Raw genomic sequence first — 72,089 nt, forward strand, 5'->3', positions numbered from 1 at the left:
ACAATGGAAGGTATATACATTCACACAGGCATGTACAAAAAAAAATTCTTCTTCACAAACATCCATACACATATGCATATAAATATACACAACTATATATATATAGAGAGAGAGAGAGAGAGAGAGAGAGAGATTTTCTCCGATATTCTAAAAACAAAAAAGTGTGTGTATATACGTATATACGCAAAAACAGCGAAGTCCCTGCCAGTGTGCCACTTTGTCGATGTTTACATATATCCTGTGGAGAATCCCTCCCCTTACACTGCCGCCAGGATGAAAGTGTAGAAAAGTAGAGACAGTTATATGTATTTTCGATCTGGATGGGTCAAAAATGCTGCTGTTTGAGACATGAAGGACAATAAATTCTTCATTGTCAGAGCAAAGGTGAGTGCTAATTAGCTAACGTTAGTTAGCTACCTAACGTTGACCTAAAGTTAGTTTCAGGGTCTCTGTAGTCAGCGTTCTAGGGCAGCAGTGACAAGGCAGTAATATTTTGGTTAGGTTAACACAATATCTTATGACATAAATCCAATCAAAACTTTTTTTTTTCAATGTCAGGTAAACCATTCCTTCAGTTTAAATCACCCAACTGACAGCCTGGGTTGCTGTGGAGAAGGAGGGATTGGTGTGATTTGGCAACTGCACTTGTATGGCAGAGTTTGGAGAAGTGTGTTCACATGTAGGTGCCATACTCTATGCTTTGCTAGCAGCTTTGAACAAACTGAGTGCCACTGCATGCACTGATGAGGCCTGTATCTGGAACGAGCCTAGTATGGCAGTCATAAGGACAGAAGGGTATGCAGAAGGGAGCCAGATATCTTTCACAAAGGCCAAGAGAAAGATATCTGCTGATGGGTGTTGTGACCTTCCCCCTGCAAAGATTCCACCTCCAACACTAGATGAATGCACAGCATTCTACAATATGCTACATATATAAGAAAGCATATATTGTCTGTTGTCCCTGGCCATGCAAAGAGGTACATACCTTTTCAATTGTAGTGGCATGTGATAGAAAGGGAGACAAGACTACAATCAAAATGTGCCATGTGGTTTGACCAGAAGGCAGGCAGGGTGACAGCGTCAAACATCCAAGCAGCCTGCCACACTGACCCAGACAAACCAGCTGTCGCCCTGCTGAAGAAACTGTGCTATCCTGTGGCCTACAAGGACCCAAACAACACATCACATTCTCTCAGGTATTCACATCCACTTTATACTGGATGAAAGCAGCACACCAAAAAGTGGAAATCAGGATTCTTATATAGGCCAAAAGCAACCACAAAAGTGATGGGGAGAGAAACCATGGCAATGTGCATAACAGTTTTAATACAGCATTAAAATACTCCTTGCACAGCATTCTAGGCTTATACAAAAACACAAAGCCTAAAATCTACATGCAGACCACTTGAACAGCAACATGTTTCGAGTTGCACTCTTTCAGGCAGCAATGTTTGCTATGTAAAAAATAGTTGCCTGAAAAAGAGTGCCACTTGAAACACATTGCTATGCAAGTGGTCTGCATGTAGATTTAAGGCTTTGTGTTTTTGTATAAGCCTGCAATGCTGTGAAAGATAAGTATTTTAAGGATGTATTAAAAACTTTTCTGCACATTGCCATGGTTTCCTTCCCTGTTACTTTTGTGATTTACATCCACTTACCTAATCACCTTGCTGGTAAAATACAAATGATCAAGATAAATAACACATCTGCTAATAAGGATGTCATTTGGAATGATGCCTCACAGCAGTAATGTTACTATGATATGAGCAGTGTACATTGTTGTGGTTAATGTTTATTACTATCATTTGATACTTAGCCCATTTAATCCCACTGGTAACAATTGTGACCACAATGTTTCCTCATATATTTTAGTGTGGTATTAAAAAGCAACTCTTATTATAAAGCACATGTTCATTTATAATGCAAATTTAAGATGTCTACATGAGTTCAGGGCAGGTCTAACATGATTGGGTAGTTTGGTCATGTGACCACACACATTTATGTCCTGGTACTGCCATTTTAACACAATGATGACATCAAAGCTCAGAAATGACAGGTAAGTTTTCTAAATTAATTTTTGAATAGCTCATACATTTTTTGCACACATCATCATGAAAGGGTTATCTATACATACATATTGCATGGTTTATTCTGTTGTCAGACTGCAGATAAATGAAGACGGTCACAATTGTGACCAGTGTTATAGCACAGGGAGTCTTTGTCCTCTATATGTCATTCTGTGTTATTCTTATGAACTCTCTTTCAGACTGACCTTAAGTCAAGTTTTGGATTTACTTGACCTTGGTGATCCAGGGCCTGCAATTTGCAATATAGCAGTGGTGCCAAAGACAGAGAAGGATGCAATTGAAAGCGACTGTGATAGCGATGCATCTGACATGGATTTTACTGGTGACTCAGATCACCTACCATCAAGAATCTTGAATTCTACTGCAGAACTGTTTGGATCTGACAATTTTGAAGAGATTGAACCTGCCTGCGAGGACCAACCAAAAGTCACAATCCAAACAAGAAGTCTCACAAAAAAGCTTGAAGCTGCTTCATCATTTTTATTGTCATCTTCAGATGCTACTACTGCCACCATACCAGTGCCTTTGGCAGAAAGCATCCCTGCTCAGCTGATTAAAAGGAAAAACAAGAGTAGGCGTTTCAGAAAGTCCAAAAAACAAGCAAAAAGCAATTTGCCTGACTACATTGTGTATGATTCAACAGCAGCACAATGTCTAAAAGCAACAAATGCAAATCCATTGGATGTGTTTTTAGCAATGTACCCACCATCTCTGAGAGAGCTTACCATAGAAATGTCAAATCACTACTCTGTTCAGAACAAAGACAAAGCCCTTAATTTAAGCATGGAGGAACTGCTGGTATTCTATGGTGTGCTCCTCACCTCTGGATATTGTACTCTTCCACGACGGCATTTGCTCTGGTCACTAGATGGTGATGTCCACAACAACAGCATTTCCAATGCTATGAGAAGAAACAGATTTGATGAAATCACGGCTTCCATCCATGTTGTGGACAACACAAAGTGCATCAATGACCCCTTCTTTAAGGTGAGGCCAATCTTTCAGGAGCTCAATAGCTCATACAAAATTCTGCCATTCACTGAGTGGCTGTCAGTTGATGAGAGCATGATTCCCTACTATGGGCACCATGGGTACAAGCAGTTCATAAAGGGAAAACCAATCCGCTATGGCTATAAGGTTTGGAGCCTGGCATCCTCAGGGGGTTACCTCTACCACATGGAGCCTTATGCTGGAGTGCATACCCTTCTTCCAGAGACCAGTAAGCTGGTGTTCCAGGAGGATGCAACTTTATGCATGACAACCTCTTCACCACATTATCCCTGACTGATGAGATGACAAAGTGAGGATATGGGTGCACTAGGACCATGTGGCAAATCCAGTTGTTTGATGTGCCATTCAAACCAATGAAAGAATTCCAAAAGTTACTGAGGGGCTCCACTGAAGTTCTGTCTGAAGGAGAAAAGCTACTGGTGAGTTGGAGGGACAACAGAGTGGTCACTGTTGCAAGAAATGTTGAAAATGTCTACAGCGAGGTACCAGTTAAGAGATGGAACAAGGAAAGAAAGGCATATGACTACCTCCAGCAACCTCAAATAATCCACTCTTACAACCAGCAAATGGGAGGAGTAGATCTACATGATCTTCAGGTGTCCTGTTACCATGGCACCATAAGATCAAAAAAGTGGTGGTGGCCAATGAATGCCTGGACTCTCCACAGTGCTGTGGTTAACAGTTGGCTGTTCCACAGAGATGTCATGAATGGTGACTATGATCTCCTTGGATTTCAGAAAGTAGTCGCCCAAAGTCTCCTGAAAAAATTTGGTACTGCACCAAAAGGTCATGGGAGAAATCATTGTGTAAGTATTCCTTTTGTTTGGCAGGAAATAGGTTTGTCAGATGTCGTGTCTGTGAGGGTCGCACAGCATTTGGCTGTGAGAAGTGTGCCAAGCCAATGCATATTGAGTGCTTCAAGAAGTTTCATAACATCTGAGGGAGGTGTCATCTAATCCATGAGTTGCATGAGTTCCACACCAGCACACAGTTGTGATTGTTTTAATAATTCCACTGTTATTGTTTAATGATTGTTAATTGATATGATATTAATGGTAATTGATTGATTGATATGATATTAATGAATTGTTACATGTTTCTTGACACTGTTACATGTTTCCTAACCCTAGGCTCATATTTCATCATATGTTTATTTATTCATTTTTTAATTTATTCCTTTATTTTTATAAGGTTTTTTTTTTTCATTTTGTAATTTTACTTGTTTATTGTGTTATTTATTTATTTTAGTTTATAATGAAGTTTATAATAATTACCTTTTTATTTTAAATTGTTTCCTATAATTTATGTCACTTTGTCATCATTTTATTTGATTATTTGTGCCGTACTGCTGCATAGGAATGCTATTTTGTCCTTTTTGAAACTGAGCCAGACAATGTTTACTTCTTTGTTAATGGAATAAAACACTAATTTCAACTATTTAAACCAGTCTTTAAACTAATTGCTGGAGGTTTGTCAGTTTGTAAATGCATTAACACCATAGACCTAGACTCCCTGCGTTCTACTACCGGTCACATTTGTGTGACCAGACATAAAACCCATTTTTTCATGGACTTTTCAATAATTTTTTTACATAATTGACATTGATTGTTTAATATCCTTACAAATACCATACAATTCATATGTCATCTCTGGGAAAAAATTGGGATTAAATGGGTTTAGGTGTACAACCTTTTTTTTAATTTTTTATTTTTTTTGATGGGGCACTGAACATGTGGGAAAGGTAGTGGAGGAGTACACCAAGATGATGGAGAGCCACCACACCAAGCTCACTGTAAGGAAGGGAGGGCTGGTCATCAACCCTCAAAACCCATGGTCAGGGCATCCCCAGACGGCATATTAACATATGAGACTGCCGTGAGATGGGTATGTTGCAGCAGCCTTCAGAATAGTACTTTGATGGAGTAAAGCAAACAGGATAGCACATTTTGTCTCCAAGAGGTGAAGGGTAAACTTTCTTTGAAGAGGGACCATCAATACTTGCAGACACAAATTCATCTGACACAAGCAAGCTACTTCAACTTTGCTGTCTGGGAACCAGGGAAAGGAGGCAAAGGGGAAATCCACATTGAGAGAATTCTGCCTGATATTGACTTTTTCAAAACCATGTTTGAAAAGGTTCACACATTTGTCCAGAAATGTGTCATTCCAGAGCTAGTTGCAAAAGTGTTTACAGCTCCTATTCTTGCAACATCACATGATACCACCAAACCATCTGAAGGCAAGGGCTGTTACTGTGGGGTGCCCATTCTGCAAAATGAAGACAGACTTGAATGTAAATCAGGAATCTGTAAAAGACAATACATTTATAGAAGTTGTTTAAAGCTTGACACCACTCATTTACAAATTTCTAATTTGAAATGCAGTGACTGTATGTGGGAAATAACTAAACAAAAGAGGGATAACAGAAAACAACTTAAAGTCTAATTTTGAAGTGTTTTATTCAACACAGGCCACATACTGTCTAGTGTGTATACTGTACAGGTGCATCTCAATAAATTAGAATGTCGTGGAAAAGTTCATTTATTTCAGTAATTCAACTCAAATTGTGAAACTCGTGTATTAAATAAATTCAATGCACACAGACTGAAGTAGTTTAAGTCTTTGGTTCTTTTAATTGTGATGATTTTGGCTCACATTTAACAAAAACCCACCAATTCACTATCTCAAAAAATTAGAATATGGTGACATGCCAATCAGCTAATCAACTCAAAACACCTGCAAAGGTTTCCTGAGCCTTCAAAATGGTCTCTCAGTTTGGTTCACTAGGCTACACAATCATGGGGAAGACTGCTGATCTGACAGTTGTCCAGAAGACAATCATTGACTCCCTTCACAAGGAGGGTAAGCCACAAACATTCATTGCCAAAGAAGCTGGCTGTTCACAGAGTGCTGTATCCAAGCATGTTAACAGAAAGTTGAGTGGAAGGAAAAAGTGTGGAAGAAAAAGATGCACAACCAACCGAGAGAACCGCAGCCTTATGAGGATTGTCAAGCAAAATCGATTCAAGAATTTGGGTGAACTTCACAAGGAATGGACTGAGGCTGGTGTCAAGGCATCAACCACACACAGACATGTCAAGGAATTTGGCTACAGTTGTCATATTCCTCTTGTTAAGCCACTCCTGAACCACAGACAATGTCAGAGGCGTCTTACCTGGGCTAAGGAGAAGAAGAACTGGACTGTTGCCCAGTGGTCCAAAGTCCTCTTTTCAGATGAGAGCAAGTTTTGTATTTCATTTGGAAACCAAGGTCCTAGAGTCTGGAGGAAGGGTGGAGAAGCTCATAGCCCAAGTTGCTTGAAGTCCAGTGTTAAGTTTCCACAGTCTGTGATGATTTGGGGTGCAATGTCATCTGCTGGTGTTGGTCCATTGTGTTTTTTGAAAACCAAAGTCACTGCACCCGTTTACCAAGAAATTTTGGAGCACTTCATGCTTCCTTCTGCTGACCAGCTTTTTAAAGATGCTGATTTCATTTTCCAGCAGGATTTGGCACCTGCTCACACTGCCAAAAGCACCAAAAGTTGGTTAAATGACCATGGTGTTGGTGTGCTTGACTGGCCAGCAAACTCACCAGACCTGAACCCCATAGAGAATCTATGGGGTATTGTCAAGAGGAAAATGAGAAACATGAGACCAAAAAATGCAGATGAGCTGAAGGCCACTGTCAAAGAAACCTGGGCTTCCATACCACCTCAGCAGTGCCACAAACTGATCACCTCCATGCCACGCCGAATTGAGGCAGTAATTAAAGCAAAAGGAGCCCCTACCAAGTATTGAGTACATATACAGTAAATGAACATACTTTCCAGAAGGCCAACAATTCACTAAAAATGTTTTTTTTATTGGTCTTATGATGTATTCTAATTTTTTGAGATAGTGAATTGGTGGGTTTTTGTTAAATGTGAGCCAAAATCATCACAATTAACAGAACCAAAGACTTAAACTACTTCAGTCTGTGTGCATTGAATTTATTTAATACACGAGTTTCACAATTTGAGTTGAATTACTGAAATAAATGAACTTTTCCACGACATTCTAATTTATTGAGATGCACCTGTATATATATATATATATATATATATATATATATATATATATATATATATATATATATATATACACACACACACAGTTGTGCTCAAAAGTTTGCATACTCTGGCAGAAATTGTGAAATTTTGATGACTGATCATGCAAAAAATACTTTTATTTAAGGATAGTGAGCATATAAAGCCATTTATTATCACATAGTTGTTTGGCTCCTTTTTAAATCATAATGATAACAGAAATCACCCAAATGGCCCTGATCAAAAGTTTACATACTCTTGAATGTTTGGCCTTGTTACAGACACACATGGTGACACACACAGGTTTAAATGCCAATTAAAGGTTAATTTCCCACACCTGTGGCTTTTTAAATTGCAATTAGTGTCTGTGTATAAATAATCAATGAGTTTGTTAGCTCTCACGTGGATGCACTGAGCAGGCTAGAAACTGAGCCATGGGGAGCAGAAAAGAACTGTCAAAAGACTTGTGTAACAAGGTAATGGAACTTTATAAAGATGGAAAAGGATATAAAAATATATCCAAAGCCTTGAAAATGCCAGTCAGTACTGTTCAATCACTAATTAAGAAGTGGAATGTTCGGGGATCTCTTAATACCAAGCAAAGGTCAGGTAGACCAAGAAAGATTTCAGCCACAACTGCCAGAAGAATTGTTCGGGATACAAAGAACAATCCACAGGTAACCTCAGGAGAAATACAGGCTGCTCTGGAAAAAAATGTTGTGGTTGTTCATCATCAACAGGTGATTGCACATGCTCTGTCTCTCTCTCTCTTTCTCTCTCTCTTTCTCTCTCTGTCTTTCTCAAACACACGTTAGAAACAGCCCAAGCTGTGAAACTAGTAGTTCTGAAGTGATGTTTCTGTGAGGCTCAGATGAATAATTTGGTTTGAACAAGCAACAGCAGATTCTGATCCGTCGCGTAAGAAAGTAGTTCCATGCACAAATGAGTTTTTTTGCGATAGTTCTCAAGTTTACTTGTTCATTGAACTGTTGTATATAAGCAATATCACACTCGCAATTGTGCTATATGGCCCTAAATCAGCACTGCTGTGATTACATACCTGCGGCCGAATCACAGCAGTACTGATGTAGGGCCATATCACACACTTGCTCGTGTGATATATATATATTAATTTTTGATAGATGCATATAGTTATAAAGATGTATGTATGTTGTTATTTATGATTAAAAGTATGAATTCATTGTCATTATTTCATTGATGGAAATAGTGCAGTAACACACTTTTTTCTCATGTTTAAACTAATGAAAAAATTGAGGGAGACAAATTTGGACTATTGGACTATTTTATCTAGAGGTGTAAGACCTATAGGATGCTCAGCTTCACACATTTGAATTCTAGTTGTACTTTGAAGTATGGTATACCGATTCCTTGCCTCACTGATAACTCTCTCTACATGGATCCTAACTGATGCAAGTCCTCATGTGGACTCTAATTCCACTGGACACAGTTGTTTTCTCCCTTTTTCAAAAGCTGTTATCTTAAGCTCAGCATTGTACTGTAGGTTCTACTGGTTGTTTAGATCAGTGTTACTATCAGAAATAATTTATAATTATTTATTTAGTTATTAATTAATATTTAAATTAAATAATAGGATCTAACTCATTAAAACCTCATACGGGGCTCCAGTAAATGTAGTGAGCTACGTTCAGGAGCGGGTTTGGTTATTAGCAATAATTAATAATTATCAAAGATAATCATTAATTATTAACATCGATGAAACATTGATTAAAATTAACACTAGCTTATTGATCCTTCAAATTCAACAATCATCAAAGATAATTATCAATTATCAAAAATCCACAGAATATTAATAAGGATTAATATTGCCGGGGCACCACCCTGGAATCAGGGACTAATAACCAGATAGTATAACAGTCTCAATATTAGATTGTTCTCTTAGGAAAATCAACACCCTAAGAATATCGATTTTCGAAAACAAAAACAATGAAGGCTTGAATCCAAGCACTGACATCCCATCAGCATTTGACACGGGTGTATGCAAAACAAACCAAAACACTTCTCTTTGAAATATAACAAAGTTTATTTATGCAGTAATATCAATTAATAATCAATACAATGCAGTCAATAAACTTCTGACTTACAACTGCAAACTAAACAGTGATATGGTAACCAAAATAATCCTATAACATATGAGAGGAAGGTGTGTGTGTGTGTGAGAGAGAGAGAATGTGTGGGTAAGGAGGGACGTGCACAAAATGGCGGATGTGACTCTCGTGGAGAGTACGTCACGTGAGATTTCTGGCCAGAGAATATGGCCGCGAATGTGGGTGGAGAGAAACCGGTCAATGGTGTCTGCCCATTTACCGTGTGTCTCCGCTTGTACGATACCTTAGGGACAAAGCTGAGCTTTATCACAAAGTTATCTACTAACCAAAAATGTGTGCGAGAATGTTTGTGAGGGGTTGCGTGTGTGTGTGGTTAGTACGAGGGAGAGAGAGAGAGAGAATAAAGTGACGGCACCAAAGCCGGTTTCGCGATCGTGGGAGAGAAAGCAGCTGTTAGTTTATCACTCAGAGACGCAGTGGACGGCTCGTAAACCGTCCCACGGTCTTTGATTCTTTAATGGATAAACTCAGTGTGCCGGTCTCACCCGCGATGGCGGGAATACACAACAGTCCAATGTGGTTGGACTACAACATAGCAGATCTCATTCATGATAACAGTACATTACAGTAATGTATTTTTATTATTAGCAGCAATGAGTGGACTTGGCGGTCTGTAAACTGTACAAGCAATAACCTTGATACAAAAGAATAACACACTATAATATTCTGTCCCTGCCCAGACGTAAACCTCTTACTTGAATCACATGAGGACACAGACAAATGTGTGTTCATCCGTCCTTTAACTCTGACTCATTTCCTCAAGGCTCGGGTGATGACGGGAGGCCGATTTCTCGTTCTGTCGGCGGGCGGTACGGCTGCCGATTCTCGCCGGCTGGTGGAGAAATCAGCGACGTTGACTTGATTGAAGAGGGAAGAGAAATCTTTTCTCTTCACTTCTGCAGGCAAACGGATGAAGATGCGGATTGCTCGGTGATCTCCTTCGGATCCGTTAGAGTGTTCGGGGGAACACAGAGTAATCTCAACTCGTCCAGCGAGATGGAGATTGTATGGCCACAGTTTCAAGTCGGACGTTACTTCCTTGTGCCACGAGGCTACACCTGAGAGCAGCGATGAGCTGTGATGAGCTGCGTCTACGCACGGCAAGCAAAGTTGCTGGAAGCAAATCCCGGAAGCATCTCAAAGATATTTCTACTCCTGATAATGTCATGGTTGAGGGGCATTCTGTTGTGTGCCTCATCCAATAGGAGTTGAGAGTTCGATCCTTTAGTGAGCAAGGCTTCATGAGATTTGTAGTCTGTTTTGGACTTCCTTTGTTTGATTTTGGTAAGGTTTTTATCAATAAGATTTATGACGGAGGCCTCAGTCAGGCTTTTACAACTGTTAGGCCTGCCTTTGTCTGAATACAGGAGGCCCAACAGTACAGACCAACTGAATCTGCCACATCAAATCCTCTATCAGCTAGTATCACATCACCTGGGCTGAGATGATCCAAAAATCCACTTCTTTCAGTCAAGTGTTTGTCTGATGTTCTGCCACCCCATCCTTTTGATATAAAAGAAACTATTCCTTGTGGTGTTATGCCAATTAGATATTTCATGGTGTGGTGATGTTTGTATTTTGAGTGCTCTTGCTCTTAGGTCTCTAGGCTTTTCAATGAAAATCTTGAAACAGTAAATAATACAGGCACATTTACAAAAGACCTGTATAAATATCATAGGCATTGACAGCTGAAGCTCTTCTCGATTTGGCCAAAACACAAGTGCTGGAAAAAGCCTTGCATTCAACACTTCAATGGTGCTTCTAAATGTTCTGCTGGCAGTTGGAATTGAGATCTTAAAGATACAACCAAGCAGTGAAAGGGTAAGATTCATTTTCAGCCTCATAAGAGTTAACAACAGTTGTTGGAAGGAAGAGAGGTTTGTACCAGTCTGCAGAAATGATATCACAAACATTATAACTACTTGTAACTTGGAATATGTGGGGATTCCAGTCATTGCCTTTACCTTTTCATCATGTTTTTCAAAAGCCAGTTCATCAAATGTTCCTGATTTAATTATGTCTTTCAGCCTGTGATTTTCCTCCCTGAGTTCATTGCATTCCTTCTGTAATCTTGCAATCTTTTCTTTGCATGGTTTGTTGTCACACTGTTGTTCATCCTCAGCAGGTGGTGCAGGCTCAGCATCTGGCACTGATGACAATTCTAGGAGGACATCCACTGCATCTAGCTTTTTTTCTCCTCCACCCTCTTGTTCTGCATTCTGCTGTGCTGCTCATACCTTTCCATGTTTTTCTCCCTTTTCTTCTTATTGGTGGCTGGTGTGTGTGAGAAGATGGATGGAACCCAGTCAGGGGACATGGGTCATCAGATTTGGCACCTATAATGATACAAGAGGGTTTATGTCCAACATATGCCAACAAGTTAGAAGTAATGTTGGTAACATTTGTGTTATCATTCCTGCAGACTTTTAAAACCCTCTCTCCCTTCCAACAACTGCTGTTAACTCTTCAGACTGAAAATGAATCTTCCCCTTAACTAGATAACTTATTATTTAGCTGGCATTAGCTAACTGTTAAAGTAACCATTTTCCAACACAGGAAACAGTTCCACTAGCTAGCGTAACTTGTCAATGCTGAAGTTGAGTCGCTCCACGAAAACGAACCATGTCTGAACAATTGTGTAAAGATATAATGGCTAAAAATACAACAAATAAAATATTCAGTGTTTACTTACCGTGCCAGGGACGGAGGCACGTCTAATAGCACAAATCCACAATCTCCTCCTCTCTGGGTTTTCTTTCTCAGATGGGATTCTGTTGAAGTACAACCCAGGCTTGTCTCCTCCTCGGTTAGTGCATCCAATATAACTGGCAGGCAGTAGAAGAAAGCCTTGTTTTGCCCTCCAGGTGGGCATTCCTATAAGGATGTGACATCACGTGAAAACTATGAATAGGCGAGAAGATTGATGGTAAACGGCAAGTAGATTGTACTGTAGCAGTACAGCTTGTCGAATTTGCCAAACAACGGTGTCATGTTCTGGTGCTACAGTACATCAGACATGTCGTTTTATTTACGCCGACATCACCGTGCAAATCGGTGGATTTGTGAGACAGAAACGGCAGCAGTGAGTTTAACAGCCGCCTCTCCCAGCCAACACTGAGCGTGACATGCACAATAAGATGCTCATAAGTTATGAGTAACTATCAAAAAACAGCTTATCAACAACGTAAGAAACCTGGTGATTACATGAGATTTATAATTATCTGCTTTTGACTTCAAAATGTAAACTGAAATGTAAAAAAATGCAAAGCTTTGAAACAACATTTGTGCACGTGTTATAAGCTGGTAATAATGGCGGTAAAGTTTACATGCAAAGTGAAATGGGGGAAGAGGGCAAAAATAATTATGTCAAGTCATTTTTATTTGTATATCGCTTTTCACAACACACATAGTTTCAAAGCAGCTTTACAGGAAATCATGCATTTAAAAAAAATGAAACTGCAATATCTATAATGTCTTAGAGTGATAATTGTGTAGTTTGATTAAATATGATTCTAAAATATGTATAGAAATTAAACAATTAAATAATAATTGTATTTAGAACCCCTGTGAGCAAGCTGAAGGCGACTGTGGCAAGGAACACAAAACTCCATAAGATGTTGGTTAATGGAGAAAAATAAACTTGGGAGAAACCAGGTTTACTGTGGGGGCCAGTTCCTCTCTTGCTAAACAACATGAATATAATGCCAATATTAGTTATTTGTGTGCAGTGTAAGTAATGGTTTCACATTTGTAAATTAAGTAAGTGTTAAGGTCCAGTGTTTTAAAAAATAAAAATGTAATATTTGTTTTATGAACTTTAAGATTAATGACTAATGTCTTTGAAGTCCATCCTGAATTAACTGCAGAAGTTCACATAGATGCATTGTCCTATGTTAGCTGGCTGATGAAGGCTTTTGTTGGCAATTAAATGATAGTCTATGTATTCCATTTCAAGAGTGTAGTCCATCAATAGAAAAAGGTGATGCAGGCAGAGATAAATGATGAGGTGCATTGCAGTTCAACCTGCAGATCATTTCGGTGAGGCTCGGTGGGGTCCATCCTAAGTCCAAGGTTCAGGCAGTGGCATATTAAGTATCCGATGTCTTACAGTTGGAGTTGGTATCAGTTCATCCTCTGAAGTCAAAAAACTGAAGTGATGTCTGGCTAGCACCGGCTGTAGTTTGTTGTCATTTCTCAGCGACACGTAGCAGTGGAGTCACCAAGCAGACACCAAGCAGGAACAGAGCTGGATCTGGCAGGCTCTGGTAACCTCGGAATATGAATCCAAATAGAATAATGAAACAAATAGAATAATATTAGCATAGATGCCATTCAATTTTATGCAGTTATAGATCCTAATGGATGTTTCTGGTTTCGGCAGACCTAACTAAAGCAGCCTAATTGTGAGTTGATGAATAAATTAGGTGTATGCCTGGCTAAATAGATGAGTCTTTAGTCTAGACTTAAACTGAGTGAGTGTGTCTGCATCCCAAACAGTGTTAGGGAGACTATTACATAGTTTAGGAGACAAATATGAAAATGATCTACTTCCTTTTGTGGATTTTGATATTCTTGGAATTATTAACAAGCCAGAAGTTTGTGATCATAATGAACGTGATGGAATATAGCGATTCAGAAGGTCACTTAATCACTGTGGAGCTTGACCATTCAAAGCTTTGTATGTAGTTAACAGAATTTTTAAATTAATATGAAATTTAACAGGTAGCCAATGTAACAATGATAAAATTGGGCTAATATGATCATATTTCTTGGTTCTAGTCAGCAATCTGGCAGTTGCATTTTGAACAAATTACATTTTATTTATTGAACTTGCTGGACATCTTCCCAGTAATGCTTTACAATAATCTAGTCTTGAGGTCATGAGTGCATGAATTAATATTTCAGCATCAGCAACAGAGAGCATGTGTCTTAATTTAGCAATATTTCTAAGGTGGAAGAATGCTGTTCTACAAACATTGGAAATTTGATTTTCAAAGGACAGATTGGTGTCAAATATAACACCTAAGTTCTTTGCAGAAGAAGATGACAAAACACTACATCCATCGAGGGTCAAGTTATATTTTAGCTGATTTTTTTTTTTTTTTTTTTTTTGAGGTTTTTGGTCCAATCATTAGAACCTCTGTTTTGTCGGAATTGAGTAGAAGGAAATTTCTGGCCATCCAATCTTTGATTTCATTGATACACTCTGCTAATTTGGAGAATTGTGAATTTTCGTTGGGTTTAGAAGAAATATAAAGTTGGGTATCATCGTCATAACAGTGGAAACTTATTCCATAATTCCTGATAATATCTCCCAGGGGAAGCATGTATAAGGAGGTCCTAAAACTGATCCCTTTGGCACTCCATTCTTAACTTTTGTTTGATTTTACAATTCCTCATTTACACATACAAAGTGGTAGCAGTCTGATAAATAGAACCTAAACTATGCTAATGCAAGTCCACTAATGCCAACATAATTCTCCAGCATATTCAAGAGAATGTTGTGATCTATCATGTCGAAGGCAGCACTAAGATCTAAAAGCACTAGAAGAGAAATGCAGCCGCGATCAGATGATAAGAGCAAGTAATTTGACACTCAGATAAATGCAGTCTCTGTACTGTGATGGGGCCTAAATCCTGACATAAATTGTTCATTTATACTATTTCTCTGTAGAAATGAACATAGTTGGGAGGACACTACCTTTTCTAATATTTTTGACATAAATGGTAGATTTGAATCGGTCTGTAATTAGCCAATTCTCTAGGATCAAGCTGTGGCTTCTAAATAAGCAGTTTGATAACTGCCATTTTAAAGTTTAGCGAGGAGTTAATAATATTAAGAGAGGTTTTGATATTACTGGGAATACCTCTTTTAAGAGATTAGTTGGTATTGGATCTAACATACGTGTTGTGGCTTTTGATTTTTTGACAAGTTTTGTTAGATCTTCATGACCTATGACAGCGAAGGATTGAAGATGCTCGTGAGCAAAATTATGAGACAATGTTTTCTGAGGTGCTGTGACAGTTGATTGCATAGTTCCAATTTTATTTCCGATTATTTCAATTTTATCAGTAAAGAAATTCATGAAGTCATTACTATTGTGCTGCGGCGGAATATCTGGTTCAGTCGATGCTTTATTCCTAACCAATTTAGCCACAGTACTGAATAAACACTGAGGATTGTTGTGGTTATTTTCTATGAGTTTGCTCAAATATGCTGACCTGGCAGCTTTTAGTGCCTGTCTGTAGCTACAGACATTATCCTCCCATGCACTGAGAAATACCTCTAATTTTGTATTCTTCCACTGCGCTCCATTTTCTGAGCTGCTCTCTTGAGAGCATGAGTGTGATCATTGCACCATGGTGTGAGGCTTTTTTCTTTAATGTTCTTTAATCGAAGGGGGGCGACACTATCAAAAGAGTGCTAGAGAAGACTGTATTTATATGTTCTGTTATTTCATCAAGTTCTTCTAGACTTTTTGGCTTACTGAGTATGTGAGACAATTCTGGAAGATTATTAGTGAAGCTATCTTTAGTGGTTGAAAAAATAGTTCTACCTGAATGATAGTGTGGTGTAGAATTAGTGACATTAGCTGACTGCAACAAATAAGAGATGAGGTAATGATCTGAGATGTCATCACTCTGTGGTTGAATATCTATTGTATCAACTAGGGGTGTAAAGCGGATGTTTCACCACGATACGGTCTTTAATCAATTCTCTTGGCCTTCGATCCGATATTTGCCGATACTTCAAAGTCTGCCGTGTTACGATTCAGTTCAGGGGCCTGCGATCGATATTCTGATATTATGTGCCTATTTTACACAATCAATTAAATCATTTTTTGCCCTCAAATGCAACCAAAATATAATTTGATTATTTTATTCAGCTCTCTGTATACACATTGGGACATTCACAACAAAATAAGGTACTTCAGATGTTGAAAAAAAATATACAGATATATAATATAAAAAATAAAATCACATCACTTGTTTGACAGCTAATTTTTCAGTTTAGTCCAATTCAAAATACTTACATACCCATGACTTGTTTCCAACTATCCATGCTATCCACGGTTCCCTATCTGTCACTCACTCAATGTTGTGTCGATGTAGTGACACTAGGGGTCACTCTTGGGAGCCCGAGACACCTCTGGTCTTTGATAAAAGGCCAATGAAAATTGGCGAGTGGTATTTGCATGCCACTCCCCCGGACATACTGGTATAAAAGGAGCTGATATGCAACCACTCATTCAGATTTTCTCTTCGGAGCCGAACCGTCATGCTCACTGAGCTGAATTCTACTGTTCATTCACCTCTGCTGGATCTGACGGCGCATTTCAGTGGCTTCTCCCTCCTCTGCACTGGTGCACTGCAGAGAACGCCCCTGGGCGCTTCGGCAGAAAACAAAGAGAGTATATTTTCTGAAAGAGCTTTTTCCTCTAAAAGAGTGGCACACATGGAACGTCTTTAAAAAGACGCATCTTTAAAAAGATGCCTTTCCGATTGTGTGTTATTCCTGGTTGCGGTCGTAATCTCTCAACTTCAGATGGTCATGATCACTGTCTTTCATGTCTGAGCAAGACCCACATGGAGGCAGCGTTTGTGGATGGTTCATGTTCTCATTGCGAGAACATGACCATGGCAACGTTGCGGTCGCGGCTTGCTTTCATGAGAAAGCAAGCCACCCCAGCGGCTCCCTGCCTCGGTCCTTCTACCTATGGGTATGAGGCCAGCGCGGCTAGCACTGGGGGCGATTTGGGGACCCCAATGGGATCGCCTCCGCCGGGTATCCCCCCGCGGACCTCCCATTCCCCAGCACGTTCGTCTGCCCCAGTCGGGCTTCCGGATGAGTTCGCCGGCTCGTCTCACGGCGAGTCTGGCTTCTTGTTCAGAGCCCGCAAAGATTATGAGCTCTCGAGTGCAGCATCGGAGAGCGGACTTGTCCAGTCAGACACAGAAGCCTCAGCTGGGCTCCCCCCCTTGGGGACGATTGCCCAGTCACAGGCTGATGCCGAAATGACGGACATACTTTCCAGGGTGGCCGTGAGCGTCGGGTTAGAGTGGAACCCTCTGCTCTCCCCTGAACCCTTGCGGCTTGATGATTGGTTCCTGGGCTCGCGGTGCCGCTCAAAGCAGCCATGCCTCGCTCCAGCAGCCTTTCTTCCTGGAAGTGCACGAGGAGCTGACGAAATCGTGGGAGGTACCTTTTACTGCCCGGCTCCGATTCCGCAGTTCTCCCGCTCTCACTACCCTTGATGGTGGGGTGGCCAAGGGCTATATGGCGATTCCCCCGGTGGATAAGGCGCTCGCGGTGCACCAATGCCCGCAGAGTGCCGCCACCTAGCACGGACACCCTAAGCTCTCGTCCAAGCCCTGTTGGCTCACGTCGTCCCTGACGGCTAAAGCCTACAGCGCTGCTGGACAAGCCGCCTCTGCCCTGCACGCCATGGCTCTCCTGCAGCTCCATCAAGCCAAGGCATTGAAAGAACTGCACAAGGGTAGTTCCGCCCCAGATTTGATGCAGGAACTGCGCTAGGCAACCGACCTCGCTCTCCGAGTGACGAAGGTCACGGCCCAGTCTCTCGGGCGGACGATGGCCTCATTAGTGGTCCAGGAGCGCCACCTTTGGCTCAACCTGGTCGAGATTGGTGAGGCCAACAATACACGGTTTCTTGCTGCCCCCACTTCCCAGGCTGGCCTATTCGGCGACACCATCTAGGACTTTGCCCAGCAGTTCTCGGCGGTGAAGCAGCAGACGGAGACTATCCGGCACATCCTGCCCCGGCGCAGCTCAAGATCCCGCACCCCGTCTGCTCGTCACCAAGGGTGTCCCCCTGTGGTGACTGCACCGGCTCTGCCGCAGCCCGCCCCTTCAGCCCAGCCCCGGCGTGGAGCCCACCGCAGGAAGCAGAAGCCACCCGTCTCACAGGGTGCCTAAGAACCCACGGAGGTCGTCAAAGCGCCCCTGAGACGGGTGACCCAAGGACAAAGGAACCCACTCACCTGGAGCTGGTAAGAAGACCACTCCATCCCCCAGTGGAGGGCCAGGTGGAAAATATTTTGTTGCCTTTTTGTTTGATTTCACCGCATGCCCAAGTGGCTGCGGTACCCAACAGTTCAGCAAAAGAGTGGTTTCCTTCCTCCCTGGGTCATATACCCGGTGTGCACAGTCGTCATCACAACTACCGTCCACGGGTTTTTCCTTGCAGGATTGGCGCTCCAGCGGTGGTCTTTCTGCCCCTGAGCACGCAGCTGTGGCACACAGCCGCCCCCGATGTGGCAGTCTCCACGGGTTACGAGGACAGGCCTCTTCCTCCCCTGTCCCAGGCTGTTCCGGGGGTGGTCACAAGTAGCCAGGTAGGTACTTCGATGTCCCTAGACTCAGCACGGCCACGACGTGGTGTGGCACCTTGAGCTCCGCCCCATAGCAAGGCCCCATCTGCCGGTACGTCTGACAACGTTGTCCCCTTGGTCCCCCTTGCGCAGAACTTGGATGCATGGCTTGCGCTTTCCAATCCATCGCGATGGCTGATCCGGACCGTCCGACTTGGCTACATGATTCAGTTCACCAGGCGCCTGCCCAGGTTCAGCGGTATTCACTTGATCTTGGTCAAGAACAAAAACGCTGCTACCTTGCGCGTGGAGATCGCTACCCTCCTACGGAAGGGCGTGATAGAACCTGTCCCTCCAGCCGAGATGAAGAAGGGGTTTTACAGTCCCTACTTCATCATACCAAAAAAAGGTGGTGGGTTGCGGCCAATCTTGGACCTGCGAGTACTGAACCAGGCCTTACACAGACTCCCGTTCAAGATGCTGACACAAAAACGCATTCTGGCGAGCGTCCGGCATCAAGATTGGTTTGCGGCGGTAGACCTGAAGGACGCGTACTACCACGTCTCCATCCTTCCTCGACACAGACCCTTCCTGCGGTTTGCATTCAAGGGTCAGGCGTATCAGTACAAAGTCCTCCCTTTCGACCTGTCCCTGTCTCCTCGCATCTTCACGAAGGTCGCAGAGGCTGCCCTTGCCCCGTTAAGGGAGGTGGGCATTCGCATTCTCAACTATCTCGACAACTGGCTAATCCTAGCTCACTCTCGAGACATTGTGCACACACAGGAACTTGGTGCTCTCACACCTCAGCCGACTAGGGCTTTGGGTCAACTGGGAAAAAGCAAGCTCCTCCTGGTTCAGAGTATCTCTTTTCTTGGTTTGGAGCTGGTCTCTTTGACAGCGTGCCTTACGGACGAGCACGCCCAGTCGGTGATGGCCTGTTTGAAGGCGTTCAAACAGAAAACAGGGGTTCCACTGAAAATTTTCAGAGGCACCTGGGGCATATGGCATCCTCGGCGGTAGCCACCCCGCTCGGGTTGATGCATAGGAGACCGCTTCAGCACTGGCTTCAGACTCGAGTCCCGAGATGGGCATGGCACCACAGGACGGTCATCACGCCAGTCTGTCACCATCTTTTCAGCCCTTGGACCGACCTATTGTTACTACGGGCATGTGTTCCTCTAGAACTGGTCTCCAGGCATGTCGTGGTCACGACAGATGCCTCCAAAATGGGCTGGGGCACTGTTTGCAACGGGCACGCAGCCGCCGGCCTGTGGACGGGCCCGCAACTGCATTGGCAGATCAACTGCCTCGAGTTGTTGGCAATTCTGCTCGCCCTGCGGAGGTTTCGGCCGTTGATCCAGGGCAAGTACATGTTAGTTCATACAGACAACACAGCGACGGTAGCATATGTCAACCACCAAGGCAGTCTGTGCTCTTGTTGTATGTCACAACTCGCCCGCTGTCTCCTCCTCTGGAGTCAGCAGCACTTCAAGCCGCTGCGAGCCACTTACATCCCGGGCAACCTCAACACTACAGCGGACGCGCTTTCATGGCAGGTTACCCTCAGGGGAGAGTGGAGACTCAACCCTCAGGTGGTCCAGCTGATTTGGAGTCGATCCGGATGGGCACAGGTGGACCTGTTCGCCTCCCATAAATCCTCCCACTGCCCGCTCTGGTACGCCCTCACCGAGGATCCCCTCGGCATAGATGCGCTGGCACACATCTGGCCCCCTGGCCTGCGCAAATATGCATTTTCCCCAGTGAGCCTACTTGCACAAACCCTGTGCAAGGTCAGGGAGGACTAGGAGCAGGTCATCCTGGTAGCACCCTACTGGCCCATCCAGACGTGGTTCTCAGACCTCACGCTCCTCACAACAGCCCCCCCGGCAAATTCCCCTGAGGAAGGACCTTCTTTCTCAGTGACAGGGCACCCTCTGGCACCCACGACCAGACCTCTGGAATCTCCATGTTGTGCCCCTGGACGGGACGCGGAAGACCTAAGCAGTCTGCAGACACGATCACTCAGGCTAGGGCCCCCTCTATGAGGCGCCTGTATGCCTTTTAAGTGCCGTCTGTTCGCTAAGTGGTGTTCTTCCCAACGGGAAGACCCCCAGAGATGCACAGTCAGATCAGTGCTTTCATCCCTGCAGGAGAGTTTGGATGGGAGGCTGTCCCCTTCCACCTTGAAGGTGTACGTTGCTGCCATAGCAGCACACCACGACGCAGTCGACGTTAAGTCCTTAGGGAAGCACGACCTGATCATCAGGTTCCTTAGTGGTGCCAGGAGGCTGAATCCCTCCAGACTGCACCTCGTTCCCTCATGGGACCTCTCTGTAGTTCTTCAGGGTCTTCAGAGAGCCCCCTTTGAGCCTTTGCAGTCAGCCGAGCTTAAGGCACTCTCCTTGAAGTCTGCCCTCCTGACTGTGCTCACTTCCATCAAGAGGGAAGGAGACCTACAAGCGTTCTCTGTCAGCAAAACGTGCCTGGAGTTTGGTCCGGGCTACTCTCACATGATCCTGAGACCCCGACCGGGCTATGTGCCCAAGGTTCCCACGACCCCTTTTAGGGACCAGGTGGTGAACCTGCAAGCGCTGCCCCAGGAGGAGGTAGACCCAGTCCTGTCGTTGCTGTGTCCGGTACACACTTTACGCATCTATTTGGATAGCATGCAGAGCTTTAGGATCTCTGAGCAGCTCTTTGTCTGCTTTGGTGCACAGCGGAAAGGAAGCGCTGTCTCCAAGCAGAGGATCACCCACTGGCTCATTGACGCCATAACTATGGCATATCACGCCCAGGACATGCCGCCCCCGATAGGGCTACGAGCCCATTCTACCAGGGGTGTAGCGGCTTCATGGGCCCTGGCCAGGGGTGCCTCTCTAACAGACATTTGCAGAGCAGCATGCTGGGCAACACCCAACACCTTTGCAAGGTTCTACAACCTCCGGGTGGAACAGGTTTTGTCCCAGGTAGTGGTACGCAATACAAGTGGATAAGCCTGGTTGATTTCCTCCGGGCCCTGTGGCAGTCGAGTTTTTGGAGAGACTCGCTGCCGGCCCAGTACACGTGCTAACTAAGAGTCCTGTTCTGGGGTAGGTGCTCCGCATGTGGCGGTTCCCTGTAAGGCTAACCCCATGCGATATATATATCTTCCGCTAATTTGTTTCCCTGTTGGCAAACTGCATCTTCCAGTCTCCATGTTTGTAGTAACTCCTCCCCCGTTGGGTAGGATCTACCTCGAAGACTCTCCACATGGTTGGAAAGACCACGTGACATATTATTCCACTTAAATATCCCCCCCTCTCTTTGGGCGAAGTGTGGTCTCCGCAGTGTCTTCTTGGTGGCCCAGTCGGATAATCCTCCTTTTTTAGGGAGTGGAAAAAGAGAAGGGGAAAAGAGGCCACGACTGGGTTAAGCCTGTCTCTATCTCTTGGGTAGTTGACTTGTCCCCAAAGGGCCGTTTGACACTCATAACTATGTTGGGGGAGGTTATGTGTCGACCTGGTGTGCTGGCTATGAGGCACACAGTAGTCTGCCCACCACACGCCGCCAGTTCACGTAACACAGTTCAGCCAATTGTGGCGTATAGGGACCCCTAGTGTCACTACATCGACACAACATCGAGTGAGTGACAGGTAGGGAACGTCATGGTTACCTGTGTAACCTCCGTTCCCCGATGGAGGGAACGAGACATTGTATCCCTCCTGCCGCAATGCTGAACTACCCACTGAAATGGCCGGACCTTATATCAGCTCCTCAGCATAAAACCTGAATGAGTGGTTGCATACCAGCTCCTTTTATACCCGTATGTCCGGGGGAGTGGCATGCAAATACCACTCGCCAATTTTCATTGGCCTTTTATCAAAGACCAGAGGTGTCTCGGGCTCCCAAGAGTGAATTGTGAGAAAAACTCTGTTACAGTTAACTGGGATAAATGTTAGTAAGGGTGTTGATGTGTAGATGTGTAGTCTTATAACTGATGCTGGAGCTGAGCAGGTGTTTCTCTTTCCCTCATTAGTGCTGTTCAGAATGTTGGTGTTGTCAAGACGTTTCACATGGTTGAACTTCTCCATGGTACTATAAAATAGCAAATTCTCATGTAAAATTCAAATGGGTTGCATGCATAATGATATCGATGGAAGCCCGAATTAATCACGCATGTGAGCCACTCTGCGTTTGTCACGAGAGCTTGCATTTTATCCGCATGGATAGCAGAGTACAATTAGGCTTCAAAGACCTTGCACACATCCTTGTCCCACATGAAAAGCATATTTAGCACTCATAAAGTGAAATGAATGTAATAGGGTTGCTTCATCACCTGATGGAAATGCATATGGATTTGGGTGACATGAGAGTATTAAAATAAAGGTACATCTTAAAACAATGTCTATATCGATATTTACATGTTGTATCGATAACATTGGATCTTTCGTCATTGGATTGATGCATCGATCCAGATCGATGAATCATTACACCCCTAGGATCAACATCAACTCCATATGACAGAATTAAATCTAGCGTATTATTATGGTGATGAGTTGTTCCTGTCACATTTTGTCTGACTCCAAGAGAGTTGAGAATATCAATAAATGCTAATCCCAATGTGTCATTTTCATTATCTATGTGAATGTTGAAGTCATCAACAATTAAAACTCTATCTACATTAACTACTAGATCAGATAGAAAATGTGCTAATTCAGCAAGGAAATCTGAGTACAGTCTGGGTGATCTATACAATGTAGCAAGGGCAAAAGATGACAGAGATTTTTTATTTATATCTGACAGTGTCATATTAAGCATTATTAGTTCAAAAGACTTAAACTTATATCCTGTCCTCTGAGTAACACCAAACACTTCACTGTAAATTGTAGCAACACCTCCTCCTCGACCTTTCAGACGAGGCTCATGTTTATAACAATAACCTGGGGGGAGTAGATTCATTTAAACGAATATATTCATCTGTTTAAGCCAGGTTTCAGTCAAACAGAGCACATCCAAACTATGATCTGTAATAATTTCATTTACAATTAGTGCTTTGGTAGAAAGAGATCTAATGTTTAGTAGCCCTAGCTTTATATGATGTTTATCTTAAATTTTTATTTTATTTTATTTTTTCAAGTTCGACCATAATACATTTATTTCTAAATGATTTAGTGAGAGTTTTGTGTTTAGTAGTTCGGGGAACAGACACAGACTCTATATGATATCTAGGTGATACAGTCCCTATGTGTTAATGTGACCTGTGTGACGTCTCAAGGCAGCTAGCAGATGTTCGAATAAACCAGTTTGTCTGCTTCCTGACCTGGGCCCCAGTTAGTCAAATTCTAACATTATTAAGACTATGAATCAAATTACTACAGAGGAGAGAGGCACCTTCCCTGGAGGGATGGAGACCGTCTCTCTTTAGCAGGTTAGGTCTACTCTTCCAATTTTCTATAAATCCTATGCTATTCTCCAGATATCACTCAGACATCCAGCCATTCAGTGACACTAATCTACTATAAACCTTGTCACCACAATGAACAGGGACAGGGCCAGAGCATATTACAGTGTCTGACATCATTTTTGCAAGTTCACACAGCTCTGTAACATTATCTCTAGTGATCTCCAACTGGTGAAGCTGGACATTAGTGCCAACATGAATACAACATTTTGAAATCTACATTTAGCATTATCCAGCACTTGTAAATTTGATCTGATGTCAGACGCTCTGGCACCCGAAATGCATTTAACAATAGTGGCTGGAGTTTCTATTTCTATGTTCCTTACAATAGAATCACTTATGCCCAAGGCTCTTTCAACATGATTCTCATTGGGTGCATGACTGAGTGGGGAGAATTGATTTGAAACCCTAACCGGGAGAGTGATGTCGCTTTGCTGAGTGAGAATGCCGCCGAGACGTCACCCAGTCGCCCTGCTGCGGGGGCTCTAGAGCCGGAACCAAAGTGTGTGTGTTGCTCGCTGTACTAACCGCATCCGAAACAGTATCTACCGGCTTCTCTTTCTCACTGACCTCTACTAGCGTTCGGATGTGTGTTTCTAGCTCATTAACCTTCTCCATCAGCCTGACTAATTCTTTACATTTATCACATGTAAATCCCTCACTGTTGATGGAAGAAGCTATAGTAAACATGTGGCATGCAATGCAGGAAGCAATAACATGAGCAGATGCCATGACTTACCAGAATTGTTTGTTGTTGTTGTTGTTGTTATGGTTGTTCTTGAGCGGCGAGGATTTGAGATTGATGTGGTTCCTAATCAGCAGATGTTTGAGAATGATGCAATAATCCATGTAAAACACATTGGAGAAAACAAATGTATGCAGTCGAGATGCGAGATGTAGACAAGTAGAAAAAAAAAAAATAAAACATGAGAAACGGGTGCGCGCAGTATAATACACACAGATGAAACAGTAGAAAAGCGGAAAAACCCGAAGCACGCGGTAAAATGGCAAAGGATAAAACGATGAACATATAAGAATAAGAACAAGTAATGCTAAGCAGGCTAGCAAGCTACAAACACTCGTGCAGTGTGCTGTCAGCAATTTTTGCTTAAGCCGCTAAATGATACTGGATTATATACTGTACATATATCACAAAAACAGAGGTCAGGTTCCTCTCTAGTTTTTTTCTTTTTTTTTAGTTTTTGTTTTTTTTTGTTTTTTTGGCACTAAATAAATTTTCCTTGCTACAGTCACTTCAGCTTGTTCACAGGGGGCTTTCAAACAACAAGGCATGATTTTCTATAAAGCTGCTTTAAACTATGTGCATTGTGAAAAGTGCTATACAAATATAAATGACTAGTGTAGACAAACTTATTTTCTCAAGAAAAACATGAAATTGTGAGTTCATATTAGTTTTTCTCAATAATCAAACAAAATAAATGCAGTGTTGTTGTTTAAGTTACTTAAGGGGTGTGTCCAGGATGTTTTACACGAGGTGGCAAAGAGGGGGCAAGAGCAGAATAAGGGGTGGTAACACACCAATGTCTGTTTCTTTGCCCACCCACTTTGGCGAACTAAAGTACCAATTTCCTTCCGAAACAGCACAATCTGTACATTATTCCAAACTTTTGGCCACCAGTGTGTATGTATATATATATATATATATATATATATATATATATATATATATATATATAGGGTTGGGGAGTAACCGAATACATGTAACGGGATTATGTATTTAAAATACAAAATATTAGTAACTGTATTCCACTACAGTTACAATTTAAATCATTGGTAATTAGAATAAAGTTACATTCAAAAAGTATTTTTATTACTGAAGAGATTACTTTGCATTTTATTGTCATTTGTTTCATTTAATATTTAGTTCTTTTAAATGGAAAACATTTATACGTATAAATGATGTGATCCAAAGCGCATTGAACAGCAGTGTAACACTTTCTTATGATGTGTTACATTCATACAAGCAGACAGAGAAGTAAGTTTGAATTAAGTTTGGAGCAGAAGAAATAGAAATAAACCTTGTGTTTATTGTGTATATTGTCAGCTTTATGCTAAGCTAAAATGCTGTTTCTAGCCATTCTACATGCACATGTTACCAGGCACGATCATATTTTTTGTTAATGAAAAAACTTCACGTTGGATCATAATTTCTTTTTCCTAGTAAGACCTTTGATATTAGGGCAAAAATCTTATTCTTGATAATTTTGTATTGTTATCCTGTAAAAATATCTAAAAATCCTTAAAACAAGATCAATTCGATTTATCTTGTTTTAGAAACTACACTGCCTAAGATATTTATGTTTTTCAGAGAATATATTTTTAACATGTGTATTTTGTCTTACTGTACTGGCAGAGTTTTTATAATCAAAACAAGTGAAAAAAAAAAAATCTACCAGTGCTGAAGAAGTAATCCAAAGTATTTGGAATACATTACTGACCTTGAGTAATCTAATGGAATACGTTACAAATTACATTTTACAGCATGTATTCTGTAATCTGTAGTGGAATACATTTCAAAAGTAACCCTCCCAACCCTGTATATGTATATATACATACATACATACATATACACACACATATATATATATATATATATATATATACACAGTTGAAGTAACAAGTTTACATGCACTTAGGTTGAAGTCATTAAAACGTATTTTTGTAAAGAGGCAGGCAAGGAATGAGGATCTAAACACAGCATTAATGAAACAAAAGATACACTAAGTACTCAGAATATAGAGAAACAAAACACAGGGACCCAAGTACAGAGCATAACAACACATGCACAGACTGACAAAGAAACCAGGGGAAACAAGGCTTAAATACACAAGGGCAAACAAGGGAATGAGGAACACCTGGGGAAAACAATCAGGGGAAAACCAATCATGAAAGGAAACTACAAAGGACTACAAAACTAACAGGAAACAGGAACGGGGAACTAAACAAGAATTTCAAAATAAAAGTCTAAGCACAAAAACAGGGAATATGTGATAATTTGTTTAATCACTCCACAGATTTTATATTAGCAATCTATAGCCGTGGCAAGTCATTAAGGAAATCTACTTTGTGTATGATACGAGTAATGTTTCCAGCAATTGTTTACAGACAGATTGTTTCACTTTTAATTGACAATATCACAATTCCAGTGGGTCAGAAGTTTACGTACACTATGTTAACTATGTCTTTAAGCAGCTGTGCCTTTAAGCAGCAGAAAATTCCAGAAAATGATGTCAAGCCTTTAGACAATTAGGCAAGCTTCTGTTAGGAGGTGTACTGAATTGGAGGTGTACCTGTGGATGTATTTTAAGGCCTCACTTCAAACTCAGTGCCTCTTTGTTTGACATCATGTAAAATCAAAAGAAATCTTCCAAGACCTCAGAAAACAAATTGTGGACTTCCACAAGTCTGGTTCATCCTTGGGAGCAATTTCCAAACACCAGAAGGTACCACGTTCATCTGTACAAACAATAGTACGCAAGTATAAACACATGGGACCATGCAGCCATCATACTGCTCAGGAAGGAGACACATTCTGTCTCCTAGAGATGAACATAGTTTGATGCGAAAAGTGAAAATCAATCCCAGAACAACAACAATGGACCTTGTGAAGATGCTGGAGGAGACAGGTAGACAAGTATTGATATTCACAGTAAATTGAGTCCTATATCAACATAATCTGAAAGGCTGCTTAGCAAGGAAGAAGACACTGCTCCAAAACTGCCATTAAAAAGCCGGACTACAGTTTGCAGGTGCACATGGGGACATGGTAGAAATGTCCTCTGGTTTAATGAAACTTGGATGAAAATTGAACTGTTTTGCCATAATGACCATCATTATGTTTGGAAGAAAAAGGGTGAGGCTTGCAAGCCGAAGAACACCATCCCAACCGTGAAGCATGGGGGTGGAAGCATCATGTTGTGGGGTTGCTTTGCTGCTGGAGGGACTAGTGAACTTCACAAAATAGATGGCATCATGAGGAAGGAAATTTATGTGGATATATTGAAGCAACATCTCAAGACATTAGCCAGGAAGTTAAAGCTCGGTCGCAAATGGGTCTTCCAAATGGACAATAACCCCAAGCATACCTCCAAAGTTGTGGCAAAATGGCTTAAGGACAACAAAGTCAAAGTACTGGAGTGACATCACAAAGCCCTGACCTCAATCTGAAAATTTGTGGGCAGAACTGAAAAAGAGTGTGTGAGCAAGGAGGCCTACAAACCTGACTCATTTACACCAGTTCTGTCTGGAGGAATGGGCCAAAATTCCAGCAACTTACCATGAGAATCTTGTTGAAGGCTACCCAAAATGTTTGACCCAAGTTAAACAATTTAAAGGCAATGCTACCAAATACTAAAAGAGTGTATGCAAACTTCTGACCCACTGGTAATGTGATGAAAGAAATAAATGCTGAAATAAATCACTTTCTCTACTATTATTCTGACATTTAACATTCTTAAAATAAAGTAGTGATCCTAACTAAGAAGGGAAATGTTTTCTACGATTAAATGTCAGGAACTGTGAAAAACTGAGTTTAAATGTATTTGTCTAAGGTGTATGTAAACTGCTGACTTCAACTGTGTGTATATATATATATATATACATATATATTGCTTTATTGCACATGCATTGTCAGGATTAACAGCATTAATTAGGGCAGCAGGAGCTCAGGAGACAGGGCTGTTAAAATTCAGCTCCTCTTGTGTGTTGAATAGCCTTTGAGAAGGAACCTGCTCCTGATGGGAGAGGTAAATTTGAGGCAGTGAGCATAAACTGCTCTCAGTTCAGTTCAAAGGCGCTAAATAAATTACAATTAGAATTTTCCATATGTAGAATATCTCATTTATGAATTGGTCTAAAAGCAATGGCATTATATGTATGATAATCCTCATACTACCTCCATACTAAAGCACAGAGGTGGGTAGTAATGCTCTACATTTACTCCATTACATTTACTTGAGTAACTTTTTGGAATAAAATTACGTTTATGAGTATGTTTTATGGTGGGTACTTTTCACTCTTACTCAAGAAAATTTCAGATGATTTTTTTACTTTTACTTCGTTACAATGGGTAGCATTCCTATCCTTACATTACTAGTGTTAATAAATGTGTAATTTATTGAGATTTTTAAATGGGACTCTTACGACAGTGGAACGCTGAGTCACGTTCAACTCTACAGCAGCAAGAGTGCAAAACAAATATTTCTTCACTCCACAGAATGCCTACATTTTACACCAAGACAAGGATATATTTCAAGATTAAAATTGTGGCTCCAATTTAAGAAAACATGGTGAAGTAAGTTTTAGAGATTGTGACAATGTGGGCTTGTCTGTGTCATGGTGATACTCATTCATTTTCAGCATGAATCTGTAACTGTGGGCTCTTATGACCTCAGTTTCTAAGTTTGCATTTTTATATCAGCGCTGCAACATATCAGTGCCTACTGTATAAATCCTTGTAAACATCCGATTGTGAGCATTTCTGCACAGGCAAGGTTGGCGCGTGAACGGCAACACACTTCCAAACACAGAGAAAAGGTGCAGTTTACCCTTAGTGTACAGAACTAATTATCTAAATTCTTTCGACACTGACAATGCTGGAGCTGCACTGATCTAAATTCATGCAGGACGTAAAAAGCTGTGAAATATCGACAGAAGGCATGAATAAAGCATGATCTTGCTTCAGTGTATAATTAAACATTATACATAACTTGGGACTGTGTGACATTGTTCATGTTTTTCACCATAATTACTAGAAAAAGGATTCCAAACTTCTCTTGTAAAGATTCGTCCAAATCTGAGAAGCATCCTTAAAGTGATAGTTCAGCCTTTATTTAATATTATATCAATGTTAAATTTCATATTAATTTTACAATTCTGTTAACTACATACAAAGCTTTGAATGGTCTAGCTCCACAGTACTTAAGTGACCTTCTGACACGCTATATTCCATCACGTTCATTAAGATCACAAAATTCTGGCCTGTTAATAGTTCCTAGAATATCAAAATCCACAAAAGGAAGTAGATCCTTTTCCTATTTGGCTCCTTAACTATGGAATAGTCTCCCTAACACTGTTCGGGACACAGATACACTTACCGAGTTTAAGTCTAGACTAAAGACTCATCTATTTAGCCAGGTATACACCCAATTTACACAATTAGGCTGCTTTAGTTAGGTCTGCTGGAACCTGAAACATTGATCATGATCTATAACTCTGCAAAAAATTGAATGGCATTTACGCTAATATTATTCTATTTGTTTCCATGTCACCAGAACCGGCCAGATCCAGCTCCATTCCTCCTTGGTATCGGACTCCACTGCTACGTGTCTCTGAATGATGACGACTAAATGCAGCCTGTGCCAGCCAGACATCACTTCAGTCTATTACAATGGACCTCAGAGGATGAACTGATGCCAACTCCATCCATAAGACATGGGATACTTCATATGCCATTGCCTGAACGTTAGACTTAGGATAGACCTCAACTGCGTTGAACTGTGAAGCACCTCACTGATCTCGGCCTGCATCACCTTGGTCTAATGATGGACTACACTCTTATAATGGAATACATAGCTGGTGTTTTTATGGACATTTTCAACCTTTCCCTCTGCTTGTCTGTGGTCCCCAGATGCTTTAAAACATCCACCATTGTGCCTGTACCAAAGCAATCCAAATTCACTTGCTTAATTGACTGGCGTCCTGTTGCTCTGACCCTCATCATCAGCAAATGCTTTTGGAGGCTAATCAGAGATTACATCTGCTCTGTGCTGCCTGCCTCACTGGACTCAATGCAGTTTGCTTACCGCAACAACCACTCCACTGATGATGCCATTGCATCTACACTACACACTGCTCTCTCCCACCTGGAAAAAAGGAACACATATGTGAGAATGCTGTTTGTAGACTACAGCTCAACATTCAACACCATAGTGCCCTCCAAGCTTGATGTGAAACTCCGGGCTCTGGGTTTAAACAGCTCGCTATGCAGCTGGATCCTATACTTCCTGTCAAGTAGACACCAGGTGGTTAGAATGGGCAGCAACTTCTTCTCATCATTGACCCTCAACACTGGAGCCCCACAGGGCTGTGTTATCAGCCCACTGCTGTATTCCCTGTACACACATGACTGTGTGGCAACACATAGCTCCAATGCCATCATTAAATTTGCTAATGATATGACGGTGGTAGGTTTGATCATTGACAATGATAAAACAGCCTACAGAGAGGAGGTGCACACTCTGACATGCTGGTGTCAGGAGCACAACTTCTCCCTCAACGTAAGTAAGACCAAGGAGCTTGTGGTGGACTTCAGGAGAAAAGACAGAGAACACAGCCCCATCACCATCAATGGAGCACCGGTGGAGAGAGTCAGCAGCTTCCTTGGTGTCTACATGAATGAGGAACTCACATGGTCCGTCCACACTGAGGCCATTGTGAATAGAGGCTCACCAGCACCTCTTCTTCCTGAGATGGCTGAGGATGTTTGGAATGAACCACCACATCCTCACACGGTTCTACACCAGCACTGTAGAGAGCATCCTGACTGGCTGCATCACTGCCTGGTACGGCAACAGCACCGCCCTCAAACACAAAGCCCTGCAAAGGGTGGTGCGAACTGCCAGACACATTATCAGAGGTGAGCTTCCCTCCCTCCAGGACATCTATACCAGGCAGTGTGTGAGAAAAGCTCAGAGGATCATCAGAGACTCCAGCCACCTGAGCCATGGGCTGCTCTCACTGCTACCATCAGGCAGGCGGTATCGCAGCATCAGGACCTACACCAGCTGACTTCATGACAGCTTCTTCCCCCAAGCAATCAGACTTTTGAACTCTTGATTGCTCTCAACGATACATATATCAGCACTGCACTTCATTAGCCTCAGAATGGACTCACATTTGATACTTTTCTTAATAACACACTGGCAACTGACTATCAACCGACAGCTGAATGTCAACACAAAACTTAATATTGATTTCCACTGATTACATTGGGGGAGGGGGGGTACAGTGTATTTTTATTGTATACTGTATATTATTTTTATTGTATACAGTCTTCTTATTTTGTGTATACTGTATATTGTATATTATTAGGTGTATATTGTATATTATGTTGTGTAACAAGATGTGTAAACTGTGTTATGTGTAAATCAGATGTTTATTGTAATTGTCATAATGCTATGTTGCTTGGAACTGCACCCAAGACTTTCACCCACTGATGCACTGGTGTATATGGTTGAGTGACAATAAAGGGATTTGATTGATTTGATTTGACATAGACTATCAATAAATTGCCAACAAATGCCTTCATCAGCCAACTAACAAAGGACTATGCATCTATATGAACTTCTGCAGTTAATCCAGGATGAACTTTAGTCATTAATCTTACAATTCTTACAAAATCTTTGTTTAAACACTGGCCCTTAACACTTACTTAGTTTAATAGGTTTAAACCATGACTTGCACTGCACATAAATAAGTAATTTTGGCTGTTAGCAAGAGGGGAACTGGCCCACAGAGTGAACCTGCCTGGTTTCTTCCAAGGTTATTTTTCTCCTTTAACCAACATCTTATGGAGTTTTGTGTTCCTTGCTACAGTCGCCTTCAGCTTGCTCACTGGGTTTCTAAATACAATTATTATTTAATTACATATTTTTATATGCACTTCATAATCATATTTAATCAAACTACACAATGATGACTCTAAGACTTTATAGATATTACAGTTTCATTTTCTGTTAATGCATGATTTTCTGTAAAGCTGCTTTGAAATGATGTGTGTTGTGAAAGGCACTATACAAATAAAAATGACTTGAATTTCCCCGCCCTCATGTCCTTCCAACCCCGTAAAACTCTCTGTATTCTGTGGAACCCAAAAGATGTTAGACAGATTGTTAGAGACTGACAGTCTCAGTCACCATTCCCTTTCAAAATATGGAGGGGGTAAAAAAAACATGCAGTGAAAGTAAATGATGATTAAGGTTAGCATTCTATCTAACATCTCCTTAAAGGAATAATTTTTCCAAAATTGAAATTTCTCGCATCATTTTCTCACCCTCATACCATCCCAGATCTTTTTTTTCTCTTCTGCTGAACACAAAGATTTTTAGGAGAATATGTCAGCTCTGTACATAAAGGCAGCATTAAAGGAATTCAAATGAAACTGGTTCAATCTAAGTCTTCAGAAAGGATAAGATAAGTGTGGGTGAGAAACAGATCAATATTTAAATCCTTTTTTACTAATCAATCTCCACTTTCACATTCTTCTTCTTGTGTTTTTGGTGATTCTGTTCTTTGTACATATCGCCACTGTGGTGAGCAGGGCGGGGCTAAGTGGCACCTGGGCAGAGCAAGGCCGAGAAGATAAGTGGCGAATGACTTTCACCTGTGTGGCACACCGGTCTTTCGTTCCAGTGAGGGGCGGCGTGATTCTTAAGGAGAAGAGACAGCGGCAGACGGGAGAGCAAGAGAGAGATGCAGGAAGCCGTTTGTGTGGGTCTGTGTGTCAGAAGCGCGGGTGCTAAAAAAAACTGTGCATATGTTGAATGTATGGCTGAAAAGACTTACTGTGGAACGCTGAAAAGTCTTCGACAATAAATGTCTATGTGTTTTGTCAACCCGGTCCCAGCTTCCTCCTTACCTATTTTACACCTTGTTACATTGGTGCCAAAACCTGAGAAGGAGGAAAGATGCACCATCCAAGGAGTCCTCGCCGCTGACTGAGAATTGCGACGCAGAGGGAGTGTTCGATCCTGTGGTGCTGGAGCACCACGTCAACTGGCAACTGAAAGGAACAGCTGAGGGGTCCAGTGCCATCACCCCGCATTGCGGACGGGAGCAGGACAGCGGGCTGTGGACCATTCTACAGCGTATCTGGGACCAGCAAGCTCCTCTTTCTTTCCTCTCTCTGCTTTCTTTCTCCCTCTCTCTATTCCCGCCCCCTCCTCCCTTTCTCCTCTCTTTTGCTCTGTTCCCACTCCCAGGCACATGTGGGGGATGGATCTAGAGACCATTCTGACGTGCTGATGCTCTCTCCCAAGAAATGGGGGGGTAGTAGGTCACAGGCCGGAGAAATCCCGACCTGAGTTTGGTGATGGGGGTATGTGGTGAGCAGGGCAGGGCTGAGCGGCGTCTGGGCAGAGCGAGGCCAGGAAGATAAGTGGCAAATGACTTTCACCTGCGTGCCACACCAGTCTCGCGTTCCAGTGAGGGGTGGCAGGAGTACTTAAGGAGATGAGACAGCGGCAGGCGGGAGAGAGAGACACAGGAAGCCGTTTGTGCTGCATGTCAGAAGCGCGGGTGCTGAAAAGCAGCGCATATGTTGAATATTATGTCTTATTGTGGAATGCTGAAAAGTCTTCGACAATAAATGTCTATGTGCTTTGTCAACCCAGTCCCAGCTTCCTCCTTGCCCATTTAAACCTTGTTACAGCAACCTACAGGGCAGGGAGGAGAATTAATAGTGAAAAAAGGACTTTATATATTAGAAAGTTATATATATTTATCCATTTCTCACCCACACCTATCATATTGCTTCCGAAAATCACTGGAGCCGTATGAATTGCTTTTATGCTGCCTCTATGTGCTTTTTGGAGCTTCGAAGTTCTGGTCACCATTCACTTGCATTGTATGGACCAACAGAGCTGACATATTCTTCTAAAAATCTTAATTTGTGTTCTGCAGAAGAAAGTAAGTCATACACATCTGGGATGGCATGAGGGTGAGAAAAGCATTTTTGGTGAACTATGCCTTTAATTTGATGCATGGAAGAAAGAAGTCATATGGGTTTGGAACAACATGGTGGTGAATGATGACAATTTCCATTATTAACAATAATATTAATAGTATTATTATTATTATTATTATTATTATTATAATTATTATTAATCATTCCGTAATGCATTTTCAATGTGTATCATGTACTGGAATATAGGAGAGTAAACATCCATTACGTTATATGTGAAAGTAACTAGTTACTCCCTACTTGAGTATTATTTTTATTGGATACTTTCAAACTCTTACTCAAGTAATTTTTAACATTATTACTTCTACTTGAGTAATTATTTTTTAAAGTAATTGTACTTTTAGTTGAGTAAAGTTTTTGCTACTCTACCCACCTCTGCTAAACATAAGATTCATTGAGCCAATAAGAAATCACATTAAAGGATTATAGCTTTCAGATGTGATTTAAAATCTGTTTGAGTCAAACTGAATTTATCAATGGGAAAGCTTAAAACTGTGTTGTTAATTGACGACTTCATGCAGCCTATACCAGCCACATAGTGACTATTGCCTCAGGCCTTCTGAAAATAGTAAGGGTGCTCTGTATAAAGTGGAGATATGGAAGCATAAGCGGTAGTTCTCGCAGGGAGACTCATAGTAGGTCCATGCCTTTCAATCAAATCAGGTATCTCATCCAATAATAATCCAGCCTCTGCTTCATAAACTCCAGTTGTTGTTCATCTCTCATTAGGTCGCTGTTTGTTTTCACTCACATGAGAAGAACACATGCTATGCCTTTGCTCTCAAGCAAATAATTGCTTACTTTTGGATTATACATCGAAATGCATCCATCTCACATGCTTTTCCTTGCTTCTCAAGCAAACAGTCGACTTAACATTGGATTATACATCTTCAGTTTGATGAAACATTGATGTTTCCACTCCCCAGCGCAGCTCTTTATCAGAAAGATAAGCTAAGTCTCCGTTCATTCTTCTGATGGGGTTTAATAATTTTCAGTGTTCTCTGTTCATCTTAACATACTGCTTCCCAAATCATTTTTACAACAATGTTTTACTTTTACAAGTTTAGTCGGCCAACACTGATTTTCATGTTGTGGGGATAATTGTGTGTCCCGGCATATCCGCAGAGCCTGAGGTGCCACGTTGAGAGGGCTCGAGCCCCATGGCCATGCTGAGTCCAGGGACATTGAAGCAGTTACCTGGCTCCTGATATCCACCATAGGATCGGCCGGGGAGGGGGGAGGAGGAATACCGTCCCTGCAGTCCGTCGGAACCAACCTGGTGTGGGCGTGTTTGTGCCACAGCTGGGCCCGCAGGGGCGGGGAGCCCACCGCTGGAGCGCCAAACCTGCCGAAATGGGACAGTGGATAGCGGTCGTGACGACGGCCGAGCGCACTGCATATGTGACCCAGGAAACAAGAAAACCGCTCTTTTGTTGAACTTTTGTGTACCGCAGCCTCTTGGGCATGTGGCAAAATTAAATGAAAATGAAACAAAAGATTCTCCTCCCGGCCCTCCACTGGGGGATGGAGTGGTCTGTCCACCAGCTCCAGAGCAACGGGTCTCCTCGTCCCTGGGTCGCCCGTCTCAGGGGCGCTTCGAAGCCTTCCTCAGGTTCTTGGCGGCCGGCCATGATACGGGTGGCGTCTGCTTCCTGTGGTGGGCTCCATGCCGGGGCCGGGCCGCGGGCTGTGGCGGAGCCAGTGCTGTTGCTGCAGGAGGACGCCCTTGGCGACGAGCAGACGGGGTGCGGGGTCTTGAACTGCACCAGGGCAGGATATGTTGGATAGCCGTCTGCTGCTTCACCGCCGAGAACTGCTGGGCAAAGTCCTTGACGGTGTCGCCGAACAGGCCAACCTGGGAGACCAGGTTGAGCCAAAGGTGGTGCTCCTGGACCACCAGGGTGGACATCGCCTACCCGAGAGACTGCGCTGTGACCTTCGTCGCCCGGAGAGCGAGGTCGGTCACCGATCGCAGTTTCTGCATCAATCCCGGGTCAGAATGACACTCGTGCAGTTCTTTTAGTGCACAGGCTTGGTGTACCTGCAGGAGAGCCATGGCGTGCAGGGCAGAGGTGGCTTGTCCAGCGGCACCGTAGGCCTTAGTCGCCAGAGACGACGGAAATCTACAGGCCTCGGATGGGAGTTTCGGGCGACCGCGCCAGGTGGCGGGGCTCTGCGGGTATAAGTACAACGCGATTGCCTTATCCACCTGGGGAATCACAGAATAATCCCTGGCCGCCCCACCATCGAGGGTAGTGAGAGCGGGGGAGCTGAAAGACCGGGATCGGGTTGTAAAAGGTGCCCTCCACGATCTCGTCAGCTCCTCATGCACCTCTGGGAAGAAAGGGACTGGGGCGGGTCGCGGCCGTGAGCGGCCAATCATCGATCCGTGAGGGTTCAGGGGAGAGTGGAGGGTTCCACTCTAGCCTGATGCTCACGGCCACCCGGGTAAGCATGTCAATCAGCTCTGCGTCGGCCTGAGACTGGGCAACCATACCCAAAGGAGGAAGCCCAGACGAAGCCTCCGAGTCAGACTGGATGAGCCCGCTCTCCGATCCTGCGATCGAGAGCTCATCATCTTCCCGAGCTCCCAATAAGAGGTCGAACTCGCCCTGAGATCCGAGAGCCCGATCGGGGCAAGCGAGCGTGCTGAGGAATGGGAGGTCCGTGGGGGGTTACCCGGCAGAGGTGCTCCCATTAAAGTCCCCAAATCGCCCCCAGTGCTAACCGACACGGCCTCATACCCATAGGTAGAAGGACCGAGGCGGGGAGCCGCTGGGGTGGCTTTCCCTCAAATGAAGGAAAGCCGCGACCGCAACGTTGCCATAGTCATGTTCTCGCAATGAGGACATGACCCATCCACAAACAATGTCTCCGCGTGGGCAGCGCCCAGACACATAAGACAGCGATCATGGCCGTCAGAAGTGGAGAGGTAATGACCGCAACCAGGAATAATACACAGATGGAAAGGCATTTTTAAAAAGACGTTCCTGTAAGTGCCACTCTTTTAGGAGAAGAAAATATATTATTTTAGGAGAATATACTCTTTTAGTTTGCCGAAGCACCCAGGGGTGTTCTCTGCACTCCACGGGTGCAGACGGGGAGAAGCCGCTGAGATGCGCCGTAAATCCAGCAGACTGAATTGAGTCCAGGCAGCGGAGGAATTCACCTCACTGAGCACAAATCTGAATGAGTGGTTGCGAGCCAGCTCCTTTTATACCCGTATGTCCGGGGGAGAGGCATGCCACTCGCCAATTCTCATTTTTCAAAATCAGAGGTGTTTGGGGCTCTCAAGAGTGACCCCTAGTGTCACTACATCGACACAACGTCAAGTGAGTGACAGATAGGGAACTTTAGGCCTACACTACCGTTTAAAAGTTTTAGATCTGTAAGATTTTTAAATGTTTTTAAAAGAAGTCTCTTCTGCTCACCAAGGCTGCATTTATTTGATCCAAAATACAGCAAAAACAGTGATATTGTGAAATATTTTAACAAATTAAAATAACTGTTTTCTATTTGAATATATTGTAAAATGCAATTTATTCCTGTGATCAAGCTGAATTTTCAGCATCATTACTGCAGTCTTCAGTGTCACATGATCCTTCAGAAATCATTCTAATATGCTGATTTTCTAATATGGACATATTTACAGCACATTTTACACATTTACACCTGAACAGATATTTGCAAGCACAAGCTTTGTTGATGATAATGAGGCAGCATAAACACTAGTTAAAATATAATCTAAACATTCATATAATTTTTATATCATATTACGTATCATATTGATATCATACAGCATACAATTTAAATATCTGCTTTAGCCGAAACAAAATTTAAATGTAACTAAAACTTACATTTAAGGACATATTTCAAATTTCAATACTTTAAATCCTGGCTGGCAAGTCTGGAAATAGTCCAAATAGTAAAATATGTACGTTTATATAAAATAGCATGTCAACTAATGTACGTAAAAAAAATGACTTACTCATCCGAAACTGTATCTTCGGCTGGATCAAGTCGCTCTTCAAAATGCAAACGTTCATCGGAGTCCCGCTCTTCTTCTGAGGAAAATGTGAACTCTTCGTCACTATCCAGAACCATCTGAAGAGCTTCCTCACCTGTGTAGCATGCCATCTCCAAACACACAGAAAAGTGAATGAACTTGATGCTTTTTAAGGCAATGTTGGGGACGTTTACCATTTGCATTGATCGCCTCAGCACATTACCATATAAAGAGCGTGCTCTACTGGTGGGTGTGATCACATTAGCGATAATTAGCTGAGCCAGGAGAAACTGTACATCGCTTTGTTTCATACAGATTACATTGCAGGAGAACATTTGTTTTAAATTTGAATTGTTTTATTTAAAAGTAGACATTTTAAGCTTTCTTTATACATATTCTTGTTTCATGTTTGTGTGATAAGTATTCGCGGAGTTTCAGTTCATTTTTGTGACGTGTTTCAGAAAGATGCTCACGGAGACAGAGATGGCTGAAAGCACACCCTGTTTATTTTCTTTATTTTACAAAAGCACAAGGTTTTGTTGTTATTGTGAGTGTACACAAATAAAAGTAGACCCTTTATAGTCTCTAATGATGTCTTACACTTATCTGTATGCCCAAAAATGACAGAGTATTTTAAGTTGTTTCCGCTGTTAAGAGGAAAAAATCCAGCAGGATGCGCTGGCGCATTCGTCGACCCCTGAGGGTTAATAAAGGCTTTTACAATTTTAAACCCTACTCTGAGTGCCTTGGACCTTGATAGCAAAGGTAAAGTTTATGGCAGTGGAACATGCAATCTCCAGGACATAGCAAATCCACTTCTGAGTACAACATGTAGCATTTAATTACAAATGAAATGATGAGTTTGCTCCCTTGAAATTTCAAGAATACACTGTAAAAAACAGTGGGAATCAGCTGCTCACTATATTTAATTAATGGAAATGTCATCTTCTGCAATCTATTAAGTCATTAGAGAGCGAGCAAAACAAAAGACAAAAAGTGAAAGACAATGCCTTCATTCATCACGCAATGCTTGATGAATGAAGCAATACACACAATTCCATTCATTCCCCATTATTTATACCATGATCAGTGGAAACATGGGTAAATGCTTCAAGCTGCAACACCCTTGCAGTGCCCAAATTCATGTTCACGATATACTGATTCACGACATAGGGAACTAGGGAGCGGGATGAGACACAGTCATAGTCTTAGTTAACGTAATTTTTCACTCAATCAGTAAACGAGTTCACCATTCAGCATTTTGATATACTGCCATGAACCAATAATGTTAGAAAATGCTTAAAATATAACCAAATTATGAGCTAATATCAGATTTGGGCTTTCAGATTAGGAATAAAAAATAAATAAAAAGCATTTAGATAAAATGAAGTTCTCCTGATTGCCTTTCATTTATGTATATTTTTGCTTTTATTGCACACTTTATCAGAGCATCACAGAGTTTGCTTGTTGGCGAATCAACCCCATTCATCTGCCAGATTGTGACGGAATGATGTATGTCATCTCCCAAGCTTCTGTTTTTTACAGAGAGAGGAAGTCCTCAGTACAGCCTTGCTGAAGGCTTTGGATCATATTCTCCCTCTCGTTCATCAAAGCTGTGCGACACGGAGTCAAAGAAACTGGGATATTCCTCTCTCTGTAACACAGAGGTATAATTTGATAATTTGTGTGTCTTTATTGAGGAAATTAAAGGTCTTTCATAGAGTGACATTCGAGATGTGAACTCCATTACAAATTATGCTATTTCTGCTTGTACATAAATCCAGAGTGCTCACTCTTTACCACCTTTTTGGTGACAGCTTGCTTATTCTCTCTCTCTCTCTCTCTCTCTCTCTCTCTCTCTCTCTCTCTCTCTCTCTCTCTCGCTCTCTCTCCCTCCCACATGTACACAAACTTGCTCTGGTGCTTTAAGAGGTCAGCAGTAGAATGCTTAGTGTGTATGTGTGTGTGGGTTTGGTCAGATTTTTTCCTACATTGTGGGCAGTGGTGTAAAGTTAAGAAGTACAAATACTTTGTTACTGTACTTAAGTACCTTTAAAAAAAAAACAGTAGCACCTGACTCAATTTGGTACCCACACACCGTTTCTGCTCCTTTCAATCTCTCGCATGTGTATGGGTGTGTATATATGTCTGCGTGTGTGATAAAGAGCGCTCATGTCGAGTTGCCACCCATCCATGTTTTCCCGGCATCATCCCGGTTTTTGGTCTGTCCTGGAAAAATACAATTCTATTCGCCAAATTCTCTTGACGCATTCACTCACTTGTTTATGTGCACACTATTCAAGAAGACATTGATCAAACATGTTCTCCTAAACTGCTCTTTCATATGAATCTTTAGAAAGTCAGGTTCATTTCAGTGAATCGGTTCATTTGTACAATTCTTGTATGAAGCTCTCCCTCTCATATGAGGTAATGGGAAGTTTGATTCATTTTAGTGAATCAGTTTGTTCGGAGGATTCATGTACATGAACCATATTAAAGGATTATTTATTTGAGTTTCATGCATAATACCTGGCCTATGCATTATTTCATGTCCTGAATATTTTGTTAAATGCAGCTGTTTACCACCGTTTGCAATTAGTTTATTACATGAATGTGTTTACATTTATTTTCACTAGTGTTTCTGTTCAAATGCTGTTTAATACTGATATTTATATTTTGTAATAAAGGTAATACTTTAGTGTAGTTAGGCCTATTGTTAATAGCTTTTAGTGTAGTAACTTTTTTTTAAAAGGGTAGCTTTAACTCAAAATTGCCCAGGGTCAGAATAAGTAAATATGTTGCATTTCTACATTATAAAATTATTGATATTATTGTTTGAATTAATCATATTATGTTCATGTTCATTTCTTTGAACTGTAGCTTATTTTCTGAATAAAATGCCCTGTCCTTATCCACCTGCATCTCAGCTTTACTTATTGTATACTAAACTATTTATTTATTTCTTTTAATTTATTTGTTTGTATAGGGACAATACAAGAACATAATTTCAGCAAAAAAAAAAAACAAAAAAAAAAAACAAAACAAAAAAAAAGATACATTGTACATAGAGATTATAGCATGTGCTAATTCGCACCTCAGGTCCCTAGATAGGCTTTTTTTCCCTATAAAAAAATAAAACTAAATAAATCAAAATAAACAAAAGTAAAACAAGCGTTTGAAAATTGAAGAGAAAGGTTTAACTATAAAAGTTAATATTTATTGTATCCAATATTACCTGTATGAAACTCAGTTATATGGCTTTTAAAATAAATACATGAATAGGTCGCATTTTATTAGAGGAACGGATTTGAATTTGTAGTACTTTTTACTTTTTGATACTGAAGTATTTTTAAAACCAGGTACATTTTACTTTTACTTTAATATTTTAATGTATGACTTTTACTTAAGTAATAACTTTGTGTGGTATCTGTACTTTTACCCACCACTGACTGATGTCCGCATTAATAGTAAAATCTGTAATCACAAGGTTTAAAGCCAAGTTTCTGTGATGGTTATGTTTAAGGCCTGGAGACAAAAGTATTGTAATGTCAGTAAAGAAGTCAAAACAGGGACCACAACATGATAGAAAAACAAACATGTATGTGCACTCTGAGCATGCATTAAGCACAAGAAAGTGTAATCGAGCTTCTCTCATGATCGTGCCAAGGAGACTGCAAATGTCAAGATTTATAGTAAAAAAGGAGTTACATTTTGGTCTGTTTCTAATCCCCAATCAGTGCTTGAAGTGGGCGGGTACTTGCAGTACTTCTACGCAGTACATCTACGCAGTACCTGCACTTCTATAATTTAGTCAGAGTACCAGCAGTGTTTCTTCCCTACAACTACTTCACAGATTCTCCCGGTAAAATGTAATTTCTTTATTTACTGTGGGTGATTAAGTCAGTGGGTGATTAGATGCAGCCCGCCAATAACTTTAACCTGGCTCTACGACTAATTTGGCTAAAATCGCATCAACATCTAAGTGTTTTTTTGTTGTTGTTGTTTTTTTGCGCAAAACTCAGCGGTGAGTTTAACAACACTCAGCGGCGCGTGCAACAGCATCTGTGGTCTAGTTCCGGACAGTAGTGCATTTGCTTAAGCTTGTCTGGGCAAAGTTTATTTACACTGCTCTCCAAAACATGAACTAGCAACTTGTAGGTGAGCACAATTTATCACATCTTATTCAATCAAATGTATTTGTGAAAATAGCTTAGCTGCTGGGTGCATTCAAAACTACAGACTTAGAAAAATAATAATAATACGTTGCAGCTGTTACAGAAGTTATGTCAGGTCATATGCACAACCTTTTTCAACAAAAGATAAATCGATGATGAATAACAAACCTTCAAAGAAATTACAAAGAAAAGTTTGCTTTTATTCTCAATTCTTCAAACGTTAAACGCATACATGCATTTATCCTAAATGTGTTTGGTTATATACAGATATGTCTCAGTGTTCTCAATTCTGAACATCATCAAACATGTTGGTTCTCCGGTTACTAATAATTATCTCCACAAGTATCTGGCTCCTGCACAAATGCACAATATATGCAGGACAAAGATAGGCACATTTCCCTTCATTGAATGGAATGATAATAGAGAAATAAGAAGAACATATATTGCTCTTTTTTCAGTTATACATTTATGGTATGTAAAAAGACAGTTCTTCATTAGATTCCCATTGTTTTCTAATGTAGGTGTATTATATTGGACTAAATGATCTAAATGTTCTTCCTTTGTTTTCATAAACAATAGCCCTACCTACATTGCATTTTTATTTTCAAAGTCAAAACCTATTTGTTAGTTGAGGGTGTGAGGTCATGTTTGTTCTTCAGCCAGATCTTAAGAAGGAATATACAGTATGGCCAGACCTTAAAAAAAAAAAAAAAAAAAAAAAAAAAAATATATATATATATATATATATATATATATATATATATATATATATAATATTTTTTACATTTTTATCCCCTTTTCTCCCAATTTGGAATGCCCAGTTCCCATTACTTAGTAGGTCATCATGGTGGCGCGGTTACTCACCTCAATTCGGGTGGCAGTTGCCTCTGCGACCGTCAATCCGTGCATCTTATCACATGGCTTGTCATGCATGACACCATGGAGACTCAGCATGTGGAGGCTCATGCTACTCTCCGTGATCCACACACAACTTACCACACGCCCCATTGAGAGCGAGAACCATTAATCACAACCACGAGGAGGTTATCCCATGTGACTTTACCCTCCCTAGCAACCGGGCCAGTTTGGTTGATTAGGAGACCTGGCTGGAGTCACTCAGCACACCCTGGATTCGAACTCGTGACTCCAGGGGTGGTAGTCAGCAGCAATACTCACTGAGCTACCCAGGCCCCCCTTAGAAATGTTAATTTAACACTCCTGACTATTTTAATGTAAATACACAAATATTATTAACAGTGTTTTGTTATTCATGTAGGTAATGTAGGTGAGGTTCATATTTATGTCGGTCAATCACAAAAAAAAGTTAACGTAACACCACATTCTATAGAAAATGACAGATTAAACAGGGCAGTCCCATGTCTAAAACATCACCGAACTGACTATTTGCCTGCATCATCAAAGTGTAATTGTTCAGTTACATTACACAATCATATGAATATTTTAGATCTCCAAACCTAGCGCCATCCCTAAACCTAACCACTAAAATAACAAGAATTTAACCAACCAATATCAAACCATTCATGCTGCATTTAGTCTTCTGAAACCATACGATAGCTCTGTGTGAGGAACAGAGTGAAACGTCCTGGTTACTTGCATAACCTCCATTCCCTGATGGAGGGAACGAGATGTTGTGTCGATATAGTGACACTAGGGGTCACTCTTGGGAGCCCGAGACACCTCTGGTCTTTGATAAAAGGCCAATGAAAATTGGCAAGTGGTATTTGCATACCACTCCCCCGGACATACGGGTATAAAAGGAGCTGGTATGCAACCACTCATTCAGATTTTATGCTGAGGAGCCGAGACAAGGTCCCGGCCATTTCAGTGGGTAGTTGAATGTTGTGGCAGGAGGGACACAACGTCTCGTTCCCTCCATCAGGGAACGGAGGTTACGCAAGTAACCAGGACATTCCTTATCTGTCACTCACTCGACGTTTTGTCGATGTAGTGACACTAGGGGTCCCTATACAAAACGCTGCAACTGGCTGAACTGTGTTACGTGAACTGGCGATGTGTGATGGGTAGACCACTGTGTGCCTCGTAGCCAGCGCACCAGGCCAACACGTAACCTCCCCAAAACAGTTATTAGTGTCGAACGGCCCTTTGGGGACAAGTCGACTACCCAAAAAGATATAGACAGGCTAGCCCAGTTGTGGCCTCTTATCCCCTTTTTTCCCACTCCCTAAAAAAAGAAGGATTAACCGACTGGGCCCACCAGTTCTAGTTGGGGGGTGTCCCTCCCAAGGGTTAGACACCGTGGAGACCACACCCCACCCAGAGAGGGAGGGGGGGGGTATTTAAGTGGAAATACGTCACATGGTCTTGCCGAGCTATGTCAGAAGTATGCCATGTGGGGGAGTCCCAAGGTAGGTCCTGCCCTACGGGGGAGGAGTTACTACAAGCATGGTGACAAGGAAGATGCAGTTTGCCAACAGGGAAATGAATTAGCGGAAGATATACGTCGCATGGGGTTACCTACGTGGAACCACCATATGCGGAGCACCCACCCCAGTACAGGGCTTAGTTAGCACGTGTACTGAGCTGGCAGCGAGTCTCTCCGCATACTCGTCTGCCACAGGGCTCGGAGGAAATCAACCAGGGAACACAGTTTGTGAACACTACTGGGAGTTAACGGCACACGTCTTCAGCTAAGGGGAGGTGAAAGGCGCTATGCGCAAGCGATATACCCGGCCGGCTGACCCGGACTTACCTGCTTGTGCGTGCCACTACACGGGATGAAACCGGTTCCACCCGGAGATTGTAGAACCTCGCAAATGTGTTGGGTGTTGCCCAGCCTGCTGCTCTGCAAATGTCTGTTAGAGAGGCGCCCCTGGTCAAGGCCCAGGAGGCCACTACACCCCTGGTAGAATGGACCCATAGCCCTACCAAAGGCGGCACATCCTGGGCGTGATATGCCATAGTTATGGCATCAATGAGCCAGTGGGCGATCCTCTGCTTGGAGACAGTGCTTCCTTTCCGCTGTCCACCAAAGCAGACAAAGAGCTGCTCAGATCCAAATAGATGCGTAAAACACGCACCGGACACAGCAACGTCAGGGCTGGGTCTACCTCCTCCTGGGGCAGCACTTGCAGGTTCACCACATGGTCCCTAAAAGGGGTCGTGGGAACCTTGGGCACATAGCCCTGTCGGGGTCTCAGGATCACGTGAGAGTAGCCCGGACTGAACTCCAGGCATGTTTTGCTGACAGAGGACGCTTGCAGGTCACCCTCTTGATGGAAGTGAGCGCAGTCAGGAGGGCAGTCTTCAAGGAGAGTGCCTTAAGCTCAGCTGACTGCAAAGGCTCAAAGGGGGCTCTCTGTAGACCCTGAAGAACTACAGAGAGGTCCCATGAGGGAACGAGGTGCGGTCTGAAGGGATTCAACCTCCTGGCGCCTCTCAGGAACCTGATGATCAGGTCGTGCTTCCCTAAGGACTTACCGTCCACTGTGTCATGGTGTGCCGCTATAGCGGCTACATACACCTTCAAGGTGGAAGGGGACAGCCGCCCTTCCAACCTCTCCTGCAGGAAGGAAAGCACCGATCTGACTGCGCATCTCTGGGGGTCTTTGCGTCGGGAAGAACACCACTTAGTGAACAGATGCCACTTAAAGGCATACAGGCACCTTGTAGAGGGGGCCCTAGCCTGAGTGATCATGTCTACCACCGCGGGTGGTAGACCGCTTAGGTCTTCCGCGTCCCGTCCAGGGGCCACACATGGAGATTCCAGAGGTCTGGTCGCGGGTGCCATATGGTGCCCCTGTCCCTGAGAAACGAGGGTCGCGAGGAGCGTGAGGTCCGAGAACCACGTCTGGGTGGGCCAGTAGGGTGCTACCAGGACGACCTGCTCCTCATCCTCCCTGACCTTGCACAGGGTCTGTGCAAGTAGGCTCACTGGGGGAAATGCATATTTGCGAAGTCCAGGTGGCCAGCTGTGTGCCAGCGCGTCTATACCTATTTGTGTCTTGGTCAGGGTGTACCAGAGCGGGTAGTGGGAGGCGATCAGGTCTACCTGTGCCTGTCCGAATCGACTTCAGATCAGCTGGACCACCTGAGGGTGGAGTCTCCACTCTCCCCTGAGGGTAACCTGCTGTGACAGCGCATCCGCTGCAGTGTTGAGGTCGCCCGGGATATGAGTGGCTTGCAGCGACATACAACGGGAATGCAGACCACCTTGACGGTTGACATATGCTACCATTGCCGTGTTGTCTGTCCGAACTAACATGTGCTTGCCCTGGATCAACAGCCGGAACCTCCGCAGGGCTAGCAGAATTGCCAGCAACTCAAGGTAGTTGATGTTCCAACACAGCCGCGGGCCTGTCCATAAGCCGGCGGCTGAGTGCCCCTTGCAAACAGCACCCCAGCCTGTTTTGGAGGTGTCTGTCATAACCATGACGCACCTGGAGACCTGCTCTAGGGGAACGCCTGGCCGTAGAAATGTGAGGTCGGTCAAAGGGCCGAAGAGGCGGTGACAGATCGGCGTGATGGCCACACGATGTGTCCCGCAGCGCCATGCCCATCTCAGGACTCGAGTCTGAAGCCAGTCCTGAAGCGGTCTCATATGCATCAACCCGAGCAGAGTGGCCACCGCTGAGGATGCCATATGCCCCAGGAGCCTCTGAAAGAGTTTCAGTGGAACTGCTGTTTTCTGTTTGAACGCCTTCAAACAGGTCAGCACCGACTGTGCGTGCTCGTTCGTGAGGCACCGTCAATGAGACTGAGTCCAACTCCAAACCGAGAAAAGAGATGCTCTGAAACGGGAGGAGCTTGCTCTTTTCCCAGTTGACCCGAATCCCTAGTCGGCTGAGGTGTGAGAGCACCAGGTCCCTGTGTGCACACAGCATATTCCGAGAGTGAGCTAGGATTAGCCAATCATCGAGATAGTTGAGAATGTGAATGCTCACTTCCCTTAACGGGGCAAGAGCTGCCTCTGCGACCTTCGTGAAGATGCGAGGGGACAAGGACAGACCGGATAGCCTCCGTCTGCTGCTTCACATTCGAGAACTGCTGGGCAAAGTCCTCGACGATGTCGCAGAGTAGGCCAACCTGGGAAATGGGGGCAGCAAGGAACCGTGCCTTGTCGGCCTCAACCATCTCGACCAGGTTGAGCCAAAGGTGGCACTCCTGGACCATTAAGGTGGACATTGCCTGCCCGAGAGACCGCGCCATGACCTTCGTCGCCCGGAGAGCGAGGTCGGTCGCCGAGCACAGCTCCTGCATCAAATCTTGGAACTACCCTTGTGCATTCCTTTAGTGCCTTGGCTTAGTGGAGAGCCATGGCATGCAGGGCGGCTTGTCCAGTGATACTGCAGACTTTGGCCGTGAGGGACGACGTGAACCTACGGGCCTTGGACGGGAGCTTTGGGCGTCCACGCCAGGTGGCAGTGCTCTGCGGGCATAGGTGCACCGCGAGTGCCTTATCCACCGGGGGAATCGCCGAATAGCCCCTGGCCACCCCGTCATTGAGGGTAGTGAGGGCAGGGGAGCTGAAAGATAAAGTAAAAGGTGCCTCCCACGATCGTGTCAGCTCCTCATGCACTTCCGGGAAGAAAGGGACTGGAGCGGGGCATGGCTGCTTTGAGCGGCGCCGCAAGCCCAGGAACCAATCATCGAGCCGCGAGGGTTCAGGGGAGAGCAGACGGTTCCACTCTAGCCCGATGCTCATGGCTGCCCGGGAAAGCATGTCCGTCATTTCCGCATCAGCCTGTGACTGGTCAACCGTACCCGAGGGGGGGGAGCCCAGCTGAGGCTTCTGCATCTGACTGGACGAGCCCGCTTTCAGATGCTGCGCTCGAGAGCTCATCAGCTTCGCGGGCTCCGAACATGAGGTCGAACTCGCCATGAGACAAGCCGGCGGACTCATCCGGAAGCCTGATTGGGGCAGACGAGCGTGCTGGGGAATGGGAGGTCCGTGGGAGGATGCCTGGCGGAGGTGGTCCCATTGGGGTCCCCAAATCGCCCCCAGTGCTAGCCGCGCTGGCCTCATACCCGTAGGTAGAAGGACCGAGGCTGGGAGCTGCTGGGGTGGCTTGCAGCCGCGACCGCAATGTTGTCATGGTCATGTTCTCACAGTGAGTACATGATCCATCCATGAACGCTGTCTCCACGTGGGTCACGCCCAGACACAAAAGACAACGATCGTGACCGTCAGAAGTTGAGAGGTAACGACCGCAACCAGGAATAACACACAAACGGAAAGGCATCTTTAAAAAGATGTGTCTTTAAAAAGATGTTCCGTGTGTGCTGCTCTTTTAGAGAAATATACTCTTTCAGAAAAATATACTCTCTTTTTTCTGCCGAAGCGCCCAGGGGTGTTCTCTGCAGTGCACCAGTGCAGAGGAGGGATGCGCCATCAGATCCAGCAAAGGTAAATGAACAGTAAACATCGACCGTTTGGCTCCAAAGAGAAAATCTGAATGAGTGGTTGCATACCAGCTCCTTTTATACCCGTACGTCCGGGGGAGTGGTATGCAAATACCACTCGCCAATTTTCATTGGGCTATTTTCAAAGACCAGAGGTGTCTCGGGCTCCCAAGAGTGACCCCTAGTGTCACTACATCGACACAACATCGAGTGAGTGACAGATAGGGAACTGAAGGTTTTGATTGCTGAAAATGTTCTTCACTGTGAAAATACATCCAAACATCTGAGTGTCGCAATCATTCACATGACACGCCAGTTGCAATTGAGTGATGAGTTGAATGTACGGCATCAGAGTGACATTTCAGTAGTGCAGGCAAAAAGTCGAGATGATCATAAAAATATTGATTTCTTTTGCGTCTATTGACACCAAAGCTTTCTCATAGAATGTGATGGGCTTACTAGCTAAAATAAGCCTATGGGTGTCTTTTCTTCACACTTGGAATTTCACTCAATGTTCCCCTAAGTTCTTTCTGATCTTTCTTAAAACCTTGTGGATTTGGACCCAGGGTGACCAAATGATTGAGTCTCAGTATTTGATTTGGCTGTTCGGTGTTGATCAGTGATTTCAGAGACTGAATAACAATTTCAATTCAGTCTGTTGTGATTGTATGGTTGTATGGAAAATATATGCAAGTGTGGATTTAATATTCATCACAATCATTTTTTTGTTTATTTTGTTTTTTTACATGTGCTGCAAGCAGATAATGAGTCAGTGGGTTTAACTCGATAACTGGATCAGTCCAATTCGTAAACAAATCATTTTGACCAGATTTGTGAATCAGATCAACAGTTTAATTGAAAAAGTCTGACTCAATTTGTTCATAAATTGGTCATTGCTTCTTTTGAACGTGGTTTCAGAAGACTTGAAATAAAGTACACGAGATGTATGGATTACTTTTATGATACTTTTATCGTGCTTCTGCAACCTTTTTAAAGCTTGAAATATCCAGTCCCCATTTGTTGTAATTGCATGGAAAAGAGCTACTAGTAAATTCTTCAAAATGTCTCCTTTTGTGTTCCAAGGAAGAGCAAAAGTCATATGTTTGGAGCAACATGATGGTGAGTAAATTATGACAGAATTTTCTTTTTTGAGTGAACTATTCCTTTAAGGTCTGAACAGGAGGCTTACCTGGAAGCTCAGGATGTGACACTGAATATAGAATATAGATATAAATAGAATATAGACAAACACTGAGATTTTACATTCATCTTATAAGCAGCATGACAGCTAACTAATAGCAAAAACATTCTTCCTGCTGCACACTGCAGGAAGATGGAAAGCATGGAAAAAAATGACATGGCCGGTCACTTCAGATGTTTCCAAAATGATCTGTCACATCATGTTTCTTATCAGAACTGTATATTTGTTTGTCAGGTACCTGACAATGCAAAGGACAGCAAAAAAACAAAAACAAGTCAATAACCACAGAATGCCTGGCACAATCAACAAAATATTGCCAAAAACTACCAACCCCAACACACAAAAGGACAAACAAATTGCATTTTATCAGTTACACACCACATACAATAAAGCAGTTACATCCACAAAAACATTTAAAAAAATAAAATAAAAACATCTTAACAAGAGCAGTGTGCCAGACACAGTTCTGATATGTGTTATTATCCATGACCAGAACTTGCTGGAGAGTTAACTTTCCCTTGCAACAGAAATATTTTTTACCTGATACAGCACTGGTTTGTCCATTTTTTAAGTCACTTTTAAAAGTGACATAAACCGCACAAGTTTTTGTTTACACGATAATTGGAGGAATTCACAGTGGTCAATGAAAATATATTGGTGTTTAATTCAGAACTTAGCCTTTTGTGTGGGTCCAGCTGTCAGAGCACCATTAAGATTTAAACCAGATCTCTGTGTGCTGCCTGTCAATATTAATGACAAACCCAACTTTTACATAACTGACCTCTTAATTATCACTGCTCATGTCTTTTAAAGATTAGATTCCTGCCTCTAAACTCTGGCCAGCCTTCCTGGCATGCTTGTCTGTCACTGCAAATGTCATCACTCTATACCTCCTCGGCTGACCGTGACAGGCCCCACTTTCAGCCTTTATCTCACTCTCCATCCTTTCTTCCACCACAAAGATCCCTTCTTTTTCCCCATAGTTCACTGCTGAATCTGCTTTCTACACGTGGCAAATTATTGCCCGGTAAAGGTATTTTCTGTTTCAACCTTGAATTTTCCCAAGGGGGAACAAAAGGGACAAGCTCGGTGCAGCTGGTTTCACTGAGAAAATGGCACAGAATTGCCTCATTCCTCTGCAGATTAGCGATTGCATACAATCCTGTGCTAAGTGCTATTGTGTGCTTCAATTTGGCAATTATACTTTGTCTTTTTCCATTTAGAGCACCCATAACCAATTAAAGTAATACAGCCTCCAATACCTGCTCCCAATTAAATCTGGGCGGTATTACCTGCCTTGATGCTGCTGACCATGGATTCTTACCACTTAGCCGCATTCATTAGGCCTATTCATACTGAAATGGCTGATGACAAGGATTCAGGGTTTACATGGTTCTCCCCCCTCCTCTCTCGCTCACACACACACGTGCACATACACACACACACACACACACACACACACACAAACACGCGTGCTCTCTCATGCTGTTATTCACTCATAGTACTCAGAGAGATGGCTGTGAAAAAAAAAAAGTGTGTCAGATGGTGACACAAATTTTTTTGTCCTTTCTTTTCTCTCTTGGGTGGATATTTTCCCGCCTGTTCCTGGTTTTGTTTCACAGGTAGCCAGGTTTTTTCCAGCTCATTGTGTTCTTTCTTAAAGCCTTTGACCATGCAGCTTGCTTGGCAGCATCCAAAAGCTGCACAGCACAATGAGAAGGCCTCTTCAGGCCACTGAGTCGATTGACAAATCCACAGTGTTAAAAGTCGACAAAAGCCAGGCGGGGAACTCTGTCAGCCACACTTGGAGAAACTGTCAGTCTGTTTGCCCTGCCATCTCACCCCAAACTTGCAAGTCAGGTTCACAAAAAACATTATTCATTATTTTTTTTATTTTTTGGGGGGAAAATTATACTCCTAATTTCAAGAAACAGACTAGTTATATTGACAGGTCTTAGATGGCACGAACAAAAAAAAAAAAAAAAAAGTATTTTTCTTACATTACAGTGTATCAGAATACATTTTTGTTTACAACTATGCCATTTATTACTGCTATGCTATACCAAGAATTATGTAAGCTGATGAATGTAGTGAATGGTTAATTATATTAAAGGTGAACTGCCTCAGCAAACATGCAGCAGGATCACTTGACTCTTATCTGTAAACCATATCAGTGCTGATTCTTTTTCTGTTGGGTTGCTGCTTTTGTCTGTTTCCTCTATTCATAAAGCAAAGCCAGTTGACCATGACTTACTTCCATGCTTGTGTTCAGAGAAACTGTCTTTATGTGAAATAACAGGGGGGAATAAGGACATTTCCTTCATGAGAACGGATGCCCACACTCTTCCAATCCCTCAATCCCCTCACCACCTCCCCCTTTTCCCCACAACAACCCCTCTAACCACTCCACAGTTCAAATGAGAGATACAATAGAGAGTCTCTTTCATGAGAAAGAGGAAGGAGAGAGGGGAGATAAAGATAAAAACAAGAGAGAAAGTAAACACAGACCACATGTCTTTATTGGGAGAAATTAAGCTCTGGAATCTGAAAGCTGACTTTGAGCTTTATACATTTACAGACTAAGGCGCAGGGGAGACAACCATGGGCTGTGGGTAAAATTTAGGTTTGTTTACATTGCCATTTTTAAATTAATGCACATCCGAATAGGTCAAATTAGGAAATAGGTGGCTGGAGGGTTCAACAGTTCTTTAGCAAGCAGCAGAGCTTTTTAACCCATCACTGCTAAGAGCTACATCTGAACCTTTGTCAAATCAAAACATTTATCTTTGAATTTGCTTGCTTACTCACCCTATAAGTATTTTGACATCTACAATCTGGAATTCAAAATCTAATACAAACCTGAAATAAACCAAAAGTTTTAGGTTTTTGAAAAAAATAGAGCAATGAAACGTAATAAATATAAAATTACTATTAAATATTTAAGATTCTGTACTATTTCCAGGTCACTAATCAAATAAGCATATTTGTGACATGGATCATATTAACAATCCTGAATATGTGGTTACATCCCTGAATTTTCTTGTTTTTATTAAAGCAAACAAGATGCTTTTTGAAACATTCTTAGATCATGCTGGGATAACAAGAATCATCTGGTTTTGCACAAACTTGTCCATGCCAGCTCTATGAGGACTTACCAAATACTATGTACTATTTTTTAATTCAGCGTTTAACTCAAAATTGTATGCAGATAACATAATTTGTAATTATACATAATTTGTAAAATATATATATATATTCATTTAATATTTAATGTTCATATTAAAATATGTATTTGTATATTATTTAACATTTATTAATAATATATTTAATAATATATATTTGAATACATAAATTATTACACCAGAAAAATACAAAATACAAAATAAAGCATTTGGATTACATTTTTTTGAATACCACTGTAGATAAGTCCTTCATTGTAAGAAATGTGTGCCATGCTTAAAAATATTAAAATAAATTATAATGCTACACCAAGTTAATTTAATTTCTATATTGAATGTTGGCATTCAAATTGTTAACCTTTTCCATGTTAGGTCTTGCAGGTCACTACGCGGCTAGTTGTTGGATGATGTTAGCATTAGCACAACTTGTGACATAAGCCAGATTTTAATTAATTTCACACATGCAGTGCAGGGTTGACCCTGCGACAGCGGGACAGGAGGCATCCCCTAATCGTCATATGCCCTGTGACATCATCCACGGACCTGGCAGCCCATAGAAAAAGAGAGAAATGGAGCTAGTTTAGCATGAATACAAAGCACCAATTTATCACCATAAGCAAATTCTAACCTGGGAGCATAGACCCCAGCAGAATTAATTGGCTCACTCGCTGTCTGTGAAGTGTTTGGCCATGTTTTAATAGGCAGTCTGCCCTAGAGACGCTCTTAAACCCTGCTTCTCCAAACCATGTGACTGGCTGTTGGATTGCCATTGAAAGTCTGATTCATGAACCAGGACGTTTTTTACTTTGAGCATACATAGGACTTTCTACTGGCCATCTGTACACCATCAGTCCTCTAGTACGGTTTGAAAAGAGAATATTTAGGAAGCCCAATTGGTAAAGTTTGTGTTAATAATTAGTTCTATATATGGCTATTTATTTTGTGTGAGCATTCGTGTGAACGCCAGGGTTGGGCTACCTGAAAGCGATTAGCCACGCCCCCTCTTTCCAAAACCCTGCACTCCAAAGATACCAAATTAGCTTTATTGAGACAGACATCATGCAGAAACAGTTGTTTAAAACAACAGCAGCAAAATAGCAGCCACAACTGACAACTGTCATGAACAACTTGGCTTAAAAATGGCAGTAAGTCTCAATAATTCGCTGCAACTACAACACTAGGAGAACGTGCAAAATTGACAGGTCAAAAGCGTCATTGTCCACGGTCTGCAGATACATTTTTGTTTGCTGTTTACAGAGTGTAGAGCTGGCACAGTGACATGTGAGATATCTTACAGCACTCATTTCAGCAATATCTCTCAGGGAGTAGGAATATTTTTTGCATGCCTTTCCATGAAAAAAATCGCTCACAGCACCTTTAAGCCCCAAATGTTTGTTGGGTAACTCTTTATTTTACAGTGTCTGTGTTACACATATTGCATGTTACTAAATTTAAGTAGCATAATAATAACTAACAAAGTATATTTACATGCAGATACACAAAACAGTTACTCAGTATGTACATGTAGTTACTGTAATAAATATTAGTAAGTACCCAGAGACTGCAATTTGACCATTTTTAGAAAAGCACTGAATGTTTTTATCATCTTGTGGTGATGACAAAAGTATCAGTACTTTAGTATCAAGTCGATACTAAAATATATTCAGTATATAATATATATATATATATATATATATATATATATATATATATATATATATATATATATATATAAAAGAATTGGGTATATATACTGTATAAGTTACGATACTGGTCTTTCAACAGTAGCAATACACATGGATAATACATAAGTGTGCTGGAGGAATTTAAAAACTACCAGGATGTTTGCGTTTTTTTTTTTTTTTTTTTCAAAACTTATAAGACATGATGTCATTAACCTTGCAAATTTTGACAAATCCAGCAACATTCTCATTAGCACCTATTTTAGCCTATTTTCAGCCTGCTAACTTCTAAATTAACTTAGAACAAAAAACGAATCTTGTACACAATGCATTAAACAACAGAGAGCCTAACAGGATTTTTTTTTTATTATTATTATTTAAACATGTTTTACAGTACATAGTGTTAAAAGCACGCAACTTCTGATCTTTGAGTGTATCTGAGGCTGAGACCTTCTAGAGTTTGGTCAGGTAATATTGAAAAAATGTACTACATATAAGTACTTCATATATAAGTCAGTGGTTCTCAATTTTTATTTTTGATCACGACCCGCTTTAAAAAAAAAAAAAAGACTTTTCTGTATTTTTTCTGTTACATAAATACATAAAACATTTTAATTATGCCAATATACTTTCAAAACATCCAAAATTGAATAAATAAAAAGTGATACTGCTGCTGGAGCAATGATAATTTAAAATAGCTCACCAAAAAATTAACATTTCTGCCATCATTTACTCACCCTCGTCGTTTAAAATCAGTATGACATTTTTCATCCGTAAAACACAAGATTGAGGGATGAGAGGATTGTGAGTAGCTGGGTTTCCATCTAAATGTTTAGCATTTTGAATGCGCATATCTGAAAATTCAACTAAAGTAAATGTGAAACATTGCACGTTTCCATGAACTGTAAATGCGGATTATCTTAAGGGACCCCACCTTTTTGTCATGGAGCAGCTGAACGACCTCTTTGCTTCGGGAAGAGTTGTATTTGCTGTAATAAAGCAATTGTACATTATGTTATTAATTGCTGCCAGGAGACGTCTCAGAATAAGTGCAATAGCTCACATAATGAGGGCTCAAGTGGCTATTCCCATTGGCCGACAGCCTCCATATACCTGGGAGCGCCATTGCTCAAAACAGTTCTGGTGGATTGTGAGGACCTACTTTAACGACAATCTTTGGGGGAAATGCTTTTGACTAAACAGGGCTACATTTGAAGAATTGTGTGCAACAGTTGGGCCTTTCATTGAGCCAGTCACATCAAGCTCTCGCACACCTATACCAACCGGTGAGCGCATTGCCATCATGCTTTACAAATGGTCATGACACATCATCGTTCATGCGAATAAGCCGTTTTCATCACTTTAATGTGCTTTTTAACTAATATGAAACTCTAGAAAATCCACCTCCCCTTAGCGCATGAAATTGTATGCAAATTTTGAGAGTTTATTTGCATATCAAATGATTTCATTCAGAATTGAATTGAAAATGTGCATAAAATTAGTTGGATGGAAATGCAGCTATTGTAACTGTCAAGCTCTAAAAGCACATTAAACCATAAAAGTCATCCATAAAACTTGTGAGCTACATTTAAATTCCTCTGAAGCCTTACGATAGTGTTGTGTTAGGAACAGACTGAAATTTAAGTGTTATTTCACCTCTTCACCCGCTGACTCTCGTGCACACAAGAACGTCTTTGTTTACAAACAAGCAGCGCAGTGAGCACACCTGACTCTACATAAACAGCATTGCATAAAGCTGCACACGCAGGAAACTCTGCAGTGCCAGGCGAAAGTATAAACTAGGCTTATGGAGAAAAGGTGTAGGGTAAAGAAATTGCACACATTGGTTCTTGCATGTATTTTTACAAATTTTGATTGTGTCAGAGTGAATGGAATTTGAGAATGGGGCAGTCTTCCGCACCCCCTGACAATACCTGGGGTGTGCCCCACACTTTTGAACCACTGTTATAAATGACAGCTCACAGATTTAACATTTAAACTTTATCGTGTTTTGAAAATCTAAGAGTCTGAAACCAGTGACCTTAGGAGGTACCTTCATACTTAAAACTCTTCACTGCTAGTACAGCCATTAACTCTGTTTACATGTGTGGAGGTGAGGGCGTGGTTGAGCGTTCATCTTGGGAGAGAGGAAACGGTTAGAGTTTTCACCTGAGATGAATTGCTGGTAACTGCTGTTTCTATGTTCGCAGTGTGAGACGGGGGAAATAAAAAGGGGGCTAGACCTCAGAATGAGAGAGAGAACCAAGCTGACAAGTCGTGTGTGTTGGTGGCTGCCATTCCCAGGGTCTTTGCTCATGGACTTCCTGTTCCTTCCTGTTCCTGTTGCTGACGGTATGCTGCACAAGTGTTTGTAGCCTGCTAGCCTGCTTAGCGTTGTTTATTCTTATTCTCATACGTTCATTGTTTTATCCTTTGTCATTTTACCGCGTTTCGGGTTTTTATGCTTTTCTACTGTTCATCTGTGTGTATTTTACCTGTTGCTGCTGGTGTGTAGCTCGAGTCTGTGTTTGTAGCCTGCTAGCTTTTTTAGCATCGCTTATCTATCTGTTTTCAGCTTTTAATCCTTAACATCTTCCATTTTTCAGCACGCATCGGGTTTTCCCCTGCATTATTCTCTTATCGCGATTTAACTGTATGCATTTTCTGCATGCATCCACTTTCTATTTTTATTGCGAATAAACTGCGTGAATTTTACAGTGCGCACCCATTTTTATCCTCTGTGTTACATGGATTATTGCTTCGATCTCAAAGCACTGTTTATCAAGAACAACCATAACAACAAACATTTGCGTGAGGGATTCACATCAATCTCAAACCCTCACCGCTCAGGAACAACCAACAACAACAACAACAAACAATTGCAGTAAGTAATGGCATCCGCTCATGTTATTTCTTCTTGCACTGCATGTCACATGTTTATGATAGCTTCTTCCATCAGCAGTGAGGGATTCACATGTGATAAATGTAAGGAATTAGTCAGGCTGATGGAAAAGCTTAATGAGGTAGAGACACGCATCCGAATGCTAGTGGAGGTCAGTGAGAAAGAGAAGCCGGTAGATACTGTTTCAGATGTGGGTAGTACAACGAGCAACACACACACTTTGGAGCCCCTGCAGCAGGGCGTTTGGGTGACGTCTTGGCGGCATACTCGCTCAGCAAAGCGACACCACTCTCCTATTTCTGTTAGGGTTTCCAATCGATTCTCCCCACTCAGTGATGCACCCACTGAGAATCATGTTGAAAGAGCCCTAATAATTGGTGATTCTATTGTAAGGAACATGGAAATAGAAACTCCAGACACTTTTGTTAAATCAGATCAAATTTACAAGTGCTGGCTAATGCTAAACGTAGATTTTCTAAAATTGTTATTCATGTCGGCACTAATGATGTCCGGCTTCGCCAGTCGGAAATCACTAGAGATAATGTTAAAGAGGTGTGTGAACTTGCAAAAACGATGTCAGACACTTTAATATGCTCTGGCCCCCCTCCCTGCTTGTCGTGGTGATGAGGTTTATAGTAGATTAGTCACTTAATGGCTGGATGTCTGAGTGGTGTCCTGAGAATAGCATAGGAATTATAGACAATTGGAACAGTTTTTGGGGTAGACCTGACCTGCTAAAGAGAGAAGGACTCCATCCCTCCAGGGAAGGTGCCACTCTCCTCTCTAGTAATTTGACTCATAGTCTTAATAATGGTAGTATCTGACTAACAGGGGCACAGGTCAGGAAGCAGACAAACTGGTTAATCCGAACATCTGCTAGCTGCCTTGAGACGTCACACAGGTCACATAAACTACAACACATAGGTCTGTATCACCTAGATATGTCATAGAGGCTGTGTCTGTTCCCAGAACTACCAAACACAAAACTCTCACTAAATCATTTAGAATTTTTTTTTGATTAAGGTCAAACTTGAAAAAACAAAAAACAAACAAAAAAAAACATTAAGATAAATATCATATGAAGGTAGGGCTACTAAACATTAGATCTCTTTCTACCAAAGCACTAATTGTAAATTAAATTATTACAGATCATAGTTTGGATGCACTCTGTTTGACCGAAACCTGGCTTAAACCGGATGAATATGTTAGTTTAAATGAACCTACTCCTCCAGGTTATTGTTATAAACATAAGCCTCGTCTGAAGGGTCGTGGACGAGGTGTTGCTACAATTTACAGTGAAGTTTTAGGTGTTACTCAGAGGACAGGATATAAGTTTAAGTCTTTTGAACTAATAATGCTTAATGTGACAGCGTCAGATATAAATATAAAAAAACTCTGTTGTCTTTTGCCCTTGTTACAGTATATAGATCACCCGGGCCATATTCTGATTTCCTTGGTAAATTTGCTAACTTTTTATCAGATCATGTAGTTACTGTAGATAGAGCTTTAATTGTTGGTGACTTCAACATTCACATAGATAATGAAAATGATACATTGGGATTAGCATTTATCGATATTCTCAACTCTCTTGGAGTCAGACAAAATGTGACAGGACCAACTCATCACCATAATCATATGCTATATTTAATTTAGATTATGTTGATACTATAGAAATTCTTCCACAGAGCGATGACATCTCAGATCATTACCTCGTCTCTTGTATGCTGCGATCAGCTAATTTTACTCAATCTACATCATGCTATCATTCAGGTAGAACTATTCTTTCAACCACTAAAGATAGCTTCACTAATAATCTTCCAGATCTATCTCATACACTCAATAAGCCCCAAAGCCTAGAAGAACTTGATAAAGTAACAGAAAATATAAATACAGTCTTCTCTAGCACTCCTGATAGTGTCACCCCTCTTCGATTAAAGAAAAAAGCCCCGCACCATGGTAAAATGGTCACACTCATGCTCTCAAGAGAGCATCTCGGAAAATGGAAGCGCAAGTGGAAGTATACAAAATTAGAGGTATTTTGCGGTGCATGGAAGGATAGTGTCTGTAGCTACAGACTGGCACTAAAAGCTGCCAGGTCAGCATATTTTAGCAAACTCATAGAAAATAACCACAACCATCTTAGGTGTTTATTCAGTACTGTGGCTAAATTGGTTAGGAATAAAGCCTCAACTGAACTAGATATTCTGTCGCAGCACAATAGTAATGACTTCATGAATTTCTTTACTGATAAAATAGAAATAATCAGAAATAAAATTGGAATTACGCAATCATCTGTCACTGTAGCTCAGAAAACAGTGTCTCATAATTTTCCTCATGTGCATCTTCAATCTTTCGCTGTCATAGGTCATGAAGAGCTAACAAAACTTATCGAAACATCAAAAGCCACAACATGTATGTTAGATCCAATAGCATCTAAGCTCTTAAAAGAGGTATTCCCTGTCATCTCAGAACCTCCTCTTAATATTATTAACTCCTCGCTATCCTTAGGACATGTCCCAAGAAACTTTAAAATGGCAATTATCAAACCACTTATTAAAAAGCCATAACTTGATCATGGAGAACTGGCTAATTATAGACCGATTTCAAATCTCCCGTTTATGTCGAAAGTACTAGAAAAGGTAGTGTCCTCCCAACTATGTTCATTTCTACAGATAAATAGTATATATGAACAATTTTAGTCAGGATTTAGGCCCCATCACAGTACAGAGACTGCACTTATCAGAGTTACAAATGACTTGATCTTATCATCTGATCACGGTTGCATTTCACTTCTAGTGCTTTTAGATCTTAGTGCTGCCTTCGACACAATAGATCACGACATTCTCTTGAATAGGTTAGAGGATTATGTTGGCATTTGTGGACTTGCATTAGCATGGTTTAGGTTCTATTTAGCAGACCGCTACCACTTTGTCTCTGTAAATGAAGAATTGTCAAACCACACAAATGTTACGTATGGAGTGCCACAGGGATCAGTTTTAGGGCCTCTGCTTTTCTCCTTGTATATGCTTCCCCTGGGAGATATCATCAGGAATCGTGGAATAAATTTCCACTGTTATGCCGGCAATACCCAACTTTATATTTCTTCAAAACCTGACGAAATTTCACAATTCTCCAAATTAGCAGAGTCCGAATTCCGACAAAAGTGAGGTACTAATTATTGGACAAAAACCTCTAAAAACAAGCAGCTAAAATATAATTTGACTCTCGATGGATGTACTGTTACATCGTCTTCAACAGCGAAGAACTTAAGTGTTATATTTTATACCAATCTGTCCTTTGAAAATCAAATTACCAATGTTTGTAGAACAGCATTCTTCAACCTAAGAAATATTGCTAAATTACGACACATGCTCTCTGTTGCTGATGCTGAAAAACTAATTCATGTGTTCATGACCTCAAGACTAGATTATTGTAATGCATTACTGGGAGGATGTCCAGCAAGATCAATAAATAAACTTCAATTCAAAATGCAGCAGCCAGAGTGCTGACTAGAACCAAGAAATATGATCAGATTAGCCCCATTTTATCATCGTTGCATTGGCTTCCTGTTAAATTTTGTATTAATTTTGAAATTCTGTTAACTACATACAAAGCTTTGAATGGTCTAGCTCCGCAGTACTTAAGTGACCTTCTACCACATTATATTCCATCACGTTCATTACGATCGCAAAATTCTGGCCTGTTAATAGTTCCTAGAATATCAAAATCCACAAAAGGAGGTAGACCCTTTTCCTATTTGGCTCCTAAACTATGGAATAGTCTCCTTAACACTGTTTGGGATGCAGACACACTCACTGAGTTGAAGTCTAGTCTAAAGACTCATCTATTTAGCCAGGCATACACCTAATTTATCCTTCATCTCACAATTAGGCTGCTTTAGTTAGGTCTTTGAGCACACAGCCGAAGCTCTGAAGTGGCCACTGGAACAGTGGATGTCCATCTTCTGCCGCTGCTGACTGGGGAAGCCCAGATCACGGCACTCAAGATGATCTGGAGGCCTACCTAGAGCTCTTTGAGCACACAGCTGAAGCTCTGAAGTGGCCACCGGAACAGGGGATGTCTATCTTTTCTGCCGTTGCTGACCGGGGAAGCCCAGATCGCAGCACAACAGCTTCCAGACGCCAACCTCCTGGACTACTCTGTGCTGAAGAATTCCATCTTGCAACGGGTCGGCCACAGCCCAGAAGAATACCGCCAGTGTTTCCGCTCCTTAACACTGAGCGAGGTCGGCCGCCCATTTGCCTTTGCCCAGCAGTGTCGCCTGCCGGGAAGCGGAAAGGATTTTCACCTGAGATGAATTGCTGGTAATTGCTGTTTCTATGTTTGCAGTGAGAGATGGGGGAAATAAAAAGGGGGCCAGACCTCAGAGTGAGAGAGAGAACCCAGCTGACAAGTCGTGTGTATTGGCGGCTGCCATTCCCAGAGCGTTTGAGTGTTTATATGTGAAGCTTACCAATACGCCATTTAGGGGATTAATAGAAAGTCGTTTAACAAACCAAGGTTTCTCCTGAAGAATGCAGCTTATGTGGTCATGTAAATGCATATGCAGCATACTTACAGGTTTTTGAAGAGTGTAAATGTGCGTGGAACAGAGCGGATAAAAACGTCATAGGATGGAGCCCTACATCATAGCATAGCAAGTCAACACAGTGGAAAGAATTAAAGATTTCTGGTAGTACAGTGGGAAAAGGGAACAGCACATACACTAAAAACTATACACATTTATTCACACCAATTTAAAATATCGACTACTCTCCCTCACGTCCGCATAAATGTGCTCAAGTACATTGGGGGAAAGAATTATGAAGGAAACTCTAGTATTGCAGAGCAATTCCGCAGCAGGTTACGATGGAAGGTTAAGGAAACAAACACAGTAACAACTCTGGAATATCTGGAAATAAAGTGAAGCAAAATAAGATAAAATAGCTAAGTCTTTTTTGGATGCCATGTTTGTTATTTACAAAAGCGTTGCAGGGAAATAACATTGCAGTGGAGAAAGCTGCTCACTGACTGAGCTGAATGTATATGGGAGTAAAGAAAAAGCTGATAACACAGTTGATGTAAACGTGTCCGCTGATTTTGAGTCTTAAGTCTCGCAATAAACGGCTTTCTGATGTCCATGTAAACAAGCTCATTGACTGGCTGGGCAGCGAAGCACTTAGGTTTTGATCACAGCCTGTGTGTTTAGAATTGTCCCCTCTGAATTCTGCTTCAAGAACACGATTAGATTATGTAGGAAAGGAGGCCAAAATGAAAATTATATATACTACTTTTACAGCCTGTTTAACAGAGAGAGGAGATGTGACAGTGTGTATACATGCATGTGGGTGTTTGTGCATGAAAGTGCTTAAACTTACCACTACTCAGTCATGGTAATCAAAGTGTGGTGTGTCATTTTTAATAGAGTTGCTGGTCACAGTGCTGGCTATAATAACCCCCCCCCCCCAAGAAAGTGTGAGGACTCTGTCGGAAGAACTTTCCAGAGCATTAGCCGTTGCGGAGCCATGGACAGGGTAACAGAGAGAGGGAGAGCGAGAGAAACTGAGTGTAAAAAAGAAGGGAGGCCTAGACTTTTCTTGGGCAGTATGTTATTGAGTGGAGCCTATCTGCTGGCCCATCCATAGTGTCACCTTTCGGTCAGTGCAGAGAGAGAGAATGGTAAATGTGAGAGGGCGTAAGAGATACCCAGCAGTGGCATGAGAGCTGCACTCCCAGGCTTTGTGTGTGCAGTTCCACTGTGAAATAGATCCGTCTGTACTTAGCGAACGCAGCCTTTTATTCAGGAGGTATGAGGGGAGGAGGGAGCAACATCCAGCACAGAGCAACATCTAATATACACATACACAAACACACACATGGTGTAGGGGCTGTGGTTCCCAAATGCTCGGGTTGCAGGTCTGTTCTGATGCTAAATGCTAATCATAAAATGTTTAATTGTAATCAGATTACAGTGCTCATTACTTCATGGAAAAAGTAATCACAATACGAATTACTTTAACTTACTTTTTAAAACCATTTTTTTCTAAAACAAGTTTGTTTTTCCGCTCAACGAATTAGAAAATGAAAATAATGTTAATATTTCCTCATTCATTGTCACACTCAAGTCATACACTCAGAATCACACATTTCTCCTTTACAATGACTCGTTAGTGACTCTTTAGCTGTCACATAAATGCAAACAGATGCACATATGCACATAATTCATGTTAAAATGTTGGCTACATTAGTACAGTATTCATACATTTTATGAAATCTCTTACGAAAATCGTAATTATACTGATACTGATCATTTTTACATGTAAATGAGCTTTGCGGCAAACTTGCAGCAAATTGTCCATTGTTGCCAAAGGTTTGCTGGAGTTTCACCACTACCGGTGAAGAGCTGAAAACTTCTGGCAAACATTTATGGTGGATCAAAAGCGCATGTGAAAATAACAAGTGCCAGTTTTGCTGCAAATTTGCTGCTAGTTTGCGTCTAGTTTAGATTTTTTGTAAGGGATATCTCAAACCCAAGAATAAACTTAAATGTAATTAACTGAATTAAAAGTCAGTAACTGTAATCTGATTACACAAATGTAAAATGCAATGTGTTACACCACTTTTTGACTAAAATGTAATTACGATACAGTAACAAATTACTTTTCAGATTAAACCCAACACTGATGATAATACATTTGCATATTGTTGGGCAAATGCAGTTCAGGGAAATTTTAATATATTTCAAAGTTTGAATTTACTGACATTTTTGTTTACTTTTGTACTATAAACATTTTTGGGTCACAACTTGATGTCCAATGTCAAATGTGGGTCCTGAAGAGAACAATTGTTGAGAACCTCTGGTATAGGGCAATACGCCAGATTCACAAATCCTTGGGCACACCTTCTGATCCCGTTTCTATGTATGATTTATTATTTCACCTTTTCTCTCTCTTTCTCACTTCTCTGTCCATCTCTCTTTTTTGCCCTCTGTCACTCTTAAACTAACAAACACATACACAGACAGAAGGCCCAGCAGCTGAATGAGTAGGTTTAAGCTGTCACTTTTCTCACTGCCTACCTGAACAACCTGATGAGTCATATTGTATTCCAGACCAGCAGCATTATGAAAACTCACCTACATACATGCATAAAAACACATATCAGTTGAGTGCACATGCAAGAGAGAAGTGGGGGGTGGGGTGGAGTTAACAAAATAGCAGAGAGAATCTGGAGGGCAGGCAACAGGTGCAGGTGCCATTGAGTAGCAGGTTGAATAAGTAAAACAGTGACACGCCACCCATAAATGTAATATTCATGTGTTTGTTGGTAAATATGCAGTGTATGTTCACAGATTACACAGTACCGTACATAAAGCATTCAGACAAACAAACAAACAGCTCATCTTATCACACTTCATCTAGCACATTCATTCACTGTGCCATTTGTTGCCTGCGCAAACTGTGTTACATCCTACCATAGCCACCAATGTGGATCCGTAAAAATTTTCAAACAAGTATGCCATGGACGTATCTGGATTATGAGACAGATGTGTGTATATGTCTCTCTCTCTCTCTCTCTCTCTCTCTCTCTCTCTCTCACACACACACACACACACACACACACACACACACACACAAATGCACAATGTCTCTCGCTGCAGTGGACTTTTCTTTAGTCGTGCCTCCCCCTACTGGCTACACTACTTTTCTCTCTCTCATCGATCTTTCCTAATTCCCCCTTCCACTTTCAGCAACTCTGCAATTGCTTCTTTCTTTCATCCTTTCCTCCTCTTCTTTCCTGCAATATTCATTCTTTCTCTGTTTCCACCCTGTCTTCACTACTTACTTTTCTTGGAGCAGCAACAGGCATCACATAACGTGCTGTCCCTCTTGCATATCAACATTGTATCTTTTCATCTCACTTTGATTATTTTTCTCTGAAAGTATCAATGTGCTCCACACAAAAGTGGGTATTTTATTTATTTATTTATTTATTTCAATTGTATTTTGAACTTTGATCTCTGGATGGAAAAAGAATGGTCATGTTAAGCCCATTGATAAAAATAAATAAATAAATGAATAAATAAATTTAACAACTATCCCATACAGGAATCTGATACATGACAAAATATGTACAGTAAAATACACATTTATTATGGATTTTCATATATGGTTTTCATACTTGTACATATATGCAACATATATTTCAAAATACTACAGAACATATGTTTTTATATATATATAGGTAACACATATTTCCCCAATCTTATATATAAGATTTTGGTCCCACTTTATATTAGGTTTATTTAACTACTATGCACTAATATTAAAATACATACAATACAATGTACCTATTGTGTAACATTTTGTTCTGCAAAATTCTCACAAAATTCACATTAGCTGCTACTGACATTGAGGTGTTGGTAGGTTTAGGGGTAGGGTTAGGGTTTAGATTAGGGTTAGGGTTTGGTAAGCAGTTTAGCAACAGATATAATTAAATGAAGGTTCTTTAAATGTAAGTGCAATGCAACAACACGTATGTACATAATAAGTACATTGTATCAAATTCTTAAGTACATAGTAGTTAAAGACACCTAATATAAAGTGGGTCCCAGATATTCCTGGATGGGATGTAATTTATAGAAAATAAAATCTTACATATCTCATTAGAATGGTAAGCACTCTGCACTGATATAACTGGGAGCAATTTTGATAAAAAAACTTGTTGCATTTCTCTCCTTTAAAGGCCTGAAAGGAATATGCATCTAATTTTCTCAATCGCACTTCTATATAATTTGAATAAATTACGCCTTGGATCAGAAATAAATGCTCCCTGACTTCCCCTTAAATCCTCTGATAGTTGTATCTTTAATGATTATTTAATTTAGCAGTTATGAGTGGTTTTCAGTTACAGAGGATACTGCTGACAAATTCAATTAAATGAAAATAGAGAACTTAATGGTCCATGTTAATGATTAATTTCACACATAATATATCTATCTATCTATCTATCTATCTATCTATCTATCTATCTGTATATATATATATATATATATATATATATATATATATATATATATATATATATATATATATATATATATATATATATATATATATATATATATATATATATATATATATATATATATAGATACACTATATTGCCAAAAGTATTCGCTCATCTGCCTTTAGACGCATATGAACTTAAGTGACATCCCATTCTTAATCCATAGGGTTTAATATGACGTCGACCCACCCTTTGCAGCTATAACAGCTTCAACTCTTCTGGGAAGGCTTTCCACAAGGTTTAGGAGTGTGTTTATGGGAATTTTTGACCATTCTTCCAGAAGCGCATTTGTGAGGTCAGACACTGATGTTGGACGAGAAGGCCTGGCTTGCAGTCTTCGCTCTAATTCATCCCAAAGGTGCTCTGTCGGGTTGAGGTCAGGACTCTGTGCAGGCCAGTCAAGTTCTTCCACACCAAACTCGCTCATCCATGTCTTTATGGACCTTACTTTGTGCACTGGTGTGCAGTCATGTTGGAACAGGAAGAGGCCATCCCCAAACTGTTCCCACAAAGTTGGGAGCATGGAATTGTCCAAAATCTCTTGGTATGCTGAAGCATTCAGAGTTCCTTTCACTGGAACTAAGGGGCCAAACCCAGCTCCTGAAAAACAACCCCACACCATAATTCCCCCCCAACAAACTTCACAGTTGGCACAATGCAGTCAGACAAGTACCGTTCTTCTGGCAACCGCCAAACCCAGACTCGTCCATCAGATTGCCAGATGGAGAAGCGTGATTCGTCACTCCAGAGAATGCGTCTCCACTGCTCTAGAGTCCAGTGGCGGCGTGCTTTACACCACTGCATCCGACACTTTGCATTGCACTTGGTGATGTATGGCTTGGATGCAGCTGCTCGGCCATGGAAACCCATTCCATGAAGCTCTCTACGCACTGTTCTTGAGCTAATCTGAAGGCCACATGAACTTTGGAGGTCTGTAGCGATTGACTCTGCAGAAAGTTGGCGACCTCTGCGCACTATGCGCCTCAGCATCCTCTGACCCCGCTCTGTCATTTTACGTGGCCTACCACTTCGTGGCTGAGTTGCTGTCATTCCCAATCGCTTCCACTTTGTTATAATACCACTGACAGTTGACTGTGGAATATTTAGTAGCGAGGAAATTTCACAACTGGACTTGTTGCACAGGTGGCATCCTATCACAGTACCACGCTGGAATTCACTGAGCTCCTGAGAGCGGCCCATTCTTTCACAAATGTTTGTAGAAGCAGTCTGCATGCCTAGGTGCTTCATTTTATACACCTGTGGCCATGAAAGTGATTGGAACACCTGAATTCAATTATTTGGATGGGTGAGCGAATACTTTTGGCAATATAGTGTATATATAGATAGATAGATAGATAGATAGATAGATAGATAGATAGATATTTTTATTTATTTTTTTTTTTCTGTAAATTTCTAATGATGGTTCAGTTTAATATTGGTTACAGAGGTCTAGGCACATCCAATGTGTGCATTCACAAACACAAACACAAACACACACACACACACACACACACACACACACGTATGTTGCATGTTGGTGCGGCTATCCTTATGAGGACTCTCCATAGACATAATGATTTTTATACTGTACGAACTACAAATTGTATCCCCTAACCCTAACCCTAACCCTACCCCTAAACCTAAACCTAACAAAATATTTTTACATTTTCAATAAAACATCATTTATTATGTTTTTTTAGGCAATTTGAATTATGAAGATACTAGAAATGTCCTCATAAACCACATTTATAGCATAATACCCTTGTAATTATCAGTTTTTAACCTCAAAAAATTTCCTCGTAAACCACACAAACCCGCCCGCCCACACACACACACACACACACACCACATCCATTATCCCTATGTTTCCCAAAACTAGACCTGCTTTAAAAAGGCTGGCATTTATAATAATACATTCTTGCTTGTTAAAAAAAGTGAGCTTATGTAAAGGGTATTTTGGGGATAAAATGGCTAAAGTATAGGGCTACATTCTCAACACGTGGTACTGGAAGAGCCCAGGGCGTGATGTAAGTGGGCTGGTCAGGGGTGCCAGAAAGGCAGAGAGTGCTGAGTGTGGGCCGCAGCATTCTGGGGGTTTATTAGTGTTAAAAAAACACATGTGCAGGGAAGAGGCCATTAAGGGTGAGACAGAGTGGGTATAGGATGAGTGGAGGGGGTCAGTGACAAGTGGCCCATGTTTGGGGTGTGTGTGAAGTGTGGTGGAACAAGTGCTACAGAGAGTTGCAGGATGGTGTTTTTCCCATGGTCCACTGACCCTGCCCCCAACACACAAATCGGCCTGTCAGACAGGGTCCAGCTCAGTTACAGACCCCAGGGCCAATGTGCTCTTAATGAACTGATACAGATGGAAAATTTCAGCACAATGGATGGATTACCACTGCCAGAATAGAGCTTCTCACTCACTCACACATGTACACCCACTTACACCCATATATATTTGGGCGTATATACAGGCGGATATAAACATACATTAACACATTACACACAAAGATTTGTTTATGATAACGTGGCATTTTAGTATCAATCAAATCTGTTTCACCATCTTACAGTAATAACAGGTTTATAATTACTGTAAATAGACACTCTAACCTTTGCTTTTATTCTTGAATAAACTGTTTTTGTGCGTGTGGGTGTGTGTTTTCAACTCATATCTTTTCAAAACCGTACTCCGTGTCCATATGTTAGCAATGTGTGCAGAGTGTCCTTAACTCTCCGGCGTGTAAAGGCTGTGGTGCATCTTTAATAGTGCATAGGCTTTATAAATCATGACCGCAGGTCTGTTTAGACATTCACCAGCTTGGTCCGTGCTCTCTCTCCAATGGAGGAGAGTAGATTAATGGCAGAAGGCCTATTTAGCACCAGCCGCTGTTAAACATGACACTCTCTCCCCACACAGTGCTCCAACATGGCCCATCAGCCAGCTAGCGAGTGTTCACACTCCACTCAGGACAAATAGATCGTCGCAAACAGCCCAGCCAATTTCAAAGACGCAAAATCCACAGTGACGAATGACGAGAGTTTTGGGCATGATAATGGGTAAGAAGGTGATTAATATAATCATTGGGAAAAATGTGTAGATGAGCAAACACATACATATGCACACAGACACGCACACATTCGCTGCTTACAAGATTTTGGGAACACTTTACATTAATGTTCCCTTTGTTAAGGGTTTATAAAGAGGTTCATTGATGAATAATAACAAATACATTATAAATAATCAATATTCAGTTATAACAAGATTAATGAAAATGATGACTTTCATGCAATACTTGTCAAATAGTAAGCATTTTAACATATTTTCTTTTAACAATAACATGTTAATAAATACACTTAAAACACCCTAATTCATGATTTGTCACAATGCAGCAGATATAGATTACTGTTGTAAGGAATTATTCATTATTACTGTAATGTCTTGACTAACTTGTGTTGTCATTTTCTTTGTCATGTTGATGTCAAAAGAATGGTGCTTCTACGAGTGGTGTCCCAGCGTACCTAGACCTAGTTACTTAAGTCCTCTTCAAAAACAGTTTTCAGGTCTTCATGCTCATTTACAGCATATGTTGTATGATAAAGCCTTATGACATTGAACTTAATGTACATAGGCTTGTAATGTTGACAACTCTTAATAAATTCTACATGTGTCTCCTCCTGTCTTAAGGTACATTTTTATAGGTTACTAATTTGAATGTGTTATTAAGCATGTATTACATGTTCGGTAAAATGGCTCACTATTTGGCAGTAAATGCATGAAAGTCACCCTTTTTATGCATGTTTTTATAACCAAATATCAATTATTTATAATGCATTTGTAAATGACTTCTTAGTAATTATTGAACCCCTTAATAAAACCTTAAAAGGAACACTAATATTAAGTGTTACCAAGATTTTCTTCTAGAGTAGTCTACTGTTTGTTGGTTTGCATGACAAAATAACCACATTCACACTGTAAAAAATAAAAAGGCATGCAACAGTGGAGTGTCCTTATAACAGTTGATGTTTTCTTGCTTGATGATGTCTTTAATTTATCATTGTGTGGTAACATCTCTTTTTTAGATCTTAAAGTTGAATAGTCATGAAAACAACACCCACATTTCTCATCTGAGAAAATGGTGTGTCCAGCCGTACAAAATTACCTCACTGGGAACCTTCTACCATGGCAGCCATCATCTCCAAAAATACAACACAGCTTTGAAATTGATGATCAAAACGTTTTTATGTAAAGACACACACAGGTCATGTCATTTTGCAACAGAGGCTTAGGAGAGCAGTTTTAGAACAAAGCACTAAAGAGAAGGAGATCTTACTGATGTCATTTTACCTACCAGATACACTGAACGCTTTAATGTTAACCATACCATGTACCAATTATACCAGCAATAGTTATGCTCTTACTATACTGCATTGTCAACAGACCAACAACAACAACAACAAACAATTTATATGAAGCTATTTTTCTCCATGTAGGTTTTTTTTCCTCAAACCTAAAGGTTTGATTTTGACATGGCCAGAATCCACAACTCAAAGATGAAAGGATCTTCTTCTCCTTTCAAAGAAAGAAAATTAATAAATCAAAATTCAAAAAGGTGTTTACAACAATTCCATA

Source organism: Myxocyprinus asiaticus, chromosome 9 (assembly GCF_019703515.2).
Source record: "Myxocyprinus asiaticus isolate MX2 ecotype Aquarium Trade chromosome 9, UBuf_Myxa_2, whole genome shotgun sequence".
NCBI lineage: Eukaryota > Metazoa > Chordata > Actinopteri > Cypriniformes > Catostomidae > Myxocyprinus > Myxocyprinus asiaticus.